Consider the following 72,089-nt stretch of genomic DNA (forward strand, 5'->3'; position numbering starts at 1 on the left):
ATAGTACTGGAAGTCCTCACCACAGCAATCAGACAAGGGGAAGGAATAAAATGCATCCACATCTATAAAGAAGAACTAAAACTTCCAGTTTTTGTAGATGACATGATATCATATACAGAAAACCCTGAAGAGTCTACCAAAAAACTACTAGAACCAATAGATAAATTAAGTAAAGTTGCAGGATATAAAATTAATATACAGAAATCTATTGTATTTATATATACAAATAATGAAGTATCAGAAAGATAAATTAAGAAAATAATCCCATTTACAGTTGTACCAAATATAATAAAATACCTAGGAATAAACTTAACCAAGGGGTAAAAGACCTGTGGTCTCAAAATTATAAAACATCTATGAAAGAAATTGAAGATGGGGCATAAGGAGTGTCTGGGTGGCTCAGAGGGTTAGCCTCTGCCTTCAGCTCAGGTCATGGTCCCAGGATCCTGGGATCAAGTCCCACATCAGGCTCTGTGCTTAATGGGAGCCTGCTTCTTCCTCTCCCTCTGCCTGCCATTTCCTCTGTGTGTGTTCTCTCTCTCTCTGTCAAATAAATAAAATATTAAAAAACTATGGGGATAAAAATATATGTTTATAAAAAATAAAAAATTATATAAAAAAAAACTACAGCCACATGCAGAAAAATGAAATTGGACCATTTCCTTACACCACACACAAAAATAGACTCAAAATGGATGAAGGACCTCAATGTGCGAAAGGAATCCATCAAAATCCTTGAGGAGAACACGGGCAGCAACCTCTTCGACCTCTGCCGCAGCAACATCTTCCTAGGAACAACGCAAAAGGCAAGGGAAGCAAAGGAAAAAATGAACTATTGGGATTTCATCAAGATCAAAAGCTTTTGCACAGCAAAGGAAACAGTTAACAAAATCAAAAGACAACTGACAGAATGGGAGAAGATATTTGCAAACGACATATCAGATAAAGGACTAGTGTCCAGAATCTATAAAGAACTTAGCAAACTCAACACCCAAAGAATAAATAATCCAATCAAGAAATGGGCAGAGGACATGAACAGACATTTCTCCAAAGAAGACATCCAGATGGCCAACAGACACTTGAAAAAGTGCTCCATATCACTCGGCATCAGGGAAATACAAATCAAAACCACAATGAGATATCACCTCACACCAGTCAGAATGGCTAAAATCAACAAGTCAGGAAATGACAGATGCTGGCGAGGATGCGGAGAAAGGGGAACCCTCCTACACTGTTGGTGGGAATGCAAGCTGGTGCAACCTCTCTGGAAAACAGCATGGAGGTTCCTCAAAATGTTGAAAATAGAACTGCCCTATGACCCAGCAATTGCACTACTGGGTATTTACCCTAAAGATACAAATGTAGTGATCCAAAGGGGCACATGCACCCGAATGTTTATAGCAGCAATGTCTACAATAGCCAAACTATGGAAAGAACCTAGATGTCCATCAACAGATGAATGGATCAAGAAGATGTGGTATATATACACAATGGAATACTATGCAGCCATCAAAAGAAATGAAATCTTGCCATTTGCGACAACATGGATGGAACTAGAGTGTATCATGCTTAGCGAAATAAGTCAAGCAGAGAAAGACAACTATCATATGATCTCCCTGATATGAGGAAGTGGTGATGCAACATGGGGGCTTAAGTGGGTAGGAGAAGAATAAATGAAACAAGATGGGATTGGGAGGGAGACAAACCATAAGTGACTCTTAATCTCACAAAACAAACTGAGGGTTGCCGGGGGGAGGGGGTTAGGGAGAAGGGGGTGGGATTATGGACATTGGGGAGGGTATGTGCTTTGGTGAGTGCTGTGAAGTGTGTAAACCTGGTGATTCACAGACCTGTACCCCTGGGGATAAAAATATATGTTTATAAAAAATAAAAAATTAAAGAAAAAAAAAACTATGGGGCAAAAGGGGGAGAGAATATTTATTTGAAGAAATAGTAGCTGAAAACTACCTTAATCTGGGGAAGGAAGCAGACATCCAAATCCAGGATGCACAGAGAACTCCCATCAAAATCAATGAAGGCAGTCCAACACCAAGATATATTGCAATTAAACTTGCAGAAGGTAGTGATAAAAAAAAAAAACAAATCATAAAAGCATCAAGAAAAAAGTCCTTTACTTATAAGGAAAAACCCATAAGGCTAGCTGGAGATTCCTCACCAGAAACTTGGCAAGCTAGAAGGCAGTGGCATGATATTCAAAGTGCTGAATGGGAAACATCTACAGCCAAGAATACTCTATCCAGCAAAGTTATCATTCAATATAGAAGGTAAGATAGTTTCCCAGACAAACAGAAAGTAAAAGAGTTCATGACCACGAAACCAGCCCCACAAGAAATATTAAAGTGTACTAGACAGCTACGTACGAAAGAATGAAACTAGACCACTTTCTTACACCACACATAAAAATAAACTCAAAATGAATTCAAGACCTAAATGTGAGACCTGAAACCATAAAACTTCTAGAAGAATATAGGCAGTGATTTCTCTGACATTAGTTGTAGATATATTTTTCTTGATATGTTTCTTCAGACAAGGGAAACAAAATCAAAATTAAATTATTAGGACTACCCCACAGTAAATAGCTTTTGTACAGCAAAGGAAATCTTCAACAAAGCAAAATGGCAACCTACTGAATGGGAAAAATATTTGCAAATGATATGCCTGATAAGGGGTTAATATTCAAAATATATAAAGATATTATACAATTCAACACCAAAATGCCCCCAAACTTTCTGATTAAAACATGGGCAGAGGACCTTCATTTTTATGAAGAAGACATACAGATGGCTAACAGACACATGAAATGATATCACTTTACACCTGTGAGAATGGCTAAAATCAAAAAGACAAGAAATAAGAAATGTTAGTAAGAGGGGCATCTGGGTGGCTCAGTGGGTTAAGCCTCTGCCTTTGGCTCAGGTCGTGCTCCCAGGGTCCTGGGATAGAGCCCTGCATCAGGGGCTCTCTGCTCAGCAGGGAGCCTGCTTCCTCCCTCTCTCTGTCCTGCCTCTCTGCCTACTTGTGATCTCTGTCTGTCAAATAAATAAAAATCTTTTTTTTTTTTTTTAAAGAAGTGTTAGTGAGGATGTGGAGAAAAAGAAACGCTTGTGCACTGTTGGTGGGAATACAAACTAGAGCAGCTACTCTGGAAAACAGTATGGAGTTTCGTGAAAAAATTAAAAAGCATTACCATATGATTGTGTAATTCTACTGCTGGGTATTTATCCAAAGAAAATAAAAACAATATTTCCAAAAGATATGTGCACCCCTACATTCATTTTGGCATTATTTTAATAGCCAAGATTTGGCAGTACCCTAAATATCCATTTATAGATGAATGGATAAAAAAGATGTGATTTATACACAATGAAATATTACTTAGTCATAAGAAGAATGAAACCTTGCTATTTGCAATAACATGGATGGACCTAGAGGGTATAATCCTAAGTGAAATAAGCCAGTCAGAGAAAGACAAATTCTACAGATTTTACTCATGTGTGGAATTTAAAAAGGAAAACAAACTAAGAAAAAGAGGCAAACAAGTAGATTCTTAAATACAGAAAAAAAAAAAACCCTGGTGGTTGCTAGAGGGGTGGTAGGTGGGAGGATGGGTAACAGAGATAAAGGGATTAAGAATACACTTAATTTGATGAGCACTGAGAAATGTATAGAATTGTTGAATCATTATATCATAATCTGAAACTATTTAACCGTGTATGTTAATTATCCTTTAAAAAAGAGTAAAATATTTTCTCTACCAGATGCTTTCTGACATTTATAAAAGAGAAGGGTCATAGTTTCAGGAATTTTTGATGAAGGTCCTTATGTCACAACTTGATGGGCCATTGTCTTTGGGCAAAGTCTAGAACTCTTGATCTCTTTTCAGAGTTGAAATCTGAGGAGTAAGTGTAGTTTGTATTGTCCAAATATGTGCACATCTAGCTTTTTAGGACTGCAGCGATGAGGTAACGTTAATGTACCCTGACTGATCCTCTAATCAATCATATTGCTGTAAAAAATAAGATGAACCTGACTAGTTAAATAGAACATCCCTCTCCAAGGTGATGTCAAGCTTCACCCATCTTCCTCTCTCATTAATTTTCAGTTTCCAGCATGGAACCAAATGCAATTCTGCTTGCCCTGTTACTCAAAGTGAATTCATTGACTAGTGCCTAGGACACAAGCAGTTGTCTGTTTTTCAGGTTTTTTTAAGTGAAAAATGAATACATTAATTTCAGTCTACTTGCATAGTGATTTAGTTTCTTATTACCAATTGGAATAAATAAAAACCTCATCTTAATGTCTGAAGAGACCAACATATTTGAATAAAAATATTAAGCACCTGGGAGTTCTGGTTTTCATGGTTCCAGTGAGGGTTGCCAGATTTAGCAAATAAAAACACAGGATGCCCAGTTAAATTTGAATTTCAAATAAATAAGTTTTTAGTATAAGTATATTCCATGTAGTATTTGCAACATACATGTACTAAAAAATTGGTTCTCTAAAATTCACATTTAACTAGGCATCTTATATTTATCTGGCAAACCTACTTCCGCGTTGTTGGTCTCTTGGGGTGGTGGCTATTATAAATCTTAGGAGCAAGCAGTTAGCAGGCAGTTGGCAGCAGGCTGGTCCAGCAGAAGGTAGACATTTTGAAATGAGGTAGAACATGGCATGTGAAAAGTATGACAGTAAGTATTAGATAGGTGTTCAGGCAGGTAGACAGGCATGATCATAGTGATCCAGCCATAAGAATACTGCCTCAAGGTCTGAATACCTAAGATCTAAACAAGAACCTAGTGGGAATGAAATTGAGATATATACACATCATTGGATTAAGGTGCCCACAGGAGTTAGGCAGTAATTGGACAGAGCCCAATTTTTAGAATGGGAATATATGATAAGTTCTTAGCTACTACAACCAGGTACAAAGTTAAAGCAAGATCAGAGACAAAGTTATTCATATCCAGTTATTATCATATAGCTCTTTAGATTTCCTGATCAGAATAGATTTGTCAAGTACATAGTCCCAAAGCCTTGGTTGGAACTGAGCTTAAGTTTAGGATTAAGTAACTACAGCTTCATAGATGAAACAGCTATTAGGGTGTTAGGCGACTGGGATGTGGAAGGTTACTTGAATCATTTACTGACATTCATTTCAATTTTTAAGCAAGGGATATTTATTGAGCCTCCACTAGATGTCTAATAGTAGGTTAGGTGTCATGGGCCATATGAGACATCCCACTTGTCTTTATTTTTCTGTAAACACATTACTTTACTGAGTAAATAGTTGTATTTGAACTTCAGTCTGGACCAGAAGGTTTCTTCCTGCTCCTATTTGCTAAGTACCACCATAATCCCTGGAAATAATCTAAGAGACAACCAAGAGGAACTTGGAAAAGTAGGGGGAAATTGGTAAGAAGAACACACATTGGTGTTTGCTCCAAACATCCCACCTTTTCCCTGACCCAACAGCAGAAGTTAACACAGACCCAAGCAGTTACTGACCCCCCCACAACCTAGCAGCCAAAGAAAGTAACCTAGACAGCACCAAGTAAGCCATTACTGCTAGGGGGATAAACTGGTAAGTCTCCCTGTATTAGTTTGTGAGCACTGTCATAACAAAAGACCAAATATCAAAGGAATGCTTGCAGACTGTACATCTGTTTTTTTAAAAAAAGATTTTAGTTATTTATTTGAGAGAGAGAGAGAGTGCAAGCACACAGTGGGAAAGGGAGAGGGGAAGAGTGACAGGGAGAGAACTCAAGCAACTCCAGGCTGAGTACAGAGCCTGATGTATAGTTCCATCTCATGATCCTGAGATCATGACCTAAACCAAAATTAAGAGTCAGATGCTTAACCGACTGAACCACCCAGGCACCCCACAGCCTATACATATCTTAAACTCCAGACCCAATTTTCTAATTAATATATTCAAATGGTTGGCTTATGAACATCTGAAATTCAAAATGTTCAGACCTGAATGATTGTTACCATCACTAAACCTGTTAGTGTTCTTCTAACAGCCTTCCTTTTCCCCATTGAGAGCAATTCCATCTTTGCAATCACTCAAACCAAAAATTTCAGATCACTTCTTGTATTTTCTCTTTCAAATACTACATCCTGTTTTTTTTTTTTTTTTTTTTTTTTTTTTTTTTTAGGAAATTTTATTGACTTTAAAACATATACAAAATCTCACCATCTTTAACAACTTCCACTTTCCACTATACTGGTTCAAGCCACCATCATCTTCCTAAAGTACTGGTCTCCCTCCTTTCCCCCATTTCTCAATTTATCTTCGATGTTAGTACCAGAAAGGCCCTTTAAAAACCCAAGTCTGATCATATCATTCTTCTAACTCAGAGCCCTCCAGTAGCTCACTGTGCACTCAGAGTAAAACCTAAAGTCCTTAAAATGGCTTATAAGGCCTTAAGTAATCTAATCTCTCATCACTTCTTGGGTCTTATTCCTTCCTGCTCCCCCAGTTACTCTCCTCCAGCCACACCTTGTGCTGTTCTTCAGATACACCTGCCTTGCATTAGCGGTTCTACTCTCCTACTATTTCTCTTTGTAACTAGCTGACTTACCTCATTCAAATCTTAGTTCAAATGTCACCTTGTCAGTGGGGGTTTCTCAGACCATCCTTTTTTATAATGCAGCTGCAGCTGGCCCACAGTCTGGCATTCCTCACCCTCATTGTATTCTCTGTTTTTTCATAGTATTTATTTCTTTTTAATATATCATTCATTTGTTTTTATGCATTGCCTGCTTCTCCCCACTAGAATGTAAGCTCTTTTAGTGCAGGGGTCATTGTCTATTTTGTCCACCATAGTACCATGTTTAGAATGGTGCCCCTCACATAGTTGGTATTCAACCAGTACTTATTGAGTAAATGAATGAAACAGTGGCCTGTATTCCTGAGAATGAAGTCTGTGATACATTAATGCAGGGAGAATTAGGCCTTACACAAGAGTAATAATATTAATAGGTATTATTGGATATCATTATTGAACATTTGATATGTGCCAAGAACCTTGCTGAGCAAGAGTTGTCTACTCCCAGTTTGATGGTGGTTTTACCTTTGGGGATTGATGGTAATGACTTAATATTTCTATTAAGACATAAATAAGGTCTTCTTTATATATAGACAATATTTTAGCTACTACACATGTAACTGAGCATTCTAGTCAATTTAATACTTTGTAGGACAAATTTATGCTTGAATTTGATTCTGTATCCATAGTTTTTCATCAGGTGCACAGTAGGTATTCAGTAATTGTTGGTTAATAGAAGCAGTTGGCTGAATGAATGAAAAGAAAAGTGTCCTGATTTATGTTCTCACATACCTTCTCTTCCAGTCACACTGCATTATTTGCCTTTTTTCCTATATCATTTATCCTTACACCCTTAACACCTAGCATTTCGCCTGTCACAAAGTAAGTACTCACAGTACTTTGGATGGGCGGGTGAATGAATAATGAGGCACTAATGTACTGGAAATGTTCATTAAATTCAGTCAAATCATTCCTTTGTCAACTTCATTTGACCAAGTTAAGTTGGTCGTAAGTTAATCCCAACTACACTGTTGAAGGATTCATGCTGTATCCTTCACTGATTTTGGCCTCCATGTTTTCATCTATGAAGAGAGAGAATGTAACTTTCCTGAGTTTTACTTGCTTATAGTCTCAGCATTGTCACTCTTTTTAAATATTTCAACAACTCCCTAACTCCAGTTTTTCTATTCATTCATTGTCATGGGTGCAAACTGTATTGCCTCCTTGAGAGGGTTGCCAGCATATTAAAAATAAGAATATAATACTTCCATGGAAGAACCTTTTAATATTAAAATAAAATGTGTAGGTATTGACAGAACAATTAGATTAATTCACCTCTTATGGCTAGCTTGTTGGGAGCTGACTCATCTAAAATGGTGTTAAATGATTCAGTTATACAATGAATCTATAAAGAGCTGCCATAAAATATTAGCTTCATTTTATATTTACCTTTTCATTTTAACATTATTAAAGTAAAAAACGAAAACATTCTTCATAAGAAACATTTGTATTAATTTGGGTCATCATTCATGTAATAACAGCATTAAAATTACAAAAAGATGTGTAATGGCTCAAAGATTATGAGGCACTTGTTTTCTAGATTCAGGATGGTGTTAGGCTGTGTATTCACAGAGAAGAGGCTATTAGGATTTTTAATTCAAATGGAATAATGTGTACTGATTAAGGACATCTTTTGCATCAATTAGGATTAGGTTTGGCTGTGAGTAACAAATATGTGAAAATTACTGCCTTAAACAAGATGTAGATTTATTTCTGCCTGGAGAGAGGCAGTTCAGGAATGTGATAGCAGATCCATGGTGTTAGGTATGCAAGCTTCTTTTATTTTGTTGCTCAGCCATGCTTAGACTTAGATTCCTAATGTCGCCTCAGAGACTGAGATGATTCCGGCCACTGCATCCACATTCCCTACAACAGAAAAGGGGAAGAAGGAAAAAGAAGGGTGCCACCTCCATTTTTCTTGGAACTACCATGCCAGACTTCCAATTGTCTTGAACTCAGTCACATGGCTATTCCAAACTGCAAAGACGTCTTGGAAATGTTTTCTTAGCCAAGCGACAATGTTTCCAGCTTAAAAATTGGAGTTCTTTTATTAAGAAAGAAGGGGAAAATGGATATTGGGAATGCAAATGGATAAGGACTTCCCCTTATCCAAGTGGACTGCTGGGGAGGAATTCTTGCCTCCTGTTGTCTTTACCTGATGATTTTATTAATCTTTGTTAGAGCTGCAATGGATTCTATTGAATTCCAACAATGTCTCTGGGGTGATGGGACTTTTTTCCTGTTTCATGAACTTGTGAAGTTTGTTTCACATCTTGGCCATAAATATTTCTCAGCAGTATTCTTCATGATCAGCTGGCTGGTTTATGACTGACTTTGGAGAGAATTAACTTGTTATTCTGATTTTGGTTAAAAGTCTCTTAAGAGGCGAGATGGAGGTGGGATAGAGTAACAGGGTGATGGGCATTAAGAAGGGCATGGGATATAATGAGCACTGGGAGTTATATATAACTGATGAATCACTGAGCTCTACCTCTGAAACTAATAATACACTATATATTAATTAATTGAATTTAAATATAAATAAATAAATAAAAATAATAAAAAATAAAAGTCTCAAGAGAAATTTAATCTATTTCTACCTTTTAATTGAGTCACTGACTACATAGGACTTCCAATTCACCAAGAATTGATAGTGATTTATTCTGTTATAGCCAGAATATTTTTGAAAATTTTGGCTTTCTCTCCAGCTCCTCCCAAATAAGCAACAGACAAGAAAGTTAGAGAAACATCATTTGCTTTGATATTAAGTATTTTCCCAATGGCATAATAATAAAATGTATATTCATGCTAACAATGTAGGATTGTTTGGCATGATGTAATATAACTGATATTATCAGATCATTGATTCAGTGGACATTTTTTCTTTTTTAAACTTTATATTTTATTATGGTAAGAACACTTAAAAATTTAAGTGAATAGATCCCATGTTAAGTGTACACTATATTGTTGTTGACTGTAAGTACAATGTTGTACAGTATATCTCTAGAGCTTATTCATCTTGCTTCACTGAAACTTTATGTCTGTTGATTAGTAGTTCCCACCTCCTCCCCTCCGCAGCTCCTGACAACCACCATTCCACTCTTTGTTTCAGTGAATTTGACAATTTTATATACCTCATATAATTGGAATCTCTGTAATTGTCTTTCTGTGACTCAATTATTTTACTTAGTATAATGTCCTGAAGTTTTTTCCTTTTTTAAAGGCTAAATAATTTTCATTTCATGTATATACCAAATTTTTTTTAATCCATTCATCTGATGATGGGCATTTAGATTATTTCCACATCTTGGCTATTGTGAATAATGCTGTAGTGAACATGGGAGTGCTCTTACCTTTTGAGATTCTAACTTCAATTCTTCTGGATAAAAACCCAGAATTGGGCTTTCTGGATCATATGTAGTTCTATTTTTAATTTTTAAAGGAACCTGCACATTATTTTCTATAGCAGCCACACCATTTGGCATCCGATTCTTCATTTTTTTCCAATACTTGTCTTTTGTTTGCACATTTATTATTTATCTCTTTCCAGCAACCTATCCCACCTTCCTTTGGGGAAGTTTCTCTGTCCTTATTGCAGTTTACATGTGGGTAGATAATCAAACCAAGGCAATCAAGATACTCCATACTCCTGCCCATATTGATTGGTCCAGGTTTAAGCTGGAAGGATTAGAATTGAGGGCTAATTGTAGGCATAATTTCTGTAACAAGGAGAAATTCTTACTGCATTAGAACAGAATGGATGGAGTCAAGCAAAAATCTGTGATCACTGGCAGAAATGGGACGGGGGAGAGCCTATGCAACTCAGAAGCATGAGGTCTCCTCCAGTCCAAGCCCCTGAGGCTCATTCTTTGATTCTGAGAGCCAATATGTCACCCTTATGCTTAAGCTGGTTTGGGCTGGGTTTTTGTCACTTTCAACAAGAGGAAATCTAACTTGCAAAATTTTACTTTTTAGACCATCTAGCCACAATCTCCCTTGGAGTCTAGTTATCTGTGTTTTCATCTTATCTCTTACCCCCAGGTGTGAACTTCTCAAGAAACAGTACCACAACTGACTTGTCCTATATCTTAGATAATTCCTGTTTCATACTAAGTGGGTCTTAATAAGTATTTGCATTTGGTAAAGAAGTTAAATAGATATGTATTTTTTCTATCTATAGAGTCATACTAGCTACTTTTTGTTGAGTGGTTACAGTATCATAGGTACCTTCCAGACTGCTGTATATGTTATTTAATCTTACAATTTACTTGGGAGGCACTATTACTGATTTTACAGATGAGTGAACTGAGTTTTAAAGCAGTTAAATCCACTTGCCAAAGGTCTCCTAGTAAATGGTGAATCTTAGACTTGAGCTAGGACTCTCGACTACAAAACCCATGCCTTCAGTTATTGCCTATCAGTATTGGTCCTTTCTACCCTAAAAATTAGATTAGACATGACTCCCAAGTACCTACCCACGATGGGAGAATTTTGTTGCCTTTAAAGAAAGTTCTGATGTTTGTTACTTTTTACATGATTATAATCAAATTGAATATAGTCCTCAAAGGTAAACTTATTTTGTCTTTCCCCCATATTAGATTGAATTTAGACCAGTGGGCTTTAGAGATCATAAAGTCCTGCTCTCTGAAGGAAGAGAAACTATTTGAATACTTAGTGTGCTAGATATCAGGACTAATTTGACCACTAATATTTAGGCTTACAGTATGCTTTTAGGAGTAGAGTTTCATGTTCACTTTATACCGTAACAGTAGGTTTTGATTAAAAGTTGTAGAAATTATAACTTCTTGTGAGAAACATACTTATTCAAAATACCTCAGCCAAATATAAAAGTACTACAAAAGGCAAACTTCACCATTTCTGTTTATTCAAGTTGCCTATATCATGTGGTATTCAATGAATTCAAGGTGTTTCCAATGCCATGACTAATTTAAAGTAAAAGAGGGAACTGACTGCATTCTCATCGATAATGCTAACAAGTCTCAGGCTTAAACCCTATGTAGGCTAGTTAGTGCTTTTCAATGCTACAGACTTTACGGGTACCCCTGTGCTGCTGGCTATGAGCGATGACATAAGACAGCATGGGTCATTCAGTACAACCCAAAGTACCTGTTTTCTTATGGCTCATTTCTTTTAAACCATCTACTTCAAACCATTACTCCTCTCTCCCATTCCATTACTGATTACCTAATGTAGGTCATGTACTATGCTAGTGCTGGGCACTCTCGTGATAAACAAGACACATACTGTCTCTGTCTTCATGAAATTTAGTTCAGGAGACCAACAATAAAGAATTAAAGAAGTAAGAAAATATCAGGTGGTGATAAGTATTATGTTGAAAATAGGATAGAGTAATCTGACTGGAAATTATTAAATTCTAATATGAGGAAGGTGGGCAAGGGAACGTTCTTCTGAAGGAGTACAAACATGAAATACCAAGAAGGAAGCAGCCTAGAAGTTTTAAGAGAAGTACTCTAGGCAGAAGGAATGACTAGTGCAAAGGTCCTGAGACAGAAATAAATTTGGTATTCTCAGGTGTTGGAAATAAGATTGGTTAAGTGTCATTTTTTGATAGAATAGGATACAACGATCTAATGGACCTGCCACTGTTAACTAGAGGAAAGCCTTATAATGATTCCAATCATACTCAGAAAACTTTGCAAGTGTTAGCAGTGGCAGTTGCAGAGGTGGTAGGATTAGGAATTATTTTTATTTTTGTTTTTCTTTATTTTCTCCTTTCTAAATTCTTTTTGATGAATAAAACAAACATATCCCATGGAAGGCATGCACTTGAGGACATAAGTAAAAGTAGATTTTATGGGGAGTATGGGTGGCTCAGTCTCTTAAGTGTCTGACTCTTGATTTTAGCTCAGGTCATAATCTCAGGGTTGTGAGATTGAGCCCTGTGTCGGGGCTCAGATTCTGTGTGTATGCCCCTCTTTCCCTCTCTCTCTATATTGAAAAAAAAAAAAGAAGTAGATTTTTAGAGTGACAATAAAATAGAATTTATTGCAAATTAAGATGTAATTTATTGGAAAACATAAATATGATTTTGGTAGACTTGGAGAGGGAAGTTTTCAGGAGAGCATGGGGCAACCTGTCATGAAAGAGGGAGTTAAAATGAGTAATTGGCCATATTCTGTCACCGAAACTGGAGTGAAATCTCAGCCTTTCATAAGAAAGAGGGTAGTACTGTCCTTCTGGATTTATATGCTCAGGCATTCTCATTTTCTTGGTCACTGGATTCATATAGGGGAGCTGAGACCCTGAGATCAATACCTGAGCTGAGATCAAGAGTCGAACACCTAACTGACGGAGCCACCCGGGCACCCAAAGGGCTCTATTATTTTATTAATGGCTGTTTGGACTGGGATTCAGCCCCCTAATTTGTCCTTAAGATGGATCTGCTGAAGTCCCCAGATCCTCATCTGGCCAGTGATCAAGCCCTACAGAAACTCTGACTTGAGCTATAAGTCAGAGTAGGTAGAGTAGAAGAGCAAGCCTGGGTCACCTGAATACTGTCTATTCCCTGTCATTTACTAGGCTGTGTGTGCCAAGATACTCTCTATCTTGGGAGTCTCACATTTTCTCATCTCTAAAATGAAGAGGCTGGACTAAGAACAACTTTACGATCATTTCTAGCTCTAAATTTCTATTTCTAGTCTAAACCTCTTACTATGAAAATTCTTGTGGCTATATTTCTCCCTGAGAGGAGCATAGCACTGACTGATAAGCAAAATTTGGGCCAGTGAAGCATTCAAGCATGCATAGACCAGAGAGAGAAAAATAGTTGATATGCTAATTTTTACTTTCCCTTTCCTTAGCCCTTTATACAGAAATCTTAATATTGGTGACATTCTTAGGGAACAGGAGCTGGTCAGTAGGCCTTGGATTCTCGCTTATACATTTAGAGAGTAGTTCCTCATAAGCCAAGGTTGAAAAGGCCTTTCCAAAACATCTCTCTTCTCCCTTGAAATAATTAGTATCAGCTCCTCTTCTGTTTTGGTGGAAGGAAGGGTTGGAACAAGAAGCACAGGGTACCTAAAGAGGAGGAGGGTTGTCACTGAGATGCAATGGAGGGACTTGCCAGTGTCCTCATACTTCCACTGCGGACTGATGGACTAACCGTGTCTGTCTTCTATTGTTTGAGAATGGATGGAAGCTGAGGAGGACAAGCTTCATCATATAAAAACACACCACAATGCAACATAATAAGACCATTATCACTGAGTTGCACCATTCATACCAACATATGATTTGTTTTTTTCCCTTGTTAATAACAAGGGAATAACAATATTAGTATTGTTAGTATTATAAAGAAAGCCTTATTCCAGTAGGGCTTATTAATTGACTGAGGTGAGATGAGGAACTGGAAACCTCTTCCCTTGTCCTTCTACCAGCAGATTGCTTGGAATTTTCAAAAAAAGGAATCTAAAGTGAGCTGATGCCATTCCATGCTGCAAGTTATTGAGTTACTGATAATATCAGTGAGCACTGTTCTAGGTATAAAACATATTAAAAACATTAAAAAATGGGAGAAATTACTTCACCGATTCTCTGTAACTTTATTTCCTCATCTCTAAAATGGGAATAGATTTTTTTAAATTATAAAGCCTTTTTAAGATATATATATATATAATTAGTTTATTGAGCATTAATATGATATGGGAGCTTAGTGGAATGAAAGAGTTAAGGCCGTTCTTCAAAGAATTAATCCCCTCCTGGGAGCTAATTTATTCAGTGTGAGAGTCTCACTAATTATTTGACTAATGCCAACTATATTATTCCTACTATGTGCGGGTTATTTGGATATGAATAGGCATTTATACAGGTTTATATTGAAAACAGTCATAAGAACAGGGTACATCAATTCATAGGAAAGTCCAAGCTCTCAGATGAATTTTGCCTGCCATAGATTTGAATTTCTCTTGAGCACTGTCTAGTGTTTGGGGAATTGCTGGTGCTAATTAACTTAGGGGGAAACTAAGAAAGGATTTCTCCAATTTATTGTCATTAAAATAAGCTTTCAATTGGAAACAAGTGTTCATGTAAATTGGTATTGTGCACAAGCCTAGGGAGTAGCATTTCATTAACTACCTACTATGTGGTAGGTTTTGTAGCTTTGTATCTTGCAATGAAATCACTCAATTCAGGAAAGGGATAGTGAAAATGTATAAATGGCAAAATAAGGTCCCCTTCATATGTGAGTGATACTTGGTGGCCATTTGAGAGCAAAGTGAAAGTGGGGGCAGGAGATACTTGCTGCAGTTTGTCCTTGCCCTGTATGAATTAATGATTGAGATGTGAGTCACAAGGAGAGTAAGACTGTCCCCAAAAGAGGTAACTGAGGGGACTCCCAGGGAAGGGGAATGTGGAAGGCATTATGAAATAAGAGATTCTTAATCTTTTCATAAAATCCATCAGAACGATTGGACAGTCCATTAAAAGTTGGCATGTTACCAACCACATCTAGACATCCAGAGAGCCTGCTGCCATCAGTCACAAAGGACATTCTGTCCTACACACCCAAAGACAACACCATGTAGTAATGGCAGCATCAGTAACAGAGAGTATGTCAGTGGGATCATGGTACAAGTTCTGTCTAATATCAGTCATGAGAGTTTTTGTGCACCATATTCTAGGTGTTATTAGAACCATAACAGGAGACACAGAGAGGTCATTTTGTCAAGTCTCCTCATTGTATGGAAGGGGATGCTGGCATGCTGACAGACCCAAAGATACACAACAAATATCCTGCTTCTTAATATGATTATCTTCCTGCTACAAGAAATAACTCACTTCAACTCTTGCATATATTCCTAAACATAGCACATAAGGCATTTGACCTGTATGTTCAATATATACAAGGAAAATCAATAAGGAAGAAAAATGATTGCAACCACCATGGCCATATAATGACACTTTTTGGAGGCTGCTGGGGTGGTCCTAACCAAAAGAATACTAGCTTTATTAAGGAGACCAATTGTTGTGGCTCTTTATATGCCAACAGCCTCCTACAAACACATTCTTTCCTGTATATGTCACACCACCTAAGAAGTTTTGAAATAAAAGTCTAGCAAAAGAAAAATGCCAAGTTCTATTACCAGTTGTTTCTAATCTGGGTCATATCAAAGATTGCATAAGATTGCCTACATGTTCACCATACTCCCTGAGAAAGAATAGTAAGTGCTGTCTGATGCACATTTTGTTTCTTGAACACATTCCTTTTACACCAATAAGTGTGGTGGTCTGGTGGGCTCCAGGGACAAAGGTGAGGACCCACAATGATTTCTTCTTGGCAAAGAAGTTGTTATTACTTTCCCTGTGTGCTCTTTTCCATTCCTAAATGGTCTCCCTCGTGGACCTCCCATGATTACCCCCACCCCCTTCCCTCCCCACCCTGTGCACCCCCAGCCCTAAAAGTGTCTGTTACCTTACACAAGCCCACACTGTTAAAGCAATCTGGACCCAGCTCCCAGACAGATGCTTTGATTCATGAAATATTTGTTAGAACACAGACTCAGCTTATATCTGTATGGGATAAAAGAATTACAAGAGCAAATAAGTCTTCTGTTCATTTGCCAAGTTCACAGTCCATAGGCACAGAATACTTCGAAGCATGTGTTGCCTGGTGATATGTGTTAGTTACATGTTGTAATTCATGGAAGTATCCTTCCTTCCTTGTAACATGTCTTTTGTCATTCTTTGGTGGGAAATGAGCAATTTCACATATGTGAGTTATTCAGGTAGCTGGTTGTTTGCCTTTAAGTACTAAAGCTTGGTTTATTTAAGCTTCTTTTATGGACAGTTTGATTAAATGAATTGTATACGCCTCTGCCCTATTTATTGAATATCAGAATAAAACATACCGATGCTGTCGTTGAAGCTTAAGCGTGAATATGAGCATTAGTGATTTTATTGTGTCCTGACACAGTGCTCTCCTAGGGCACTATTAAGGGGTATGGGACAACTCATCCCTAGCCTCAAGTGACTCCAGCCTGTCACACCAGAATATGTAAATTCTGGTTCCTGCTTTGGAAAGTTCTCTATCTTGCTTCCATTCCTCTGAGCTACCAGTTACAAGAATCTCTTCCTTCTCTCCTGCACCTCCATCTTCCCCTCCCAACTGCACAATGGCGAGCTTTCAGTTATATATATTTCAGAATAGCTGATATTCTTCACACTGGGAAATGACAACCAAGCATTTTAGAATCATGTGTGCAGGAAGAGGGAATGAACAGATTCTGTAAGGTTGCATAGAGCACTAACATGAGGGAAGTGTAGGAACAGAAGTACCTGAAATTTGACACATTTCATTTGAATGCTCAAGGGTTCTTTTTGTCTCCTTCCCAATTCTAGGCTGTGTTGTAGAAAAATGATGCTTACAGTATCTATTATGGCAGGGCCCTCAGATTCTGCTGAGATGCCAGAGGCAGGAGAGGTGTGTGTATGTAAAGGGGGACAGTTGCAGTGTTACGGTTGTGACCTTTTGAAGAAGGAGACCAGTGATCACTCTCTGCCTCCATTCTAACCAAAAGGACACCCCTTTACATATCTTGGACATTGAAGACATGTAAATGTCTTCATGCAAATGACAAATAAAAAATGAAACAAAAGCAACAACTGGAAAAATAAAACAATTTCTGTTCTTAAAAAAAGATGAATTAGGATAACTAATATGGTAGTATAAGCAGGTAAGTAAATGCTCAGTCACCTTCTCCTAGAACATGTTTTATAACCTGATGTTATCATGGATAGGAAAGGCGTTTAACATTTTCTAGGAAGCCATCTAGTCCAAAGAGTTTTAACTCACTATTGAGGATAAATAACACAGTATTTAAAAATTGCAAGTACCATTTTACCTAAATTATACATTCCTTTTTCCTATCTGAGTTGAACAATGGAGTGTGTTTTAAAACACTGAAGGCCAATAGAAATATGATGTTAGCTACGTATGGAATTTAAGATTTTCTAGTGGCCATGTTAAAAAAGTAAAAAATAAATATGCAAAAATAATTTCAATGATTTTAACATTTTAACTCAATATAACCAAATATCTTCATTTTAGCATGTACTCAATATAAAAATTATACACTTCAGTTTTTAAATTTAAATTACTTAAAATGATGTAAAATTAAAGATGCAGTTCCTCATTCACTCTAGTCACATTTCAGGTGTTCTGACACATGTCTCTAAGTTCATATTTTATTAACCAGTATGATTTTGGAACATTTTTGATACATCTAAAATGTTCAACATAGATTGGTTGGCCCTTTCAGAAGAAGGGCTTAAAGCAAAATCTTTAATTCGGGCTCCACTAGTTTGGAATTATAATAATTTTATCAGAGTTCAGCTGAAGTTTATACTCTGATTGCTCTGTGGAGAAAGGTTTTACTTGGCACATTCACCATATAAATCAGATCACAGGAGGCATGCTTAATCCACTTAAGAGTATTAAGCATTTTGTGGAACTTTAGTACATTTATGAATGCAAAAATATTCTGTATGCATAGCAGAGTGTCCTATATTCATTAAAGGACATCTAACAGGAACCTTTCCTTTGGGACACATTGTTAGCAGTTAGTTACACTTACACAGTTTTTGGAAGATTTATATAAGTCAAATTTGTGTTAAAGTTGTCTAAAAACCTGATTTGTTAATATTTCAGATAATTATTACTTAAATAATACTTCACAAATGTAGTCTTTATCAACTTAAATGTAACAATAACATGGTTCTTTGTTTCAAGGTGATACTATCTCATAGGGTGGTGAAGTTAATATGAGATAAGACACTTCATAGCTTGCAAAATGTCTCCTGCATGTTATTCATTCATCCAGAACTTCTTTCCTGGCTTTTATATGACAAACTTTGTGGTATATAGTAGGAATATAGCTATGAACCAGATGGACAGACATGATCCCAGCCCTCAGGGAGCTTACAAGCTGGTGGAGAGAGACAGACAAATAAGTAGGCAATGAAAATAGAAGGTGGTAAGCAGTATGATAGGGGAAGGGCCAGGTGCTAAGAAAACATACAGGAGAGCCATGCAACTCCAACTAGTTGGAGAGGAAATTCAGGGAAGCCTTCCTGCAGGAAATGGAATCTAGGCTGATACCTGCAAGTTGATTTGGAGTTAGCCAGGTGAAGGAGTACACTGAATGCATCAGAAAGAGGAATAGCATGTGAAATATAAGAGGTGAAAAGAAGAGCATGAAGCAGTTCTGGAATGGAAAGTAGTTCTGCGTGACTGCAGTAGCGAGTCTGCATGAAAGGGGGAAACATGATCAAGGTGGGAAGACCAGTAGCAACCTGATCAATTGTGAAGGGGCTACGGACGTTAGACTTTATTTATTTACTTGTTGGTTGATTTATTTATTGTTTTTTTTTAAAAGCTTTACATAAATTACAGTTAGCTAATATAGTATAATATTAGTTTCAGGTGTACAATATAGTGATTCAACAATTCCGTAAAACACTCGGTGCTCATCACAAAAAAGTACACTCTTTAACTCTTTAATCCCCATCCCCTAGTTCACACGTCCCTCTACCTACCTCTCCTCTGGTAACTATCAGTTTGTTCTCTGTAGTTAAGAGTTTGTTTCTTAATTTGTCTCTCTCTCTTTTTTCTCCTTTGCTCATTTGTTTCTTAAATTTCACATGTGAGTTAAATCATGTGGTAGTTGCCTTCTGACTAATTTTGCTTAACATTAGACTCTCTAGTTCCATCCAAACCATTGCAAATGTCGAGATTTCACTGTTTTTGATGGTTGAGTAATATTCCACTGCATGTGCGCGCACGCGCGCGCGCGTGCGCGCACGCGTGTGTGTGTGTGTACCACAACTTCTTTATTCATTCACCCACCAGTGGACATCTGGTCTCATTCCATAGTTTGGCACTTGTGAACGTTGCTGCTATAAACATTGGGGTACAGGTGCCCCTTCAGATTACTACATTTTTATCTTTTGGATAAATACCCAGTAGTGAAATTTCTAGGTCATAGGGTAGCTCTATTTTCAACTTTTTGAGGAGCATTCATACTGTTTTCCAGAGTGGCTGCATCAGCTTGCATTCCCACCAACAGTGTAAGATTGTTCCCCTTTCTCTGCATCCTTGCCAACATTTTTTGTTTCCTGACTTGTTAATTTAGCCATTCTGACTGGAGTGAGGTGTTAGCTCATTGTGGTTTTGATTTGCATTTCCCTGATGATGAGTGATGTGGAGCACATTTTCATGGGTCTGTTGGCCACCTGGATGTCTTATTTGGAGAAATGTCTGTTCATGTCTTCTCCCCATTTCATGACTGGATTTTGTTGTTGTTGTTGTTTGCCATGTTGAGTTTTTTAATTTCTTTATATATTTTGGATGAAAGTGAAGGCACAATGATTCAAAACCTCTGGGATAGGGGCGCCTGGGTAGCTCAGTGGGTTAAAGCCTCTGCCTTTGGCTCAGGTCATGATCTCGGGTCCTGTGATAGAGCCCCTCATTGGGCTCTCTGCTCAGCAGGGAGCCTGCTTCCCACCACCACCCTGCTTGTCTCTTTGACTACTTGTGATCTCTGTCAAATAAATAATTAAAATCTTTAAAAACAAAACAAAACAAGAAAAAAAACCACCACAGAACCTCTGGGATTTAGCAAAAATAATTCTAAGAAGGAAGTTTATAGTAATATAGGTCTACCACAAGAAGCAAGGAAAATCTCAAATCAACAACATAATTTTATATCTAAATGAGCTAGAATAAGAACAATAAACAAAACCTAAAACCAGCAGAAGGAAGGAAATAATAAAGATTAGAGCAGAAATCAATGATATGGAAACTAAAAGTACAATAGAACACACCAGTGAAACCAAAAGCTGGTTGCTTGAAAAAAATCAATAAAATTGATAAACCTCTAGCTAGACTTATCAAGAAAAAAAAAGAGAAAGGACTCGAATAAAATACAAATGAGAAAGGAAAAATAGTAACCAACACCACAGAAATATAAGAGGCTGTTATGAAAAGCTATATGCCAAAAAACTTCACAACTGGAAGAAATGGATAAATTCCTAGAGACATAAAACTGAAAAAGGAAGAAATAGAAAATTTGAATAGAATGACAATCAGCAAAGAAATTGAGTCAGTAATCAAAAAACTCCAAACAGCCTCTCCCACAATACCTGTGCTTTTCCTTTCCAACCAGGGCTCAGCAGAATGGTTTCCACAAAGAAGGGTGGTGAGAACATTTAAAGAAGAATCATACATTTAAAGAAGAATCAATACCATTCTTTTTAAACTATTTCAAAAAATAGAAAAGGAGGGAAAAACCTCAAGATTTATTCTACGAGGGCAGCATTACCCTGATACCAAAACCATATAAAGACCCCAGTAAAAAAGAGAACTATAGGCCAATATCCCTGATAAACATAGATGCAAAAATCCTCAACAAATTAGTAGCAAACCAAATGCGACAAAACATTTAAAAAATCATTCATGGGCGTCTGGGTGGCTCAATCATTAAGTATTTGCCTTTGGCTCAGGTCATCATCCCAGGGTCCTGGGACTGAGCTCTATGTTGGGCTCCCTGCTCAGTAGGAAGCCTGTTTCTTCCTCTCCAGCTTCCCTCTGCTTGTGTTTCCTCTCTTTCCGTCTCTCTGTCAAATTAAAAAAAAAAAAAAAAAAAGTCATTCACTACAACCAAGTGGCATTTGTTCTTGGGATGCAGGGGTGGTTCACCATTTGTAAATCAATCAGTGTGGTATATCACATCAATAAAAGAAAGGATAAGAACCATATGACTCTTTCAATAGATGCAGAAAAAGCATTTGACAAAATACAACATCCATTCATGATGAAAACCCACGACAAAGTAAGTTTAGAGGGAAAATAACTCAACATAATCAAGGCCATATATGAAAAACCCACAGCCCCCATCATCATAAGTGGGGAAGAACTGAGAATTTTCCTCTATGGTCAGGAACAAGATAAGGATGTCCACTCTTACCACTTTTATTCCATGTATGTAGTACTGGAAGTCCTACCCACATCAGTCAGACAACAAAAAGAAATAAAAGGCATCCAAATCAGTAAGGAAGAAGGAAAACTTTGACTGTTTGGAGATGACATGATACTCTATATAGAAAATCCAAAATACTCCACCAAAGAACTTTTATTTTTATGTTTTTAAGATTTTATTTATTTATTTGACAGACAGAGATCACAAGTAGGCAGAGAGGCAGGCAGAGAGAGAGGGAAGCAGGGTCCCTGCTGAGCAGAGAGCCCGATGCGGGACTCGATCCCAGGACCCTGAGATCATGACCTGAGCCGAAAGCAGCGGCTTAACCCACTGAGCCACCCAGGCGCCCCCACCAAAGAACTTTTAGAACTGATAAATGAATTCAGTAAAGTGGCAGGATACAAAATTAGTGTTGCATCTCTATGCACCAATAAACAAGTGGACCAAAAAGAAAATAAGAAAACAATATCATTCATAATTTTATTATTTATTTATTTATTTATTTATAAATTTTTTAATTTTTTAATTTTTTTAATTTATTTTTTATTTTTTATAAACTTATATTTTTATCCCCAGGGGTACAGGTCTGTGAATCACCAGGTTACACACTTCACAGCACTCACCAAAGAACATGGGGGTTTAGGATAAGGGGGTGGGATTATGTTCTTTGGTGAAAACAATATCATTTATAATTGCACCAACATAATAAGACATTTAGGGATAAACCTAACCAAAGAGGTGAAAGACCTGTACTCTGGAAACTATAAAACACTGTTGAACAAAATGGAAGATGACACAAAGAAATGGAAAGACATTCCATGCTCATGGATTGGAAGAATAAATATTGTTAAAATGTCTATGCTGGGGCACCTGGGTGGCTCAGTGGGTTAAGCCTCTGCCTTCAGCTCAGGTCATGATATCGGGGTCCTGGGATCGAGTCCTGCATCAGGCTCTCTGCTCAGCGGGGAGCCTGCTTTCCTCTCTGTCTCTGCCTGCCTCTCTGCCTACTTGTGCTCTCTCTCTCTTTGTCAAATAAATAAATAAAATCTAAAAAAATAAAAAATAAAAAAAATGGCTATGCTACCCAAAGCAATCTATACACTTAATGCAATTCCTATTAAAATACCAATAGCATTTTTAACAAAACTGGAATAAACAAACCTAAACTTTGTATGGAACCACAAAAAAACCCGAATAGTCAAAGCAATGTTGAAAAAGAAAAGCAAAGTTGGAGGCATCACAATTCCGGACCTCTAATCGTATTACAGAGCTGTGGTGATCAAGACAGTATGGTACTGGCACAAAAATAGACGCACAGATCAATGGAAAAGAATTGAAAACCCAGAAATGAACTCACAATTATATAGTCAATTAATCTTCAACAAAGCAGGAAAGAATGTCCAGTGGGAAAAAGACTGTCTCTTCAACAATGGTGCTGGGAAAACTGGACAACCATATGCAGAAGAATGAAACTGGACCACTTTCTTTTACCACACACAAAAGTAAATTCAAAATAGATGAAATATCTCAGTATGAGACAGGAAACTATCAAAATCCTAGAAGAGAACACAGGCAGTAAGTTCTTTGTCATTGGCTGTAGCAACTTCTTTCATGATATGTCTCCTGAGGTAAGGGGGGGGGGAAGCAAAAATAAACTATTGGAACTACATCAAGATAAAAAGCTGCTGCAGAGCAAAAGAAACAATCAACAAAACTAAAAGGTGACCTGTGGAATGGGAGAAGATATTTACAAATGATATATCTGATAAGGGGGAAGCTGGACTTTATTTTATCTCAAGGACAATGAGTGATCATCCCAAGATTTTATACAGGGCAATCTCATGATCTGATTGCCTTTTGCATTGAACACTTCAGCTACTTCAAGGTGAGGGGACTATGGGAGGGTGAGAATGGAAGCACTGACATCAGTGAGGCCTTGCCTGGAGACATTGGGGGCCTGAACCAAGGGAGTGAGGGGATGGAGTCAGAATTTGATTGATAGTTAGGAGGCAAAAATAATAAACCTTAGTGTTTGATGGGATGTAATGGGAGAGTAGTAAGGAGGGGTGATATGGGCCACTGGGTAAATGGTGGTACCTGCCATTCATTAAAATTGCAGGTGGAGGGGCGCCTGGGTGGCTCAGTGGGTCAAAGCCTCTGCCTTTGGCTCAGGTCATGATCCCAGGATGCTGGGATCAAGCCCCGCATCAGACTCTCTGCTCAGCAGGGAGCCTGCTTCCTCCTCTCTCTTTGCCTGCCTCTCTGCCTCCTTGTGATTTCTGTCTGTCAAATAAATAAATAAATCTTAAAAAAAATGCTGGTGGAGCAGGTTTGGAGGAGGGTAATGAGAACATAAGGTGACTTGTGACCATTCTGCTGCTGATGTCCTTGGAGCAGTCTCCAAGTGGGGATATCCTGTAGTCAGTTGTATTTGTCCATAACCAAAGTCTGAGATACACTGGTCTTTGAAATTCAAATGGAAATGATTCAAACCACATTCCACATGCAGTGGGAGCTCTACATCCTTCCCAAAGTCTCCCTAGATTCTTGAGGGGGTGATTAATGTTTTCGCTCATTGCCTGTAGACCTCAATTCTGGGCTCTGCTGAATTCGTTCAGTTGATGGAACATGTTTCTGCCTGGTTTCCTGCCGCATTGCCCCAGCTGTTGAACTAAACTACTTCCCCTTAATTTTCACAAAACCCAAACCAAAAACTCAGTCACACAAGGCTATTGTATGTGCAGCAGGTCTGACTCAGTGATTTGTGGAGATGCGAGGGATGTGGATGGCAGCAATGCAGGACAATTTTAAAATGAATAACTAACCTCCTTGTTCCTGAGAAGCCCTGGACCTACTTGCCAACCTCAGCTGCTGCTGCCTCTGAAGTGCTTTGCCCTCTATCCTTTCTCTCTCTCAGTGCTTAGTAGTATTGGAAACAAACAAAGGCAAAACAAAACCAAACCTCCTATTTTATTATGCTAAATTTCTTTGTAGTACTTTTCTTCAAGCCATCTTTGCATATCCAAAGATTCATAAGGTGCTCTGCTAACAGTGAAATTATCTTCTGGGTCCTTCCCATCCACCCTCCCCTCTTTTTCCAACCACCACATCTTTGTAGGGAGAAGGAGGGGTATGAGTTATTTCACCACTGATAAGAACGATACCGCCTAGAAGAGAAAGGGTCACAGGGAGTTTTTATTAAAAAAATCCATTGTTTCCCTTCGTTATCTGAGTCTGGCTCTTAAGAGTGGGCTGGAGGTAGAGGTTTGACAGTCATCAACAGAGAGCATTTACTTGAAGCAGGATAAGTGTATGTGATCATCCAAAGAGAATGCATACAATGAGAAGAGAAGGGCAGCCTAGGATGAAAAATCTGGTATCCACAAACAGCTAAGCCTCAGATTTTAATGGATTAAGGGAGCTATGGAACTAAAGGGGCCCTTGGAGTTGATTGAAGAGGAGAAAAAGAAGCAGAGTGTTTTATCGTGAATACCAAGGTTGGAGGGTACTATTTCTTAGAAAGGAGGTAAAATGTGGATTGTGTGTCTTTGTAACCTAAGCCCCTGTCAGAGTGCTTGGACTCTAATAAATGCTTAGTGAATATTTGTTGATTTCAAACAGACAGCCTTGCTAATCTGACTTTTACTTTTTCATAGTTGAGAGAGCAACTGTTTTAGTTCTTTTCTATATATTTCCAATAGACTCTTCACACTCTCATCACATGACTTAGCTTGAGAACCTTTGACAAGTGTTCCCTCAACATATTTCTTCTCAAGCTTACAGCCTACATTTATCTTTACAGATACCCTCTCTACCTCAGCATTTCTTTGTCTCTCTCTTCTTTCCATTGTGTCTTAGAGAAAACAATGTTGTTGGTGTTTTACCTCTTTTGGTAGGGCTCATTATACTCTCTACTACCTCTTCCCTTCAAGGGAGCTCTGATCTGTGATAATGAGAAGCTTTAGTGAGCAACTAGCCTAGATTAAGAAAAATTATGAACTCCATTATCATTAAACACCATTTGATAAACAGTAACTTTCAAAACATTGCCTCCAGGATAGTGGTGCTAGTGAGGGTAGAGAAATGAAAAAGGTTCATGGTGATGAAAACCATGGGAACTTCTGGTCTATATAACCTCTTTCCTCCTTTTCAACTTGAAACTTCTGGAGAGAGGACTATACTCAGTTCTAGTTCTTCACAACTTACTTTTGCTTAACCCTTTGTAGTTTGTCTTCCTCTGTTGCAGAAACTGTTCTCCAGGGGATTTGGCTCACCAAGTTAATGGATTTTCCCTCAGGCCTTATTTACCTCATCTGATTTGAGTAGTATTTGATACTGTCAGCCTCTTCTTTCCTTCCTTTGATTCACTAATATGCCTTTCAATAGCTTCCTCAGCTTTTTTCTCCTCTTTCTTATGGAACCTCGTCATCCTCTAATGTCCTAACTATAGACTGCTTTTTTTTTTTTAATTCTTTTTTTTCCACTTTATTTTATTTTATTTTTTTAGTGTTCCAAAGTTCATTGTTTAGGCACCACACCCAGTGCTCCATGCAATATGTGCCCTCCTTAATACCCACCACCAGGCTCACCCATCGCCCCACTCCTTCCCCTCCAAAACCCTCAGTTTGTTTCTCAGAGTCCACTGTCTCTCAGGCTTCATCTCCCCCTCCAATTTCCCTCAATTCACTTTTCCTTTCCTTCTCCTAATATCCTCCATGTTATTCCTTATGTTCCACAAGTGAAACCATATGATAATTGACTCTCTCTGCTTGACTTATTTCACTCAGCATAATCTCTTCCAGTCCCGTCCATGTTGATACAAAAGTTGGCTATTCATCCTTTCTGATGGAAGCATAATACTCCATTGTATAGATGGACCGTATCTTCTTTATCCATTCATATAGACTGACCTTTGAATGACCTACACTTTGAATTGTCTACTGCACATCTAAATCAGACCAGCAATTTTAAACTATGTATCTAAAAATAAATTTGTATTTGATTGGATCCTGATTTAAAAACCAGCTATAGATAAGTGACTAGTTGTAAAATTGGATAAATTTGGACATGGACTAACTATGATGTTAGGGGATTATTGTTACTTTTTAAATTTTTTAAATGAACGTATAATGTACTATTTGTTTCAGGGGTACAGGTCTATGAATCATCAGTCTTACACATTTCACAACACTCACCATAGCACATACCCTCCCCAATGTCCTTAAACCAACCACCCTCTCCCTCCCCCACACCCTCTAGCAGCCCTCAGTTTGTTTCCTGAGATTAAGAGTCTCTATGGTTTGTCTCCCTCCCCAGTCACATCTTGTTTCATTTTTTTCCCTCCCTTCCCCCCCCATGACCCCCCACCCTGCCTCTCAAATTCCTCATACCAGAGAGATCATATGATAATTATCTTTCTCTGATTGACTTATTTCACTTAGGATAATACCCTCTAGTTCCATCCACGTCATTGCCATGGCAAGATTTCATTTTTCGGTGGCTGCATAGTATTCCTTTGTATATATATACCACATCTTCTTTATTCATTCATCTGTTGATAGACATCTAGGCTCTTTTGATAGTTCAGCTATTGTGGACATTGCTGCTATGAACATTCGGGTGCACGTGCCCCTTCAGATCCCTACATTTGTATCTTTAGAGTAAATACCTAGCAGCCTGATTGCTGGGTCTTGGGGTAGCTCTATTTTCAACTTTTTGAGGAACCCCCATACTGTTTCCCAGAGTGGCTTCACAAGCTTGTCCTGTTGACATCTTTAATGACCACTTCTCTGTGGGGCATACATTTTTGAATTGAGAAAATTCCATGGGTGTGGAAGTATCTGGTATATGGTGAATTCAAAGCAAATTCTGCTAAATGGAGGACAATCTTTATTCTTATTTTTTCCTATTTAATTCTTTACATATTTTAATCCAAACTTTTTAACATGGGCACTATTTTTCTCCACTCAGATGCTTCCTTTCCTTTCCCTCTTCTCTTCTCTTCTCTTCTCTTCTCTTCTCTTCTCTTCTCTTCTCTTCTCTTCTCTTTTCTTCCCTTTACTTCATACTGAGCCACCCATGCGCCCCTTAGAGATGCTTTCTTTTCTTTTCTTTTTTAAAGATTTTATTTATTGGGACGCCTGGGTGGCTCAGTTGGTTGGACGACTGCCTTCGGCTCAGGTCATGATCCCGGAGTCCCGGGATCAAGTCCCGCATCGGACTCCCAGCTCTATGGGGAGTCTGCTTCTCTCTCTGACCTTCTCCTCGTTCATGCTCTCTCTCGCTGTCTCTCTCTCAAGTAAATAAATAAAATCTTTAAAAAAAAAAAAGATTTTATTTATTTATTTGACAGATACAGATCACAAGTAGGCCAAGAGGCAGGCAGAGAGAGAGAGAGAGAGAGAGAGAGGAATCAGGCTCCCTGCTGAGCAGAGAGCCTGATGTGGGGCTCAATCCCAGGACCCTGGAATCATGGCCTGAGGGGAAGGCAGAAGCTTTAACCCACTGAGTCACCCAGGTGCCCCTAGAGATGCTTTCTTAAATACATTATAAGGCAAAATTGTCAAATAAGTTGTCTGAATTTATTATTTTAAGGTGTTCCTTGCCAATTTTAAATGGTAACAAATCATAAGCCTTCTAGATATTATTCCGTTATGGTACAGGATGTCTATTTATCCAATTAAAAAAGGAACTCCTTGGAAAAAACTCCTCTCCCAAATAGTAATAATCCAAAACACAATTATATAACCTAAAAACCTAAAAATTTGCCTGCTATATGCACTATCATTGTTTGATTTTTTTCAGTCTCTTCCTTGATTTGTAGAAGTATATTTTAGTATCTTTTGAAAACTTTATTTTCAATAAACAGAATTCACTAAAAGCTTCTAAAAGTAAAGTTTTTATCAGTCCATTTACTGAAGACTCAGATAAGATTTTTAAATGTCTTTTAAATGATTCTGAACAAAATGCAACCAAAATTTCTAACTACAAGAAAGTTCAATTTTAGAGGAGACTTAGGTTGATTTAAAATGTAGTTCTTCAAAGGCTCAAAAATGTCTAAAATGTAATAGATGATGGTCATCAAGATGAAAAAGCACATACCAATATAGTGGAGTAACTTTTGGTGTTCCCATTAGCTTCTTGATGAAAAGGCTGTAATTGACTTAAATTACTGTATATATGTAAAAATATTTATACATTTGACAAGCGCAGTTTCTGTTTCAAATGGGAGACATCCAACTTCTTTGGGCATACATAAGAATTATGTGTGCACCATAAATGAATCAAAGTACATTTATGCTCCATAAGTATACTTGCAAAAGCACTGTTTTTACAGTGACATTGTGTCTTACCTATGTTTTGTAGTTGTATTGCCACTCAAAAACAAATATTTTATGTTCAATGTTAAAACTTCTAACTGAATTTACAATCAAATTCTCAACAAATTCAGTTGTTTCACCAGAATTAACTTCCATAGCTTTAATGTGACTCTGTGAATTGAATGAAAGAAATCAAATTATTGGATATTCTACTTGAAGCATCTGACAGCTCAGATACAGTTAGCATCTTTTAACTCTTGGTGAAACTTTTCTGCTAGTGGGACCAATATGTTAACAGCTATGGCTTTACTTTCCCTCAAAGTATTAGGAAATTTGGAATGAAAAAATGATTTAAATTAATTAAGAGCAGTCATTTGATATAAATGAAAATCACATTTCACAGAGTGTTATGCAAGTCTACCCTCTGCAGCTGCACGTTTTCTTTGGGCATATTCTTCTTAAAATAACTACTCATCTTTGAAGGAGATGCTGATGCTTGTTCAGCATATTTGTGTCTTCTGGTTGTCATGTGGGCACAATGATATCACTTTGGCTCCCATGGTAGAGAGTAAGTGCTGACAAACGTTTTGTGTAAGTTACCCATTTATCATCAATATTGGGGGGGAAATGGAAATTTGGTACTTATTTTTTCATTAAGTATCCACTTAAATATTTTGAGTTTATTGCTTCCCAGAGGGAATCTTATAAAATGGAAAAGCATCACCAAATAATCAAAAGTTGTACATTTTACACCATACAGTAAGTAAGAGATTCACTGTAACAAGAGCAATCAGACTACTTTCCATACACAAGTGCAAGGCTATGTCTCTATTCCCTGTTTATATACACCAAACATATCCTGCTCTGAGCAACTTGTGGGTCAAGGTCTGGACTACAGAAGAACTTGCTTGTACATCAAGTGTCTGGCTAGCACAACAGAGGCAAACAATTCCCTGTTCTACCGGAGACCAGGGTAAAGTAACTGTCCCTAGAAGTGAGTGTGCTGCACTTATGTCCTTGAATGGAGGGTGTTCATCATGGATCAACAGAGATGGTCATCTTTTTACTTGGTCATCTTTTAATTTTAACAGTTTTTTTCAAAGTGAGCCATCTGTGCACCATACATGCCTCTCACACACTTCTCGAGAAAACCATGGCAGAAACTGGATCCCTAAAGCAGAGGGTACCAAACACACCCCAGCTTGTTTTAATGCAACTACTAGTAATAATGCTTCATTTAAAAATCACCAGGGTGAATGCTAAACTAAATGGGATTCTGGAACAATAGGCATATACTGGGCCTGTCCTGGATAACTGGGATATATAATTACCTTATGTTTGGCTCAATCTAGGAAAACCCATACATTCATGGAGAAAGTTCACTTAAACTTGCATCAAATGTGGACTGTATTTGTTTCTGATTGGGGTCCTCTTAAGCCTCTCATATCTAGTAAACATAATCACTCCTCTTTGAAAAAGGTAGTTTGACAGAATAGGAAGGGCATGGTTTTGACTCTACTGTATCTAGGTGTGAGACCTTTAAAATTTACTTCATTTCCTCATCTATAAATAGGGGTCAGGATGCCCATCTTATAAGTGGGTTGGGTTGTTGATTGTCCACCTAGCATTGTCCTCATTGCTCCCTAAAATTTCCCTGGCTCACGGAAAAGAAACTTAGAGCAACACTTCAACCATCCCTTTTTGGCACGAGTCTGGGTTATAATCTCCCAGGGGAGGGAGACTTGTGTGAATTTTGAAAGGAGAAAGAGGAAGAGAAGTGCTGCAGCACCTGAGATCAGCACAGTGGCCTCCTCGGGATTTCTGCACTTTTGGATATTTGGAAAGTGGCTTTCCTGACTTTTATTCCCTTAGCTCTGCCAAAGTTTGTAAAGCTTCTAATACCCTACATTCAACCTTTCTATTTAATGTACAGAGTTTCTCAGTTTTCCTGATAAGCTCTGACAGATACCTGGTGCAATTACTGGAAAGGTGTAAATCACCTACCACACAGCTTGACAGGCACCAAGTAGATGCTCAGTCAACAGTAGCTGTCATTATACTCATCAGTAGAATGCCTTAATTGATTCTGTTTTTCATTCTGTTGCTGGGTGAACTGGAGAGAACTCTGGGCTCTGAGGATTCTCCCTAGCCTGTCCCTGGGACTTCACTGGAGGATTAGTCTCTTAGATGAGAAAAGAATTCAAGCATGGACCATACATAGTTTTTTTGAGTGGTGCAAGTGAAGAGTTTATTAGAGAAAGTACACTCTTGAGATGGAGAGCAGCGAGCTTAAAGGAGAGCTGTACCTGGGGGTTGGGTCTCTCTCTTTTATTGACAGTTGTTCACTAAGGAGTGGAACATTTATAATCTGGGGAGGGGATTTCTTTGGGAGCAGCGTTTCAGTGCCTTTTCTCCCTTACTTGGTCAGGGTTTCTGGCCTTTTTGTCTTGGGCCTCCTGGCTTGAGCTGACTTCTTGTGGCTTTGTTTCTGGAACGCTGCCAGGACAAGTTGCTAACTTGCCTGATAACAGGCCTTGGTACCCCCCTTTGCTGGCCTCCAGGTATCCTGTTAAAGCCCAACTAACTGCCTACTCTAACAGTTCTATCTCAGGACAAAAGCCTATGCTCTATCTTTGTACCTTTGAACACTTTCTTTGCTCCTCTCTCTCTCTTGAAAACGTTAAATGAACAATGGGGATTAAGTGCGTTGGACTTTTTTAGCCTGCTTTTCTGTTTGTCAAATGATGCAAGCCAAATTTCTCTTGCAAGACACCCCACAGATGTGCCGTGATCTAGAGGGTGGTAGCAGTGGAAATGACACTGATACAGTAAGTGGAAGAGCTGTGTTCTCAGTCTAGCTATGATACCACAGACAGTTCATTTTCTGTTTTCTAGAACTTTGGTTTCTTCATGTAGTAGAATAGGGAGTTAGATCTATAACCTTTTACCCAAAATCCTTGAGTCCAGATATGAATAACATTTCAAAGTTTTTCAAAATACTAGAAATGTAATATATCTAGTATTATGTAACACCTTCAACAGGGTTAGGGACAATATCCTATAATCAAATACATTAATATTTCTCTAGCAAAATGTATGAAAATACATAATGAGTGAGATCGATACTATAAATAGCCTCATGTCTGATCAGATCAGACTTTGCATTTTGGAGGAAAGAACACTTGAGTTGAGATCAGAATGACAAGATGGATTCTGCCATGTAAAGATCAGGAGGGAGAGAAGTTCAAGTAGAGGATCAAGCTAGGGCAAGAGTCATGAGGTGAGAACGAGCTTAGCACATGTGGAACAAAGGAAGGGTCACTATGGCAGAAGACAGGCAAGGATGAAAATGGCATAAGGTAGTCAGTGAGGGAATTAGGACTCAGATTGCAGAAGGCCCTGTTGGCTTATGTAAGGAGTTGAGATTGGGTTCTAAGTATAGTAGGGAGAGTTTTGAGGGCTTCAAGCAGGGGAGTACCATAATCTGAATGAACTTGGAACAAGTTCTCGCTGACAGGCATGTGAAGGGTGGAGATGAGCCAGGGAGGCAGAAGGAGAGGCCAGGCAGGTGAGAGGGAAACCAGGAGCTGAGGAAGTCACAAAAGGCATTTCAAAAGGAAGTATGTGGCCAACTGTATAGGTAGCTAATGAGAAGTTAAGTCAAGTAAGAATCAGAAACTGATCTTGAACTTGGCAATGTGAAAAAAGTCATTGCCCTGGAAGTGGTTACCATGGAGGGATAGGGACAGAGGCCTGATGGGAGCAGGTTGAGGCAAACATGACCTTGCTCTTAAGGGGAGTAGAGCAATGAGGCTGAGGTTGAAGAGAGATGTGTGGTGAGGGTCAGTGTGTACCATACTCCGAATGTGGGACTAGGATTGAGGGCTGGGACAAATGTTACGGACATAGAGTGAGGATGGGGTAGAGGAAGTCACAGAGCTTGAATCCAGTATCACAAAATGCAACCAGCCATAGCTGATGGACTCTAGTCCCAACTGACACTGTTCAGATTGCCAAGAATAATTCCTGTTGCTCAGGAGTCTGCTTGAGGCTTTCTCTCACAAATGTACTGGGAACGATGATAATTAAAAGATTTGGGAAAATGTCAATACCTGAAAAAAAATGCTCCAAGCTCACCATTCCCATAAGATTACCTCTTCCCTTGGCCAGTTTTTATCTGTGGTAATTTATCCGTTACTTAAGAATTTCCAAGCGAGTCTTAAACCTGGCTGGTTTTCTGCTTTGCTCATGGTAAAAAGCTCATTCTTATGAAATTGGAACAAGTTGGCACTTCTCAAAGTGAACAGCAGCTCACTGGAAGCCTCCACAATTGTTTCTCTGTGAAATAGGAAGCATCAAAGGCAGTCTGCTGTGCTTGGGTACAGTTTGAAAAGGGCAGTTCCCATTCGTACCCAACTGTTTTGTCTAGCAGGGCCTCCTGTAAATATTTGCCAACTGTGTGCCCTATGCAGGACTCTGGAGAACATGCCAGTGAACAAGACTGCATGGCATCTCCTTTCAAGGATTTTTTTCATTTACTTGGAGAGACGACCAATCATCGTTGTTATGTGCCGAGTACTTGACTTTCATGACCTTGCTGGATCCTTATTTGTGAAGCTGATTCTCCTCATAGCTTACTTGACAGGCAAGAAAACTGAAGCTCAGGGACCTAAACTAATTTGCCCAGAGATACAGTGAGGAAGTTGCAGGGCTAGGATTTCCGATTCTGGGGCAGCACTGTCCAAAAGAACTTTCGACAATGACGGAAATGTTCCAAATCTGCACTCTCTCATGTAGTACTCATGAGCCACCTATGACTATGGAACAGTAGAAATGTTGCTAGTGCAATTGAGGAACTTCATTCATTTAAAATTTAAAATTTTAATTGAGTTTCTTTACCTGTAAATAGCTCCTTGTGGCTCAAGGGACTGTGTGCTTTCCACTAGACCATACTGGGTCACTGTAAGAACAGTGGAACAAAGACGGCCATTCTTTTATCCTGCCACCCTTGGGTGTACTAGCATTCTCCAGTCCATCCCTTGAGTGTAGGATGTAAGCTCCAGCCTGAAGCACACTTAGCAGCTAAGGGAAACAATGAACACCCCATCTAAGTACAGAAATGGGGAGGTGTTGTGACTTGATGGTGATTGGTGATGCTCTAGCTTTGTCTCTTGCAGCAGGTTGAGAATCATTAGGACAGTGGACTGCTGAGGTGGGCTGTGACCCAGGCTGTGATACTGGGGTAGATCATTCTTGCTGGCTAATGCCCAGTACTCAGCACTCAGCACTCAGCATAGTTCCCCCCCGCCCAGGGGCTAGCTTCTCCTGGGCCTCAGCCATAGTGCAGGGCCAGGTGCATTCAAGTGTCCATCCTTTATTTGCCTGAGCAACACCATGCATTCTTTCCTCAGAATCCTAGTACCTTTTCTTAAAATGTGGGGCTCACATTTTTAACCTGTTTGGGTGGGGGAAGAAGGACAGGGGTGGATTCTCTATTTCTGCCTGTCCTTTTTTTGTTTGTTCACTTTGATTGTCTCTTGAGATATGACCAAGGTGACTTCCTGGTACCTTTCTCACTAAAGCTGAGGTTAAACATTTTTTAATATTCATATCCCTCCTCAGTTTGTCTTCAGGGAATGGAAAGCATTTTCCCAAGGTCTTGCTAGCTCTGTTTTCCATCGAGATCCTTAGAATGGAAATTAGCACATACAAAGCTGTGCTCTGGTATGTGGGTGGTATTTACCCTGGGCTTCCCAAATGCTGTGTAGCTGAGTCTGGAATCTAGATGATTCTCTTGTTTCCCTTTGCCCCTTGGGGACAGAACTTTAATTTGTATGGTTCTTAGTTTACCTGTCTATGATTCCTAAAACTTAAAAACAGTTTTCCCATCCTAATCTCCGTACTGATTTACCTACTTCACTCCCCTTTCCCACACCTCCAGTCTGGAAGCATACCCTCAGGTTCTGCTTGGGTGGCTGCACCCAGATTCTTTCCTGACTAACTCTGATTTATCATGTCTGGGGGTAACTTCTCCTTGGGGCAAGAAGTACTTTCTATGGCTCCCCTTCACATTTTTTGCCACTCTTTATTATTTGAACACAGGAAGGCTCCTGGGTCTTCCTACCATGGGTTAGGTGTGTTCTTTCAGAAGCTGGCCAGCATGATTCCTATCATTGGTCTCTAAGGTCCTATGCACACTGAGTCAGGTTCCTGAAAAAATCTCTCTATCCTGACTTAATCCAAAGTAGAAACTGATTAGCAGCAACAGATTCCCCTTACATATCAAGAACTATGAGGCACATCGTGTGATGTCAATCCTAGTAGTTATTAGTCTTGTTCTCAGAATGTCATATTGGTTCCTTTTTGCAGTCTGGGATTGTGCCCCAAATTAATTTGAAGGTTAGAAAAAAAGCCAAACAAATTTTGTGGTTTGGAGATTTCATGTATGTGGCAAATAGAGATCTTGGATTTCCATACCCCTACTAGCTAAAGTATTTCTCAGAGTGAATGAGTCTCAATGCTTTTCTCTTTATCTTAGTGGCTGAGCAACCTAACTATACTTTCAAATTTGATGCACAATGGAGGACTTAGCAGAGCCATCAAATGCTAGAACATGTACCTATATACAACATCCTATCACTATCTTAACATCTGATCACAGACCCTCTCAATCTGAAGTTGTAGGAGGCTGAGGAGACTGGGGATCTGCTTCTAGGGACTACTTCCTTTATTGTTTATTGATCTTGACCTGATAACTTCTGGTTACATCTAGTCAGGAAAACCAATGTACTCTAGGTTTTTCAAATATCTGGAATTTAATATAGGGAACTGGTTACACCAATGTGGGAATTCCCAAATAAGCAGGATGCTAGAGCCAAAGCTGTTCTCTATTGCAAAAGTCATACCAGTGGTAAGCACAATCCATCGGGACATCTACCTTCTAGTCTCTTGCTAGTTCCTCCCATCAGTAGAACCGTCCAGGAACCAGCCAGCATGGCAGTCTGGAAAATAGGGTGTGCAGAGTCCCAGCCCCAGAATCACAGAACATAGTACTGAAAGGTAGGCTTGGAGATGAGAGAAAATTGGGAAATAACCAATGTAATTTTGCAATGGCTTGGCAAATATGACCTGATTGTTCATAATTATTCCTTAGAATCCACTGAATCCAGGAAGGCCTTCAGTTCTCTATGGCTAGTGGAATACAGCCTGTATCATTTTGAGGTCTGGGGCTTGCCACATGCTGAGACTCTGTATGTCCAATGTATTTCACTGAGGTCTTTGGAACTGGTATTTATCAAGGGATAGTTTCAGATATGCCTTTCCCAGACACTAGTATTTTAAGGTGCATTGAAAGGTCATGTCATTTAAATAACCTAATACTTCACAATACTTTTTGTTTCCATTCTCTAGCCACCGAGGCAACTTGAGGCAGCATTTCAACTGAAAACTTCTCAGAACATAAGCAAGCAGTTTTTTCTTTGTTTCTAATTGCCATGCATGTTTGAGACGCAACAGTGCAAGACATTTGAACTCAGGGAACAGTATATATTTTGTCATGCCTGTTCAGAATATGGTATTTTATACATATCTGTACCTTGTGTGATATGGGCTATATATAGGCCATAAGACTCTTTAATGTGTTCTCAAAGAATGGGAAAGTGTAGTTGAAAAGGAAAATCTAAGCCAGGAATAATATTTTCTGTCTCCATAAACAGGGCCTGAGTTGGGCTTATCGTAAAAAACTTAAAATAGATCTGCAAGACCCTCAACCATTTTAGGAAAGGTCTAGAACATTGGACAATAGAACTTAGTCACCCCAAGAAAGCCTAGATCTATTAAAAATAATAGGATTATTTAATATTTCTGCATTGACATCCTTCCAAATGTGAGAGTTTTCTGGTATCTCTTCTCCCAGGAAAAGTAGAGATAAAATGCAAAATGTTGTATTACCCAAGCTACTGTATATGAAGAGAACTATGGGCCAGAGGCTAAGTGAGGATTTAAATATACTTTCTATATAATCAACAACTGCGTAAGGTAAATGTGTTGCCTTATCCTCAAGATGAGAAAATCTCCTGTGGATCTTCCTCAGACACAGGAGAGTGCTCAGTGAATAACCCAGCAAGCAGTTCAGAGTTCTAGATCCTCACTACCCAAGGGGTGGTCTTTGGACTAGTAGCATTGGCATTATCTTGAGAGCTTGTCCGAAATGTGGAATCTCTGGTCTCACCTCAGAGCCACTGACTCAGAATCTACATTTCAACAATAGTGATTCAGAGGCATGTGAAAGTTCAAGAAGCATTGCTCTGGGGCTGAGGTCAGCACTTTTTTTTTTTTTTTTTCTTCTGTAAAAGGCCAGGTAGTAAATAGTTGAGGCTTTGAAGGGCATGTGATCTCTGTTGCAGCTGCTCAGCTCTAGGCATCCTCCCCACCACCTCGTAGCACAAAAGCAGCCACAGCAGACAACATGTAAATAAATGGATGCGGCTGTTTAAATAAAGTTGCATTACAAAACTGGTGGTGTTATGCTATATATTGCCTATGGGCTGTAGTCTGCCCGTCTCTGTCCTACATGGACCATAGTTTATTTTTTCTTGCCATATTAGACTGTAAACTCCTTGAGGGTCATGACTATGTTTTCTCCAGCATGGTCTTTGTCTTTGACACATAACAGTGCTCTATGCATTCTTGCTTGTAGGTTGCTTTGCCTTGTGGTCAAGATGCTTTATTCATTAAAAATTCAAATGAGAGGGAAAATATGTGTGCCGGAGGCGAGGCTGTTGTTCTAACACTGGAGGCTTCACAGTGTTTGGCGTGAGTCCAGTGCCATCTGTCAATCTTGCAAGCAGAAGAACATGCTTAGTTAGCCCACTGAGAGTGAAATCAGTTCTCAGAGTTGAATTCATAGTGGCCAAGTTCATAAGAGGTATGTTTTAAAGCCAGAATGAGCAGTTACTAATATACACTGAGAAATCATTTTCAATGGAGTGAAAATATACACTGGCATGACCAACATAGTGATTTCCCTTAACCTGGCACTTCTTAATCTGGGGTCTTGAGATTCAGATGATCACAGGGCACTTGAAAATTATATGCAAAATATGTGTCTATTGCATTTTTCTTGAGAGAGAATCTATAGTTGTATATTCCTAAAGAGTTCTATGAATGATATAAAGAACGTTAAGGATCACTGTAGGTACAGCGACATGAAAATCCAAATTGTAATTTAAATTCCTTCTTATTTTAATGAGAACTATTAAAGTTATGACAAGATAATATTTTTGAAAAATTAAAAAAATTTCAACATCCCCTCCCCTCTTCTTTTCATCTGCTACAGCTATAACCATTCTTTGCCTTAGGGGAAGGATGACAGACTAGACTGGAGAAATCAATTCTTGGCTTTTTAGTTTCGAAAGTCTAGCCCTGGGAAAGGTGGTGGGTGGGAAATAAGAACCAGAGCAGTAGCAGTGAACACTAAATTTGGCTATGAGAGCAAAGTTTGTCTGCTCCAGCTAAGGATTCTTTAGATGGAGGGACAGGAAGTCAGTGTGAAAACAGAGTCTGGATTTTGGTGGGGTCCTTGAGGAAGTGGCGTAATGCTTATCTCTTTAGGTTAAGCCCTGGTGGTAGAGGACCACAATTGTAAATAGTTTTGGGTAACTGGAGAGCACAGAAGATCTACGCTCTCCACTCCCTTTTCCCAGATAGAGACCATTGTAGCAGTGACACCCCAAGGAAGAAAAATCTGTATGGTGTGGCTAGTGGGTGGGCTTGAGAAAGCCTCATATACTACTCGGAGCCAAAGTAGTACAGAAGCAGCCGGATATTTCTTGAGTGTGTGGGAGCTACAAGACATGGCACAGAGAGACAGTAAACTTCAAGAAGTCTTATAGTCAGGGCAAGGAGGATGTGGTAGTGGTCTGCGTGAACAGATGACCCAAGACCAGATGGAAATGAAGACAGCTCTGTGGATGTGAGTGAGGAATGCGGGACCAAGGACAAGCCTGAACCAATCTTGCTCTTATCTTCTCACCAATTTAGCAATTTAGGAGAAAGGGAGGCGGCGAAGCTTAAATTTTCCCTACCTGGGATTCAAAATGGTGATTAATCACAGCTCTGGGGAAAAAAAAAAATGAAAAAAAATTTTTTTTTGTTTGTTTGTTTTCAAGATTTTCTTTATTTATTTGACAGAGAGATAGAGAGCACAAGTAGGCAGAGCTTGGTAAGCAGAGGCAGAGGGAGAAGCAGACTCTCTGCTGAGCAGGGAGCCTAATGCAGGGCTCCATCCCAGGACCCCGGGATCATGACCTGGGCCAAAGGTAGGTGCTTAACCGACAGAGCCACCCAGGTGCCCCAACAATTTTTTTTTTTTAACCATACTTCTGAGTTTGTGGATGTTAATTCGTACCTGCCCCCGTCACAGTGTGTACCTAGAGTACCCTGAATCTGTGGAAGCCCATATTCTTTTTTAATAAGGCAGTGATTAAAATCCCTGTTTGCTTGTTAGATCCACACAGGAAGCTTTAAAAATCCTCATCCCAGGACATTTTGCAGATGAATATTTTTGAAATTTTTTTTTTTATTTATTTGAAAGAGAGAGAATGAGAGAGAGTACATGAAAGGGAGTAGGGTCAGAGTAGGGTCAGAGGGTAAAGTCAGAGGGAGCAGGGAGCCTGTTGTGGGACTCAATCCCAGGACTCCAGGATCATGACCTGAGCTGAAGGCTGTCACCCAACTAACCGAGCCACCCGGGCACCCCAGTTTTGCAGATTAATTAAATTAGAATCTCTGGGGTAGGACCCAGGCGTCTGTATTTTTTTTTTAATTCCCCAGGTGGTTCCAATTTGCAAACAAGGTTGAGAATGGCAGCTATAGGCTGATCTCCATGGGAAGGAGACAAGAATCGGAAAGTTACGTGGTAAGAATGGAAGTGAAACCTAGTGGATAAGTTATGTGAATTGCATGTGTGATGCTTTCCGGCATTCATTTTCACTACAAGATTGGTCTTATTGATGGGGTTAGAAACTCTTAGCCTATGACAGAGTTTGGATGATCCTGCCAACATTTGCCTTACCTACTCTTAATGTTTCCCTGCTTTTCTAGGTAACAAAGCCCTCTTCTGACTAACACATACTTTAGTCATATTAATGAGCTCAATCTGGTATAGTCCTGCTGGCTTGGGGGATCTTCCCTATCTTAAACGTGATTGTGTATCTCTGCTCTGATTCATTACATCCTGATTTTAAAGTTTAACTCAGAGGGTAGCCTTATTTTTCCCATTTCTAAGTTCTTAGGGATGTTTTACTGTAATTCCACCCCCTCCTAGTCTTGATGACAGTCACATCACAAACTACATTATCTCTCCATAAAGACTGTTAATAAATAATATTGCCAAACATACATCTGTCACCGACTTAAAAGGAAATTCCCATGAACAACTTCTTTCAAAATATTGTTCAAATATCATGGTAGACATTCTCCTGTTGTGTTAGCTAACAAAGGTAGAGAAATAATGCAAGTATGACCATGTAATCTTACAGCAAATCATATGGAGAAGTGTTCTTAAATGCCAAGCAGATGAATTTGCTAGCAAGCATTTATTTTCTGTCAAAGACTGTTCTTGTGAAAACAAAAATAAGAAACCTGATATGTTGCTGAAGAATGACTGGATCTAGTCTACAACCTATCTGGGCACTATGTTTATTTCAATGTGTACATTGTAATCACTTATGAATCTGGCAAAATGTCTGCATTTTGAAAGAGCTCATGAGGAATGTTGATGAAAACATAAGGTTTGTTGCATAACACACACACACACACACACACACACACAGAGCGATTCCTTTTGTCTAAGTCTGGTTGATACAACACAAATTCTTAGGTGATGCTTTTTTTTTTTCTTACCAAATTTTGTAGTGAGGCCATTTTTGCTTTGCTTGACCATTAAAAAGGGGGATAGAATGTACATTTTTAAACTTTCAGAATATTATTTTTCAAATATGCTGTACTTTCCCCTGCCTTCAATCTATATAATAGTAGCCAGAGTGACATAAAAAGCATTATCTCCCATCCCTATTTGAAAGTTTAGATGTTTCCCATGCTCCTATAATAAAGTTTAAATTGCTCATCTGTTTCCCCAATAGACATAAAGACCAAGTGTAGATATTTACAGTTGTACCTCAGGCACCTATCCCAGTACTTGGCACATAGTAAATGCTCAATAAACATTTATCAAATGAATGAATGAATGATTTTCTCAGTCTGTATGGGCTGCTCTAACAAAAATACCATAGCCTGGGTGGGTTAAATAACAAACATTTATTTCTTATACTTTTGGAGACTGGGAAGTCCAAGGTCAAAATGCTTGTATCTGGTGAGAACCCTCTTTCTTGTTCATAGATGGCTGTGTTCTTACTGTGTCCTCACATGGCAGAAGGGACATGGGAGTTCTCTGGAGTCTTTTTTATAAGGGCACTAATCCTACTCAGGAGGGCTCCACTCTCATGGTGTAGTCACATCCCAAAAGCCCTGCTTCCAGTGATTATCACAATAAGGACTAGGTTTCAACATATGAATTTTGGGGAGAGACAAACATTCAATCTATGGTAGTCTTCATATAAGCTTATGTTTTCCAAGTGACTTCTCTACTAGACTATAAATTCCAGGAGGGCAAGAGTTGTCTTTTTCACCTTTGGGTCCTCACAGTGTCTAGAACAAAGCAGGAGTTCAATATCTGGTAAATGAATGAATATATGCTGTTCCCTCTTTGTTCCCTCTCTATTTCAGGGTCTTCCTCCTTTCTCAGGGTCCCACTCCTTTCTTTCTCTAGAAAAAGCCTCCTCCTCAAGACCCTGCTCACTTATTATTTCCATTGAGTAACCTTCCCTGACACCCATGGGCAGATCCAAGTCAGTTTTCATCACTCTCTTTCTACACTGTGATGGAGCCCCAGCCAGGGGGTACAACCTTTATGGTCACAAAATGTGCCACACTTAGAGGAGTCCTTCACTAGGTTTAATGCTCTACTGTTACCAAATTAAAATTCATAATGATTTTGAGAAAGGGAGGCCTGTATTATCATTTTGCCCTGGGCTCTGCAAATTATGTAGGCATTCCTGGTCTCAGTGTAGTCCATGGCTGAACACTGGGTTCAGTAAATGATTTTGAATTCAAATGTTGAATTATCCATAGTTTCTCCTGTCCAGAAAATGAACCATAAATATGTTCCTGTGAAACTCCTTTGCATTATTTCAACCCATTTATCAAACTCACACTATTCATAGATCATTCTCCATTTACACTTGGCATTCCACTCACTGAAACCACAAAGGAAATGTTCTCATTCCCGAAGAACATATCTACTCCAGCTTTGCGTTCATTCAAATGATCTGATAGAAAACAGAAGGTACTTTATAATTTATCTTTAAGAGGATTTATTTGGATTTCCTGAGTCACTCATAAGAGAAAGCACAAGAGTCACTCAAAAGAGAAAGCAAGGGCAGGTGATCTAATCACATACTTGGAAGTGCATTTTACCACTCTCCATTCTTCACCCACTCAGGAGAAGTAAAGGACTTGGCTTTCCAGGAATGGCAGAAGAGTCTTCACTGTGATAACACCTCTAAGAGAAGGCTGTCAAGAAATTGCTTTTTAGTTGAAATAGGAAAACATGTGAAACAAATGAATGCCTTTTCGACCTGGTTTGATGTAGAAGTATGATTTAGTAGTTCTGCTTGATGATTCTATTCATTTGTTGTGATTTGTAGAGAACTTTGGTTTTAGGAGTGTGTGGAAGTCATCAAGGTCAGTTACAAGAGTCAAACATTCTCAATTCTCAAATCTGGATGTAGCTTGACAGAGTGTAGAGCACACTCTGTGATCAGAAACAGCTTGAGTGGTATATAGCACAGTATTTTCATTGACTTGTTTAAAGTAGTATTGGCTCAGTGGTTGTACTGCTTTATTTGTTTTGAAAACCTTAGTAAGGATGTGGTCAGGACCATGTTACTGCCATCATCATCATCATCATTACCAAACACATTATTTTAAGGCTTAACAGTTTCCCAAGCATGTTTGAATCTATTGCCAGTCTGTTAATGCCAAGAGAGCATGCATTTCTAGCAAAGGTATGTTTGCCATTTTTGCCTCACATCCACTTAACTGGAGATTTTGCTTTGAGAAATGAAAATGAAAACTGGAATAGTCAGAAAAAAACCCTGGAAACTCAGAACACCAATTCTGTAATAAATATAATTGGGTTAGGAGGAGTAAAAAGTCTAAAATAACATGGAAACATGAATTACAAACATTAAAGGAAGTGATGTGGGCTCTGCCTCATCGGGTTGCCCAACCTGCCACAAGCACTGAGTGTTTGGCTTTCAGGGGTTGTAGCTGTCCTCTTCTATCAGGAGGAATGGGTTAACCCAATTAATTGCTCTTTATGTAGGCTCCCTGAGTGAATGATAAAGAGAGTGGGGGGGGGGGTAAAAGTCTTGTTAATTGCTGGTTGGAAGCAAATGCATTGTAGAGATGAAAGTAGTCACCTAACAAAAAGACTTCTCTCATTACAAAAGGGATGGCAGGTCTTTTAAAATAGGGACTTCTCAAATATTTGTTTATAGGTCATTAATTACTCAACTGAGTAAGAAACTAAAGCCCCTGCTTTAGTCAATCAGAAATTAAGACAAAGTGAATCTAAAATCATACTGGTAAATGGACTTTAGAGGTCAGGTTTTATATGTGTCATTTATTGGAGAGCAAGTTAAAATTCCAGAGTATGCTTCAATTCCAGGCCCTTGGCAATCTCTGAGAGAAAGCAAGTGAAAAAGATCAGAGGCTTTCAAAAAAAATCAACCCTATATTTAAATTGCAGTTAATATTGATAAGGACAGCACATTTCCTATTCCTGTTAGATTCCAAGTTCTGCAAGAGTAAGGACTGTGTCTAGTTTATCTTGCAGTACAGGCATAAAATAGGAATGCAGGAAATGCTGCCTGACTTCAAATAAAATTTAGAGGGATCCTGGAGTGATGAGGCAACATATTTGCATATTTGGTGTAATGCATCAGAGAGTAAGTAGTTAAGTCTTGACCAGAGTTTGGCAATTTGAGATACTTAAAAAAATGTGTATCCCAGTGTATCCCAATGGTATCCCAGTGTGTGGCCTTTTTCCCTGAGAACCATTATGGTCTGTGTTGTGAATATGTATTTGGCTCTTTGGGGAGGGGCACACTGGGGCATCATATACCCTTCAGCTACACAAATAATAGTATATGATTTGATAGACTTGATAAAGCAGAAGGACTCCAGACAGGCCCCTCTTTTTACTTCAGTGCCTTGAAAAAGGAGGAAGATTTTTTCCTACCTTCTCTGCCCACCACCATCACTAAGCCATTAGGCCTAGATTTGGGAGGAAGGCTTGCTGCTACCTCTTCCACTGCCATATAGTGCTGCTGCAAGGGTAGATCCTAATAGTCAAGAAGTATCTCTTGAATGCCTGTGAATCAAAAGGCTGGAAGTGGTGGACTGAAGCTACTAGTTGAAAAGATTGAGAAAGTATTTCCCTCCAGCATCAGCTGAGTGGATATTGACTTGTCAATTCTACTTTCTAAAAGTATCTTAAATCCATGCTACATCTTAACCTTTCAACCTTCTAAGCCATCATCTTCTCATCCATGGTTATTGCAATGGCCTCCTCACTGAACTTCTTTTTCCACATTTGCTCCCCTTCAGTCTATCATGCATACTGTAGCCAAGGGATCCTTTAACAATTTCAGTCAGACCATGTTACCTTTCTTCTCAAATCTCTGCAATGGCTCTTGATTTCACTCAGTGTTCTTAAAAGCCAAAGTCCCTCAAAAACCTTACATAGTTACCCTATGGTCATTTTGACTCCTATTCCTTTCCTCCATCCCCACTCTGCTCCATCCAAACTGGCTGCCTCTCTGTTGACAAACTTCTGCCTCTGGGGTTTTGGGGAGAACATTTTTTTAAGGATTTTATTCATTTATTTGAGAGAGAGAGACAGAGAGACAGAGAGACAGAGAGAGACCACAAGCAGGGGGAGGGGTAAAGGGAGAGGGAGGAGCAGCCTTCCTGCCCAACAAGGAGCCAGATGTAGAATTGTACCCGAGGACCCTGGGATCATGACCTGAGCCAAAGGCAGACACTTAACCAACTGAGCCACCCAGGCACCTGAGAGAACACATTTTAGAAAAGCTCTTAACCTACTGGCTCTTACCTACTTTTCAGGCAATAGCTTACTTGTCCATGCCTCAGTCTACTTGATGTATCTTTCATCGGATTCTGTTGGCTTCCTTTTTTTTTTTTTTTTTTTTAATTTTTTATTTTTGATAACATATATTTTTATCCCCAGGGGTACAGGTCTGTGAATCACCAGGTCTACACACCTCACAGCACTCACCAAATCACATACCCTCCCCAATGTCCATAATCCCACCCCCTTCTCCCAAACCCCCTGCCCCCGGCAACCCTCAGTTTGTTTTGTGAGATTAAGAGTCACTTATGGTTTGTCTCCCTCCCAATCCCATCTTGTTTCATTTATTCTTCTTCTACCCACTTAAGCCTCCATGTTGTATCACCACTTCCTCATATCCTTCCTGGTATTTACTATAGTTTCTTATTCTATATTGGGATGGATATGATGTCTACCTCACCCCCACTAGAACATAAACTTCTTGAAGGCAGAGATCATGCAATTTCTTGCTCAACATTGTATCCTTAGAGCCTTGTAAAACATCTGGTGCATAGTATGTACTTAGTAAACATAGCCAATAACCCTTTACTCAGGGTGAGGTATAAATAATGTACCCCAAATCTGCATGCTGCTTACAGGTGTGCATTCCATGTAGTGTTTCTTTTGTTTCCTGTGAGCTGTTATTAAATCAATTGTACATCTCAATCAGTGGTACTTTGAATAAAGGAGATATGGCATGCAAAGTCACCTTAAAGTAATGCAATGATTCATGGGTCAGTAGGACTTCAATGTAGCCTGATAGTAACACATCAAATGAATCAATGTGTTCTTACAAAAGCTGTTTGGGCTGTTAATGCCAGAGGCTTAAGGAAAGATGCCCTAGTGATAATTATATTATTCACCAAATTGGTATACTAGCCTCTGGTTTTATAAGTTAGTGTCTATGGATTTGTTTAATGTGACTCTGCCCTTGAGAGTGAATCTATTCCATTTCAGGTGGGCTAATAAATGATAAAAATCAGATTATAGAGTCTATAAAATTGAAGTTCAGACATTTAAATTACTTTTATAATTCATCAACTTAATGTTACTCTGATAGGACTCTACATAGGATTCATCTTGGTACTGTGGATTTCAAGGCATGGAATGTCCTCAATCCTTGAACTTTATTTTTTAAACTTTTATTATTTTTAAAATATTTTATTTATGTATTTGAGAGAGAGGAGAGAGAGTAAACAAGCAGTGGGGAGGGGTAGAGAGAGAGAGAGAGAGAGAGAGAGAAGAAGAAGGCTCTGCTGAGCAAGAAGCCCGACATGGGACTTGATTCCAGAACCTGGAGATCATGACTGACCTGAGTCAAAGGCAAACACTTAACTGACTGAGCCACCCAGGTGCCCCTCAATCTTTGAACTTTAACTGAGGCTGCAGCTGTTTCAAATTTATGGCAAAAATGTTGTAGGGTACAGAGAAATGCTAAACAGACTTAGAAGAGCTTCTGAGGAGGAAAAGTCTCTCAAAATTGAGCATAATTAACTGGAAATCATTCCACACTACAGTGAAATGGATATATTATAGTCAGTTCATATTACTGTAAATCAGTTCATATTACTACAAATTTATAAGAAAAATAAAATATACTACCCCTTTTCTTTTACTCTCCCATTTTGAACTTCGTAATATAACATTAAATTTCTTTGATCTTCTTGACTTAATAGGTAGTTCCTTTCTTCTATGGTTTTCTTTTTTTACTTTTCTTCCTAATGAGATTTTTGTGGCAATTCATGAGACTGTCTCTCTCCTTTCCTTTTCCCCCTCTTCTTTTTTCTCCTGTTACTTCTTTTCTTTCTCTTCCCTGCTGCTTGTACCTCAGCATTTTGATGCTATGGATATTTTAGTACTTTGTATGATACTGTAGCTTTTCTCTGGGGAAAAAAAGCTCTGTATTCCCTCTTGAGAAAAATATTGATTATCAATCTTTGTTCTTTGTCAGGAGAGACCACTGAAGTACAGGATAGTCATTTGTTTGGAAATTGTAGTAATGATAGCTTAGCTGTGTATCTTAATTATCTATTGCTACACAACAGACTACCCAAATTTAGTGACTTAGCTCGATAGTTATCTTACTATTTCACATGATTCTGTGGATTGATTGGGCTCGGTCTAGTGATTTTTCTGCTGGACTTTCTTGGGATCTCTCACATGACCCTAAATCAGATGATGGTTGAGGCTAAAACATATAAGCTTTCTTAACTTACATAGTCTGATACATTGGTTGGTGTTGCTCAAGGCTGGGCTTGGCTGGGAAGATGGGACAGCTGGGTCACCCCTTCTTCACATGACCTTTTCACCTGGTCTCAGTATCTTGGTTGCTGGACTTTTTACATGGTGGCTCAGCATATCCAATAGCACAAAAGCAGAAGCTGTAAGGTATTCTTAAGGTTTTGTTCCAAAACAGGCATAGGGTCACTTGGGTATTCTGTTGATTAAAGTAAAACACAGAGCAACCCAGATGTAGTGTGGGTAGGGCCTACCCAAAGTCATGCATAGCATGAAGCATCATTCATTTGCAACCATCTCTGGATTAACTACCACACTGGAGAGTACAATTCATATCCCTTTAGGTATTGCTGGACGGAGGCTCACCAGTCAGAAACCACATTTTCCGGAATACATTGCTTCTTGTGGCCGTTGACTAATTATCACAATGGAATGGGGCTGAAAATGATATATTTTTATTTAGGGTTAAGGCTTTTATGAATGGTTATGCCTTTTCTATTCTCTTTCCATTTTTCATTGATTAGATGCAAATAGTAAGATCTTGAGGATGACAGAGACACAGTTTAACAGGAGCCTAAGTTCTTAGAAGCTTGTATGGAGGAAAGCTGTCAGTTGAACAGATACTCTCACTCTGTACTATTATAAGAATAAATAAGCTTAGGTTGTGTTAAGTTCTTGAAAATTTGGAGTAAATTTAATACTACAGGCTAGTGTTACCATACTAATGAAGAAATGTAGTATTTGCACTACATCCATAAAATGAAGGATAAAAATCATATGATCATTTCAGTAGACACAGAAAAAGCATTTGACAAGATTCAACATCCATTCATGATAAAAACTCTCAACAAAGTGGGTGTAGAGGGAATATACCTCAATGTAATAAAGGTCATATATGGAAAACCTATAGCTAACATCATACTTAATAGTGAAAAACAGATTTTTCTCTAAGATTACAAATGAGATGAGGTTGTTCACTCTCACCACTTTTATTCAACATAGTACAAGAAGTCCTAGCCATAGCAATTACCTAAAAATAAGAAATGAGAAGCATCCATATTGGTAAAGCACAAGTTAAACTCTCACTATTTGCAGAAGACGTGATAGTATATATATAGAAAACCTTTGAAGACTCCACCAAAAAACTACGAGAAGTAATAAATGAACTCAGTAAAGTTGCAGATTACAAAATTAATACACAGAAATCTGTTGCACTTTTATACACTAATAATGAAGTAGCAGAAAGAGAAATTAAGAAAAAAAAAAACCCTTCATTTACAATTGTACCAAAAAGAACAAGATACATAGGAATAAACTTAAGCAAGGAGGTAAAAGACCTATACCCTGAAAACCATAAAAAACTGATAAAAGAAATTGAAGAGGACACAAAGGGAAGGATATTCCATGGTCATGGATTAGAAGATTAATACTGTAAAAATGTCCATATTACCCAAAGCAATCTTCAGAATCAGTGTAATCCCTATCAAAATACTAACCACATATAACTGTTGTTAATAACTTCTGATGATTGTTTCTACTTCCTTGGTGTTCGTTGTGATCTCTCCCTTTTCATTCATAATTTTATGTATTTGAGCTTTCTCTCTTTTCTTTTGGATTAGTGTCGCCAATGGTTTATCGATCTTATTGATTCTTGCAAAAAACCAGCTTCTAGTTTCATTGATATATTCTACTGTATCTCTGGTTTCTACCTCATCGATCTCAGCTCTAATCTTGACTATTTCCCTCCTTATGTGTGGAGTTGGTTTGATTTGTTGTTGATTCTCCAGTTCTTTAAGGTGTAGAGACAGCTGCTGTGTTCTGGATTTTTCAATTTTTTTGAGGGAGGCTTGGATGGCTATGTATTTCCCCCTTAGGACCGCCTTTGCTGTATCCCATAGGTTTTGGATCAAAGTGTCTTCCTTCTCATTGGTTTCCATGAATTGTTTCAGTTCTCCCTTGATCTCCTGGTTGATCCAAGCATTCTTAAGCAAGGTGGTCTTTAGCTTCCAGGTGTTTGAGTTCCTTCGGAACTTTTCCTTATGATTGAGCTCAGGTTTCAAAGCATTGTGATGTGAGAATGTGCAGGGAATAATCTCAGTCTTTTGGTATTGGTTGAGTCCTGATTTGTGACCCAGTATGTGGTCTATTCTGGAGAAAGTTCCATGTGCACTTGAGAAGAATGAGTATTCTGTTGTTTTAGGGTGGAATGTTTTGTATATATCTATGAGGTCCATCTGGTCCAATGTGTCATTCAATGTTCTTGTTTCTTTACTGATTTTCTGCTTCGATGATCTATTTCTGAGAGAGGCGTGTTAAGATCTCCAACGATTAGTGTATTCATATCAATATGACTCTTTATCTTGATTAACAGTTTTCTTATGTAATTGGCTGCTCCCATATTGGGGGCATAGATATTTACAATTGTTAGATCTTCTTGGTGGATAGTCCCTTTAAGAATGATGTAGTGTCGTTCTGGATCTCTGACTACAGTCTTTAGTTTAAAATCTAATTTGTCTGATATGAGAATCCAGGATCTATAATGAACTCCTCAAACTCAACACACACAAAACAGACAATCATATCAAAAAATGGGCAGAAGATATGGACAGACACTTCTCCAATGAAGACATACAAATGGCTATCAGACACATGAAAAAATGATCATCACCACTAGCCATCAGAGAGATTCAAATTATAACTACATTGAGATATCACCTTACACCAGTTAGAATGGCCAAAATTAGCAAGACAGGAAACAACACATGTTGGAGAGGATGTGGAGAAAGGGGAACCCTCTTCCACTGTTGGTGGGAATGCAAGTTGGTGCAGCCTCTTTGGAGAACAGTGTGGAGATTCCTCAAGAAATTAAAAATAGAACTTCCCTATGACCCTGCCATTGCACTCCTGGGTATTTACCCCAAAGATACAGATGTCGTGAAAAGAAGGGCCATCTGTACCCCAATGTTGATAGCAGCAATGGCCACGGTCGCCCAACTGTGGAAAGAACCAAGATGCCCTTCAACGGATGAATGGATAAGGAAGATGTGGTCCATATATACTATGGAGTATTATGCCTCCATCAGAAAAGACGAATGCCCAACTTTTGTAGCAACATGGATGGGACTGGAAGAGATTATGCTGAGTGAAATAAGTCAAGCAGAGAGAGTCAATTATCATATGGTTTCACTTATTTGTGGAGCATAACAAATAGCATGGAGGACAAGGGGTGTTAGAGAGGAGAATGGAGTGGGGGGAAATTGGAAGGGGAGGTGAACCATGAGAGACTATGGACTCTGAAAAACAATCTGAGGGTTTTTAAGTGACGGGGGGGGGTGGGCGGTTGGGGTACCAGGTGGTGGGTATTATAGAGGGCATGGATTTCATGGAGCACTGAGTGTGGTAAACAATAATGATACTGTTATGCTGAAAATAAATAAATGAAAAAAAAATACTAACCACATTTTTCACAGAACCAGAATAATTACACTAAAATTTGTATGGAACCACCACGAAAGACCCCAAATAGTCAAAGCAGTCTTAAAAAAGAAAAACAAAACAACAAAAAAATGGAGGCATCACAATTCTTGACTTCAAGATATACTACAAAGCTGTAGTAATCAAAACAGTGTGGTACTGGCACAAAACCCCAAACATACATCAACGGAGCAGAACAGAGAGGCCAGATATAAACCCATACGTATATGGTCCATTAATATATGACAAGGAGTCAAGAATATACAATGGGGAAAAGACAGTCTCTTTAAAAAATGGTGCTGGGAAAACTGTATAGCTATGTGCAAAAGAATGAAACTGGACAACTTTCTAACTCCATACACGAAAATAAACTGAAAATGGATTAAAGACCTAAATGTGAGACCTGGGACCATAAAAATCCTAGAAGAGAACACAAGTAATAATTTCTCTGACACTGGCCATAGCAACATTTTTCTAGATATGTCTCCTAAGGCAAGGGAAACAAAAGCAAAACTAAACTAATTGGACTATATCAAAATAAACAATCAACAGAACAAAAGGCAACCTACTAAGCTGAAAAGGATATTTGCAAATGATATATCCAATAAGATGTTGATATCCAAAATATATAAAGGACTTATTACAACTCAGCACCAAAAAATAAACAATCTAAAAATGGGCAGAGGACCATTGTTGGATGCCCAACAGACACATGAAAAGATGCTTAACATCACTAATCCTCAGAGAAATGCAAATCAAAGCACAGTGAAGTATCACCTTATACCTATCAAAATGGCTACTTTCAGTAGGACAAGTAATAACAAGTGCTGGTAAGGATATGGAGAAAAAGGAACCCTCATGCACTGTTGGCGGGAATATAAATTGGTATAGCTACTGTGGAAAATAGTATAGGGATTCCTCAAAATTTAAAAAATTAAATTAAGTTAAAATTTAATTATAATTATAATTTTATATAACTATATATAATTATATAAATATACATAAGCAAATGTGGTGTTTTATGAAGGCTAATTGGTACTGATGGTCATGCTAAGTATGAGAATACCATACATCATAGTTTTCATGCCTACTTTGTGGTGACACTAAAATGCAGATCATAAAAATTTCAACTATTTAACTCATAAAGAAAATGCAACATATGCCTCTGTTGACTAAAGGATTTCCCATTAATTCATGGTCACAGCCAATTAATTTTCCACTTTGATTTATAGTCAAAATTTATGCTAAATTTCTGTTAATATACTGTGAATTGATACAAAAACTACTGAAGAATTGTATAAATTATATAAAGGATGTTAAACACTGTAGGCATACTAAAGGATAGAGCTCTGTATTAGTGTAAAATTACAAACACCAAAATTTATGGGAACTTAATCATCGAAATCTGTGCATAAAAAAATTTCATCTTTTTATTTTACATGGATGAAAAGTTGAGGCAAAATTATAATGGACACATACACATGGCAATAGAAGAGTACAGTGGCATTTAGAGTAGCTTAGTGTCAAATTGTGTCTATTTTGACACAAGAGAATAGCAGACTTAGATTCATCATGAGCCTGCTATAATACCTGATATTCCTAGTATCAAAGTCTCACAGTGGCCAAGAGTCATGCAGTTAACATTACTTCTGGTGTCAAAACCATAACAAACTGGATTGGGATAAATGTAATGCAAGGTCCTGCAGAGTGGAAAATAAGCAGGCTCAGATAAGCAGCACACTTGGAACTAAAGTTTCTGCAATTCCATTAAGCTCCCTTGATTTTGAAAAACAAAGAAGCCCTCAAGATGCCTTATGTAATTAAGGTTTGTTGTAAGAATATAGATGAGGAGTAACCTCACTGGGCAACAGGTAGCTGTCACTCTGGATCCAAGGAAGCTGCTCCAAAGATGGGCTTTCTTGTTGTGTACCCTTATTTCAAGCTCTCATGGATCTCCCCTGCACAGCTCTGTTGTTAACTGGACTTTGCTACTTAGTTTTTGCTTCTCTTTTTTCCTGTTACAAGAATAGACTGATCTGATGAACCACACCCCCTAGCCTCTGTGTCTCTTTTCAAATACTAAGACTTCTCCTGGTACAATGGAAGACATACAAATTCCTACTTCAACCAAAACTTCTACATGTGCCATCAATCTCAGCCCTTCTTGCCTGACCAAAGACATTCCAGAAATTTTCTCTTTACTCCTTTTAACCTCAACATTTCCCATCTCAACTGCATTGTTCCTCTGAGCACAAAAATATGTTGTAATTTCTCCATTATTAATAACAACACAAAACAAAAACTTGGCATCCATCTCCAACACTGTCTTATTTGCTCTCTTTTATAGCAAAACTTCTTGAAAAGCGTTGCCTGTGCTGTCTTCATTTCATTTCCTTACATTCCCTCTTGGACCTACTCAAATTAGGGTTTCATGCATAGCACTGTGCTAATATGGCTATTTCCAAGGTCAAAGACCTTCTCATTGAAACCAGTCATCAATTATCATACCTCATTATGCTTGGTCTATCTGTAGCATTTGATACAGTTAATCATTTCTTCCTCCTTGAAACACTTGAACCTGGATTTCAGGACCTGTGCTTTCCCTGTTTTCCTTCTACCTTACTGGCCACTCCTCATCAATTTCAACTGATGATGCCTGTACATCTTTCACCCCTAAGGATTGGGTTGCGCTGGACTAGGTTCTCAAACCTCTTCTCCCTATATACTTATTCCTTCTTGACTTATCCAGTTCCCTGGCTTAGAATATCATCCATATACTAATGATTCCCAAATCTGTATCTCTAGTCCAAAACCTCTTCCCTAATTGCTTGGTACATATATCTAATGGCCTCCTTGACAGCTTCACATTAATAGCTTAAACTTAATATTTCTGTTATGGACTAAATGTTTATGTCCCTTCAAAATTCATATGTTGAAACAAAACCCCCAATGTGATGATATTTGGCAGTGAGACCTCTGTGAAGAATTAGATTATGAGGGCTATAACCTTCATGAATGAGATTAATGCCTTATAAAAGGGGATCTGGGGAGCTCCCTCAGCCTTCTGCTATGTGAGGATACCATAAGAAGACAGCCATCTTTGAACCAAAAAGTAGACCCTTACCAGATACCAAATCTGCTGGCATTTTGATCTTGGACTTCCCAGCCTGCAGATCTGTTGTTATAAGCTACCCAGTCTATGATATTCTGTTATAGCAGCCTGAATAGAATAAGGCATCTAAAACAGAACTGCTGATGCTCTGCCCCAATTTTGAGCAATCTGCAGCATTTCTTACAGTCAGGATTTGGTAATCCCATTATTGTAGTTGCATAGGCCAGCATCTTGGAATTATTCTCACTCTTCTTTTTCTTCTCTCACAACCCACATCCCATATGTGAGCAAATCTTGTGTCTCAACTGCCAGTTGAAACAAAATTCCACCACTTCTTCTTAACCTTGGACTACTCTGGTCCAAACATCTACCACCTTCTTTCTGATTTATTGAAGTAGCCTGCTAACTAGTCTCCTTAATTTTGTCTTTTCTCTCTATAATCTATTCTCAGTGTAGCATCCAGTGATATTTTAAAACTTTAAATCAGATCAATCTCCTGCTCCAATGCATCCAGTAGCTTACCATCTCAAAGAGGCTACAATGCCTACAAGACATCTGTTACCTCTTCTAAAAACAAGTTTTCCCACCTTAGTCCACCCCTGCTTTCTTGATATCTCTCTCACCTTTTTCCCCCCAATTTCTATTTTGGGGATGAATATCTGATTGGTCTAGTCAATTATACATCACTGGTTAATCTGTATTTATTGGTTGTTTCTGAGTCAGGGCTTACTCTTCATCTGAACAATGATTAGAAGCTAAGGCTTTCTTTTTCCCACAGAAGAGGCTTGTGGTCAGGTTTTGTCTATTGTTGTTTGGTGTGATGAAGATTTTTATATACATTAGGTTGTGACATGTACTGGATGCTCTGGTGGGAGATGGGCTTAATGTATTGCCTATAAGACTTCAGGTTATGACTACATTTTTTAGGCAGTTTATATGATTTTAACTCCCACCTACACTTGAAGATGGAATTTTTAAAAAAAATTTTCAATTTATTTATTTTCAGAAAAACAGTATTCATTATTTTTTCACCACACCCAGTGCTCCATGCAATCCGTGCCCTCTATAACACCCACCACCTGGTACCCCAACCTCCCACCCCCCCACCACTTCAAACCCCTCAGATTGGTTTTCAGAGTCCATAGTCTCTCATGATTCACCTCCCTTTTCAATTTACCCCAACTCCCTTCTCCTCTCTAACACCCCTTGTCCTCCATGCTATTTGTTATGCTCCACTTATTTGAGGATGGAATGATATTGGAAAATGAACAGGTATATTTGGGTTTGGGGATTCAAGGTATGTGACCTCAGAAAAATCACTTACCCACTAAGCTTTATTTACTTCATCTGTAACATAACGCATAATCACAGCATTTCCTTCATAGGATTTATATGAAGATTTAATGAGAATATATATGTATATTTGAAAGAGAACCAAATAGGAATTCTAGAACATGCACAAAAAAGTAAGTGAAATCAAGCTCTACCATTGTTGATTTAACACCTGAAGAGAGAATTAGTGAGTGAAATAGACGGTAATTCAGAAGAAGTTATCCAAAATTATATAAATAGGATGGAAAGTAGAAGAGATGGAAGGAGACAGTTACAGAGAGAAGCTTGAACATATATTCAAAATTGATGTCCAAGAATGAGAATGATATTTGAAGAGATGATGGCTGAGAATTTTTCAAAACATATAAAGAGAATAAGGACAAAATAAAGATTTCAGAGTAACAAAAAACAAGGAACTTCCTATAAACAGATTTAATGAGCAATATTTACACAAAAGAAAAATAATCCTCAATGGAGGTATGGAGATGCAGGAAAGAATAATGATAAAAATAGAAAATATTGGTAAGTCTAAATGAACATTTTAAAGTATAACAACAACAGTATATTGCATGTATATCTATATCTATATATTTATATATATATGTCCCATATATATTACATACACAGATATATTTAATATATATGTAATTGAAGTACACAAAAACCTAATAATTTATGCATTGTCCTTGAAGAGATGAAAGTACTCACTTAACAGCAGTATATAACTGGAGGAACAAAGGTGAGTTATTGAAGAATGCATATAGTATAGATTTATTTACAGAAAATTCAAAACATGCAAATTTAACACATTACTTAGAGGATAAACATGGGACTAACCAGTAAAGAAATTCTGAGAATGATAAATACAACATTCAGTGTGAGAATAGGGACGGTCCTGCAGAGACTATCATTATCAGTGACACTTAAATCATGTGGTGGACAATGTTTGTTGAATTCTATTTCATAAGTTTTGTAAGTCTCATATCTGCTCAGTGTTACTTGAAACAGTGAAAGAGAAAGTAGGTCTATAATGTCTTGTGAGATTAAGAAGTAATTTAGAAATAATAAAACTTCGGGGCACCTGGGTGGCTCAATGGGTTAAGCCTCTGCCTTCCGCTGCTCAGGTCATGATCTCAGGGTCCTGGGATTGATCCCCACATCAGGTCTGCTCAGCAGGGAGCCTGCTTCCTCCTCTCTCTCTGCCTGCCTCTTTGCCTGCTTGTAATCTCCATCTGTCAAATAAATAAGTAAAATCTTAAAAAAAAAAAAAACTAAAACGTAGCAAAAAATGACGAGAACTCCTTTGAACCTTACACAGATAGCAGAAAATAATTAAGCCAAAAAGATAATAAAGCTATTTAAAAAGGTCATAAGACTGTGTAAATACTGATAAAATAAATTGTATTAACACACTAGAGAACAATTATAAGTATCTAAGAATAAATTATTTTACTATCAAAATGTTATATATGATTTTATTTTTAAAATATTTTATGTTAGGTATTTTATTTGTATATGTATATAAAATTTTACATTTATATCTATAAATTTAAATTTGTATATATTTTATAATATACTTAAATATTATGTATATTATATAATTTATATGAGTAAATTTATATTTAAATAATAGCTATATGTAATACACCTCCACGTATCTGTTACTCAGATACAAAATTACCAAGTTCTTGCAACATGTGTCTCATTACCTTTCCCCATTGCTTCTTATGTTGCTGAAGTAGGCTGGATATTAAAATATGAGAATTAAAAAACTATAAAAGAAATAAGGGAATATCCAAGAACATCTGAGCAAAGAAAGTTTCATTATTGCAGTGAAGAATTCTACAATAGTGTTTGGACAGCTAACTTCGGATCTCTTAGAGTTTGAGTAGGATAGGATTTTAAACCTGTTAGACTTCAAAAGAACTTTGGCTGAAGGTACTGGAATGGGGGATGAAGAGCAGTAAGATAAGATCCTTATCCTGAAGAAGCCTACTGTGGGTGGCAACAACTTGGCTACAGTGTGGCGGTACAGTGTGCACTGTGAGTGGTGGGAATTTAGCACAATGGCACCAGAGAGGAAGGTATGATAAATCACATCTGAAGGTCAAGAAGGTGGCATAATCTGTAACATATCTTAAAGGATGGGATAAATCTTGCCATGTGGAGAAAAGCAGGAGGGCACAGATCCATCAAGAATGAATAGGAAGAGGAATCTATCTGCACTGATCATTGGCAAGTCAAGTTCCACAACCCTTTCTCTCACTAGCTCTAAGCCCTACCATTGGATTCTACTATTGGGCTAAGGGCACCCAAAGGCTCTGGTAGAAAATCATATAATGCAAAATGGGAATTAATTAAGCTGGTCAGTTGCTGTGACATCACATGTGCCACAGGATAGGTCATTTTTATTAAAGAGGTTGGGGAGTCTAGAAAATGGAAAATGGATAAATCCTGGGGTATTGCCAGGGGTGGGGCTTCTGGGTTGTTTGTCAGAACCCCTCATAAAGAGATGATCCATGTACAGAGGAAAGGGGTGAAAACAAGATGGCAAGCTTTTGATTCCTGACTGTTGCAAGGGCTGTTGTTCTCAATCTTAGCTGTGCATTAAAATTGCCCTGGAGTTTTAACCTTTGACCCAGCTTTGCCTGTAAGGGTTTCATTTCATTGTTTTAGGGCATGGCCCTGGAGTCAGAATTTTTTTTTAAATGTTTTATTTTTTTATAAACATATATTTTTATCCCCAGGGGTACAGGTTTGTGAATCACCAGGTTTACACACTTCACAGCACTCACCAAAGCACATACCCTCCCCAATGTCCATAACCCCACCACCCTCTCCCGACCCCCCTCCCCCCAGCAACCCTCAGTTTGTTTTGTGAGATTAAGAGTCACTTATGGTTTGTCTCCCTCCCAATCCCATCTTGTTTCGTTGATTCTTCCTGGAGTCAGAATTTTACAAGCTTCCCAAATGATTGGACTATGCAGCCAGGGTTGAGAACCCTCACTAAATCTATCCAGTCTCTTCTGGAATAGCTATATTGAGGTAGGACAGGGACAATTTCTTATTCATCTTTATGCCCACTGATATACCTAGCACAAGATCTTATAGTTATAAATTTCTTAGGAAATGCTCATTAAATACTCAATTTCTAGAGAACATGCTGTACTAAAATATTGGTGTGTGTCTTTTTGGTGCAATGGAATCACTGTTTTCTTTCAGATATACATTGGTTAGATATTTTAGTGAGAATGTCTAAAATAGTGTATTAGTCAGCTCTATACCTTGTTGTGGGAGACATTCTTAATTTTCTTTCCAACGGTACTTTTCCCCACCTTGCTTTTCTTTGCTAACAGAACCCTGGGTCTTGTTCAGTGGAAAATGTGCCCAGTCTACCAATTCCCACTGACCATTGACTGGTCTAGAGAGAAATATGTGTGACACAGTTTTTGGCTATTTAGATTACAGGGGGGCATATGAGAAAGGCTTTTCTTCCTTATAGATAGTTGTATAAATAGGGTCTCAGGGAACCCTCTTCCCTCCTATTGCGCTTTGAATCTTGTTGTATGAATGTCTGGAGCTGCAGAAGACATCTTGTGACCAAGAGGTGACAAATTTGAGAAGAGTATAACAGAATGGTAAAAAGGGCTTGACCTGTGGATCATGTCTTTGAGAACTCAAAGCCTGGGACTGTTTTCCACTAGATTTCTAATTCAGTAAACCATAAATGTCTTCCTAGAATAAGCTGTCGTTGGTGACAATTCTGTTACTTGTAGCCCAAAGCATCACACATTGAACAATTCCTTTTTTAAAAAATCAGGATATTTCTTTATTTTTAGAATATACTCATCTTTAATGTCATAATTTTCTCATAGCAATAAGGTATTTTCAGTTTCTTTTTTATTGAGGTATGGTTTATATACAATGTTACACTGGCTTTAGGTGTATAACAAGGATTCAATAACTCTATATGTTATGCTATGCTCGTCACAAATATAGCATCCAGCTGTTGCCATACAATAGTATTACAGTAACATTGACTATACTCTCCACAGTGTACCTTTCATCCCTGTAACTTACTCATTTCACAACTGGAATCCTGTATCTCCCATTCCCTTTCACCCATTTTTCCTATTCACCCATCTCCCTCACCTCTGGCAACCACTATTTGTTCTCTGAATTTATGGGTGTTTTTGCTTTGTTTGTTCATTTGTTTGTTTTTTAGATTCTACATATAAGTGAAATAATTACATAATTTGTCTTTCTCTGTCTGACTTATTTCACTTAGCACAATACCCTCTAGCTCCCTCCATGTTGCCACAAATGACAAGATCTCATTCTTTTCTATGGCATGATATTCGTGTGTGTGTGTGTGTGTGTGTGTGTGTGTGTGTGTGTGTGTGTGTGTGAGAAATCTTCTTTATCCTTTCATCTATCAATGGCGATTTAAGTTGCTTCCATATCTTGGCTATTGTAAATGATGCTGCAATAAACATAAGGGAATATATATCTTTTTGAATTAGTGTTTTCATTTTCTTTGGGTAAATACCCAGTAGTGGAATCACTGGATCATATGGTATTTCTATTTTTAATTTTTTGAGGAAACTTCATACTGTTTTCCACAGTGGCGATACCAATTTACACTCCCAACAACAGTGCATGAGGAATCCTTTTATTCCACATTGTCACTAACACTTATGTTATTTCTTATCTTTTTTTTTTTTAAGATTTTATTTATTTATTTGACAGAGAGAGATTACAAGTAGGCAGAGAGGCAGGCAGAGAGAGAGAGAGGAGGAAGCAGGTTCCCTGCTGAGCAGAGAGCCCGATGCGGGACTCGATCCCAGGACCCTGAGATCATGACCTGAGCCGAAGGCAGTGGCTTAACCCACTGAGCCACCCAGGTGCCCTATTTCTTATCTTTTTGATACTAGCCATTCTAAGAGGTATAAGGTGATATCTCATTATGGTTTTGATTTTCATTTTCCTGATGATGAGTGATGTTGAGCATCTTTTCATGTGTCTGTCTGTTAGCTGTCTGTATGTCTTACTTGGAAAATTGTGCAGGTTATCTGCCTATTTTTAATTGGATTCTTTTGTTGTTGTTGTTAACTTGTATAAGTTCTTTATATATTTTGGATATTAACCCTGATAGTAAGGTATTTTTAATCACAATTGCTGAGTTTCCTGTTTTTCTCTGTCTTTTCTTAATCTGCTTATAATAGTAATCTAGTTTCATTAAAGAGAAGTTTCATAATACACAGAAGTACAGTGAAGAAAATTCAAAACACTCATAATCTTACCACATAGATATACTTGCTGTTAACATTTCATTTTGCTATTTTTTCAGTATTATTTGATATTTCATTTTTATCAAACTTTTATATATTTATAGCTTAAAATAAAATAGTTCTATAAAATGTATAAAAATAACAATCAACTGTCTCATGTTTCCCAAGCCTCATTGCCACTTCCCATATATAAACTTTTACCTCTTTCTTGTCATATTCATCTCCAAATATATAAATAACCTAGAATATTTGTATTTCTTTATATTTTAGTTTCACATGTTCTCTTTTACTTCCAAATATGAACAAAATGGACTTGACTTTCTTGCATAGCTTGCAGACCTCCCAGCCTAGTTCATATCTCCTATCGCATCCTTCTAATAAGGTCATATTATAATTATATTTACCCTTATAGTTCATCTTTACATTATTATAGCATAGAATTTTTTAAAAAGATTTTATTTATTTATTTGACAGAGAGAGAGATCACAAGTAGGCAGAGAGGCAGGCAGGCAGAGGGGGAGGGGGAGTCAGGCTCCCCGCTGAGCAGAGAGCCTGATGTGGGGCTCAATCCCAGGACCCTGAGATCATGACCTGAGCTGAAGGCAGCGGCTTAACCCACTGAGCCACCCAGGTGCCCCACAGCATAGACATTTTAATGATGGTTAAATCATGTAGAGTATTATGATTTTATTTCCTTTCTTATGTAAGTCTCTAATCTCCATGAATTTAACACTTATCTTTTTTTCTCTCATGTGCTTATAGCACCTGCCACTATAACACCATCATATTCTCTTAAAAGATATGTATATTTCCTCTTGGTAGCTTCCCCCAAGACACTAAAGGAAGTAAACTACAACCTCCTATTTCTGAAAAAATGGCTACTTTTTGTGTCTTTGTTTTATTGTTATCTATTTGAGGAGATTTCCTTTAGTGTATCTTCCAGTATTTCTATTGAGTGTTAAACTTTCTGCTACATTATTTTAATTACCTAAAGCTATTTTTGGGATATTCCTTATAGGATTCGATTTTTATTTTATAACTTTATGTTTCTTCCTTTTTTCACCTTTTTCTTCATCTTCCTTTTAAATTTGCTATTCTTTTTGTCTGATCCTTTCATGTTGGAGCTGTTCCTCAAATGTACGGTGCTACTTAGATGTTCATTGATAGGCATAGTGGGATATCTCTGCTCAGGATGCTGTCTTTTCCTTAATTCTCCTCTTCTTTTCATGCTTCCATGCTTGGCTCTAAATGGTGTTTCAAAATCCAGAGTTTCTTTTTAAAATATTTTATTTATTTATTTGACAGACAGAGGTCACAAGTAGACAGAGAGGCAGGCAGGGGCAGGGGGGAAGCAGAGAGCCTGATGTGGGGCTCAATCCCAGGACCCTGGGATCATGACCCGAGCTAAAGGCAGAGGCTTTAACCCACTGAGCCACCCAGGTGTCCCAAAATCCAGAGTTTCTATGGATCAGCTTCTCCACAGTCTATCTCTGCCAGTATATGTAAGGGCTTCTCAATCAGACCTTCAATCAATCCTTTTGGTTTTTAGAGCCATCCACACCGTCATCAGTGATACCTACCATCTCTAATTACTGGGCCTTTCCAGGGTCGTTTAATTATTTATTATAAAGGATTCATGTGAACAGCCAGTGGAAGAGGTACATAAGGTGAAGTCTAGGAGGGTCTCAAACATAGGAGCATCTGTCCCCTTGGAACTGGGGTATGTCCAGCTCCTGAATGACTCCATCTTTTAGGTTTACTAGAAACCTCCATGTATATGAACATATGAATGAATATATATGTTTATATTTATATGCCTATATGTATACACACACACTCATTATGAATTTTTTGATAATGCAAAAAAAGTGGAAGGAAAATAGACATCTATCAACAGGGGAATGGATGAATAAAATATGGTATATCTAAATCATAGAATATTATTTATTCATTAAGAAAAAAAATATTTGAAGGAATTCCACACAGTAATATTAAAATAGCAAGGTGCAGAAGACTGTTTTTGATGGTCTTATCTATGTAAAAAAATCATCAACAGAAAAGATTCTTTGTGAGATATGATATATAGATATGTGTCTATGTACAACTGTGAGTGTGGAAAACTATGGATGGTTGAATTTTAGGTAGTTAAAGTGCTTTATCTTCTTGTCAGGAGGGGTATGGCTTGGGATCATATGGAGTGAGGGGGAGAAAAGAGGGAGTAGAGAGCCAAATTATAAAAAAAATCATCATAATGGAAATATATTTTGTCTGCATCCTACCCGTCTGGCAGATATCAGATTTAGAATTCTCAAGTTTTAATTTCCATTTTGCTATAGCAACAACTAACTAATGGCAGGACCTTATTGAGTGAGTTAATATTTGTTGATACCTCAAAATACAGCCATCTGATTGGAAGATATTGGCCACATATTGGATTCTGAATCACATAAATAAGGGCTATAAATAAGAAATAGGATCATAGTTAAGCATATTAGAGAAAACAATATGGAGTATTTCAGTTATGTTCTTTAAATATCCTGGAACTTTTGTAACTTAAAATTGTTCAGTAGCCTAGGTGACTAACAATAGTTTCCTGCAAGTTCTGAAATCCTACTCTCCTAGTATCTAGTTCTTTGATTAGATTTGCACATTAAGTATTAAGGTATGAAAGAGGGAAAATAACATTTAATGGCTTGTGCCAAGCCCTGTCCAGTGGTACTTCTCTGGTGTGCTTTTGGGCACCAAGCTCCATAAACCACACTCAATACCACCACACATAAATATATGATCAAAGTAAATATCTTTTTTCTTTATTATTTATTTGAAAGAGATCACAAGTAGGCAGAGAGGCAGGCAGAGAGGGAGGGGGAGGCAGGCTCCCTGCTGAGCAGAGAGCCCGATGCGGGGCTCAATCCCAGGACCCTGGAATCATGACCTGAGCTGAAGGCAGAGGCTCAACCCACTGAGCCACCCAGGCACCCCTGATCAAAGTAAATATCTTACATTTACTATGCAAGTAGAGCTTCCAGACATATCCCTCACCCCTTTCCAGACTGCTATTCCTAAGCCCTCTCAGAGATTCTGAGGTCTGCCAACAGCAGGCACTTTGAGTTAGTATTTAATTTTTAAAAATTTTTTTTAAATTTATTTTCGGCATAACAGCATTCACTATTTTTGCACCACACCCAGTGCTCCATGCAATCCGTGCCCTCTCTAATACCCACCACCTGGTTCCCCCAACCTCCCACCCCCGCCACTTCAAATCCCTCAGATTGTTTTTCAGAGTCCATAGTCTCTCATGATTCACCTCCCCTTCCAATTTCCCCCAACTCCCTTCTAGAGAGGAGAAGGGAGTTAGTATTTAATTTAATCATTACAACTACTCTGTAAAACTAGGTGGCATTTCCATTTTACAGATAAGGAGATCAGATTCTCAGAGAGAGGTAACATAGGACTCAAATTCAGATACCCTTCCTGGGAAGTCAGAACCTCCCCTGACTACTCTGTATTCGCAGTACTTTGCATTATTTTCAAATAACAGAAACCACTTCTGGCTGATGTCGGTGAAGGGATTTGATCACTAGGAATATTGGAATATCAGTCTCAGAGCTATGCAAATTTAAGCAATGCTCACTCCAATTCAGACCATAGAGTGGACAGAGTGAGGACCCTTTTTTACTGAATGCTGTAGTTTGGCTCACTGACAATGGATGCTGTCACTGGCATTGCTGTCCCTGCTACCTCAGCAACCCAGTTGTCTACAGTCCCTACTGACTCCAACTCACAACAGTGCTTTCCTTGAGACACTCCTAAAGCAAAGTCCCAACACCTGTTTGGTGAATTCAGCCTAAAATAAGAGTTTTAAAACTTCACTGTGAATTGGGATAATCTGTGAAGCTTCTTTTACTCTCTTTCCCTCTCTCTTTGCCCCTTCTCTACCTCTCTTTCCCCTCCCCTGCCCTCTACCTCGGAGATGATTTTATTTTATTTATTTTTTCAAGATTTTATTTATTTATTTGACAGACAGAGATCACACGCAGGCAGAGAGAGGGGGAAGCAGGCTTCCTGCTGAACAGAGAGCCCAATATGGGGCTCAGTCCCAGGACCCTGGGATCATGACCTGAGCCTAAGGCAGAGGCTTAACCCACTGAGCCACCCAGGTGCCCCAATTTTATTTTATTTTTTTAAAAAGATTTTATTGATGTTGGAGAGAGAGCAGAAGGTGGGTGGGGCAAGCCGGCTCCTCACTGGGTGTGGAGCCACACTGCAGGGCTCAGGGCTTCATCTCATGATCCTGATATCATGACCTGAGCCCAAATCAAGAGTCAGTCACTTAACTGACTGTGCCACCAAGGTGCCCCCTCCCAGAGATGATTTTGATGCAGTTGGTCTGGGTTGGGGTCCAGGAATCCTAGGTTCCAAAAACTTTACCGGCAGATCTAATGTACATTGAAGGCAAAGAGCCACTTGTCTATTCCAGTCCAATATTTGGTCACCAGGCTTCCTTGATAGGAAGAATCACCTAGGTACTTGTTAAGGTAAACATTCCCTGGCCTAATCCCAAAGCCACTAAATCAGAGTCTCTATGAGAAGAGCCCATGTAGCTGTTATTAAGAACCTCAGATGACTTTTATCATCAGGGAAGTTAGAAAAGTACCCTTCTAGGACAGGTGAGCATACTCTAGCAGCAAGGAGCCTGGAAAAGCAAATGTCTGGCATTTTCAGCCTCTCTAAGGGAGAAGTGGGCCCTGACTCCCAGCATGCACTGAAAGGGGGTTTGTATCATGGACCCCCAGAAAGAATGACAAATGCCTATTATATTCCCACACAGTTTCACTGTTGACACCTAGGTTTCTTTAAATGGAGTTTGTATTTTCTTCCAGAGGACTAATTGTGACAAAAACATCAACTCTCAGCATACATCCTTGCCAAGAAAACTACATTACTACTGCTTCTTAAGTTAGTCTTTGTCTCAGTACACGTAAGTAAAAGGAGAGGTTCTTGACCTGAGTTGGCGATTAGAGAGGCTGTGGATGAGCTCTTGAATGTTATTCTGGTTCTGATCTCACTTTGGTAGAAAGCTGAACCAGAATTTAGCCCTCAAGAAGTATGAAAGAATAAATATGACAAAGGCTTGAACATTGCTTGAATAATTATCATAAAATGTGATTCAGTTGTTTCCTTAATATTGCATGTCTGGATTATGAATGATGTTTAGAAATTAAAATACCTCAGTGTATTGCATTTTTTAAAGATGACTCCTTTGAGGATCTTAAACTGTCTTTTACTTGGAGTTTAATTTATTTTTCTTATGTTTTCAAGAATGGCCTTTCCACAGAATACAGTCTATACCTCTCTAACCGAGTGTACTAATTCCTTCAACAGAGCATCAGCCAGTGTAAACATTCCAATTTCAACTGCATTTATACATCAATATGTTCTTTTAGCCAGGAAGAAAAGATCTCCTCATCCCTATTGTCAATCCATAAACTTTCTTTTATAGCAACATATTTAGGGGGAAAGACATCCATCCTACATATTCTGGACACAATCAACTGCATGTGTTACAGTGATGAAGATGGCCTCATGGGCAGCTTGACCACAGGAAGTTGCTGAAAAGAAAGGTTTGGAATGGTGATTAGGATATGCTACTCAACCTTCTCTCAGTGACATGCATTATAGTTTCGCACACTCCAAGCTGCATGTTCACAGTCAGTGGGCTTACCATAATGGCATTTGTTAAAGTTGTTCTCAGTAACTTTATAGATCACTCTTCTAGGGCCACAGATGGAAGTTCCCAGGCAAAAGCTTTGATTGATAAGACAGTTTCTCCATACCAGCTCATAAAAGGAAGGGCCAATGTTATTATATACTAAGTAAGGAAACCTCTTTGACGGGAATAGTCTGGTCTCTTTGGGTTCAAAATGTTTAATTGAATTGTGGCTTCTTGACCTCCAGGTGGGACAGAGGCCTATGCTAGTCATCAAAAACATCTCGTGCATCTAGGACTGTGAAACCAGCTTCAGTACAACAAATTACAGTGCCATTTGTTTCATGCTCCTTTGGTGGGGCCAGGTGATAAATGGTGCCAGCTGGGGTTACCATTTCAAATTTTCCAGTCCAGGCTTGTGGGGTCAAGCAAATTGGGATGACCACTACTACTTCTATTAAAGGGAATAGAATGAAAAGGGAGAAATGATGTGGATTTTAGTCTGAAGGTGTGTCTGAGACAGTTCATAGTAGGTGGCACTTATGCCTGGGTCCAAAGGCAACTGCACTAGAATCCTTGAGAAGTCTACATAGAAACCTGCTGCTTTTTATGCTTTGGCTCTCCTTGTTTAGCATCAAGGAGCCCTGGCCACAAGGGATGCTGTCACATTTCGGTTCTGCTTTTGGGAAAAGACTGGATTTAGGTCATGATCTGTTTCTAAGACGTTGTTTTGTAATTGGTAGTTTATAAAATGATTATGTATAGATAGTTTACAATATATAGATTAGTTCACAGTGCCATTAAATAACTTGTTGAAGAGCAGGGATCTGTTTTTTCTGTGTAGAGGGCAAGTAAATATTAGGATCTCTGGAACATATGGTCTGTCACAACTACTCAACTTCGCTGCTGTGGCATAAAACCAGCCAAAGACAATATGTAAACAAATGGGTATAGCTGTGTGCCAATAAAACTTAATTTACAAAACATCCAACCTGATATAAACTATGTCACACAGTAAACATAATGCCATTGACCCAAGTGTTTTAAGATCTGGGCTCATGTGTAGGCTCTATCACCTGCTAACTGTGTGACCTTTTTAATTCTCAGTGTCCACATGTCAAAAATGGCATTACTAGCCTCTACCTACTTATATGTCTGTTGAGAGAGTAATAATAATAAAATAATATATAACTAAATAATATTAGTGATCATTACCATCTTTTGAGCATTTACTGAATGCTAGGTATTGGGTTAGGTTGGTTATATTAATCATCTAGTTGTGTCTCATGCTGTGAGAAATGTTCCATTTTGTTTATGTATTAACACTATTAAAAATCAAAATTATAAATTTTTGCTGAGCACTTGATAAGTACTAACATTGTGCTAATTGTTTTTTATGAATTCTCTCACTTAGTCCTCACAACTTTGGTGGGTATTATTATTAACCCCATCTTACAAATATTAAAGTCAGAGAATGCCACTATTTTCTTGCAGAGTATGCATTATAGAAGTAGAAACAATACAGATTGACTATTGAGTGAACCTAAATACTTCCTTCTTTTGCTTTCTTATTCTAGAGGGCATTTTCTCTTGAAATTTAATCATAATAGGAGTGTGTTCTCCCTTTTACTTCCATCTTTGAGGTTGTCCCAATCTCTCTCTCTCACTCTCTTTCACCATAGTGCCCAGTGATTTGCTGATTCTAATGGCTTACAAATATCCTGAAGCATAAACTGTCCTGACATGTATCTAAGTAATCTGGTTGCTCAGGATCTGAAGCTCCAATGCGTGAGTGATACTATCAAACTGACTGGACAGTTTATAAATACAGGCTTGAGCTAAAGGCAAGGTCTGTGGGCTGGGTCTACTCTTGGCTGGGAATAGCTAATAAGTGCTCACTTCAGTTTTTCTACTGATTCACTGGCTCTAGCATTTTCTATCACACTCCAAATATGAGGGCTGGTCTCAGGTATGAAGATCAAGTATTTGAATTTGGAATTCAGTGCCACTTCTCTCTATCTCTCTTTTCCCAACATCTTTCCAGGTCATCATGCACCCATTCATTCATTCATTCATTCAAGTATTCAACAAATATTTACTGGGTACCTATAATGGAATGATCCAAGTACTGAGCTAGATACTGGAAATACAGCAGTGATCAATCAAGTTGGAGAGATACTGACCTGAAGCAGCTGACAATCTAGTGGGAGAGCCAAAGAAGAAAACAAGTGATGTAATTATGAATTATCATAAGTTTAAGGAACTAACAAATAAACGGATTAGCTCAGAAGGAAGATTTGGGGGTGGAGGGAAGTTAGAGTCATCAGGGAAGACCTCTGCAGAACAAACATTGATGCTGAGAATTCCAGGAGAGAAGGGGCCAACCAGACAGAGAAAATGGGAAGAGCCTTGCAGACAGAAGGAATAGCATATACAAAGATTCTGCAACAAGAGATTAGAGTTTCTGGGGAATAGCAATAATGCTTAGTGTGGCTGGATTTCAGTGGGCAATGGGAGGAGAATGAGACTGGACAGATAGGAGGGGTGGTGGTAAAGACTGAATTTTACTCTGGTCATAATGGGGAGTCATCAGTAGCCATGGAGCAGGATGGTGACTGTTCTGGCTTGGATTTTAAAAGAAATCACTGGATGCCAGACAGAATAGACTGTGGGAGCCAGGACGGGAGCAGAGGGAAAATTTAGATGCAATTGAGATGAGGAGAATGATAACCTGGGCTAGAGGGGTGGTGGTGAAGAGGGAGAGAAGCTGTCAAAATCAACATATATTTTGAGAGTAGAGGTGACAGGGCTTGCTAATGGGTTGAACATGATGTTGAGAAAAAGAAAACCCTGAAATTAAGACTATGGGGGTTGGGGAAGCACCCCAACCTCTGGGGACTTCTGCAGGAGGAGAATCAGTGGGAAGTAAGTTTGAAGTGGCTCCTGAGATAAAAGGAAAATTAACACTGTGGTTCCCTCTGTCAGGGATTTCTGAGAAGGTATGAAAGATGAGTATAGAAAGATAACCCTTGGGTTAGGCAATATAGATGTCACTGGTGATCTTCGGTACCCTGAATGTCCTTATGTGGGCAAAAGACAGGGGTCCATCTTCCTTCACCCCTGTCACATTTGAGTTCCATAGAGAAACCCTATTCCCACTCTGCCATACTGACGAGTCCTGCTAGTTTTAGCAACATCCCCCACCCCCAAATACTTAGTTTGTCCAGGACAGGTTTGTTACCCTAAGACTCAGACTTTTGTAAACCAGACCCAGTTAGTCTCCTTTTTCTTGTAGCCTACCCTGTCAAGTCCCGCCCCTGAGGCAACTGATTCCTTCATTCAGCAAGTGTTCACTAAGGCTTCACTACATTCCAAGCAACATTCCAGCAGTGAACAAAACAGGACAAAATAAATCCTTGCTCTCCTAGGGACAAACAGAAAATAGGTATATGACTACATAAAATGCACAGTTTCAGTTGCAGATAGGTGTTACAAAGAAAGATCAAGCAGAGGAGAGTAGGGAGGGAGGCTGCAATTTTGTAACTTTAGAGTTGCTGGAAGGCTTCGCTATCAAAGTGACATTTCAATAAAAACCTGAAGGAAGGGAGAGAGTGTGCCCAAGTGATTATCTGGTAGAAGTGCATTGCAGGACCAGCAAACAGCAAAGGAAAGCCCCTAAGACATGAACAGCAAGGAGAATAGATGAGGTCAGCAAGGCAGCCCAAAGCCAGATGGAGGAGGCCATCAGCACTGTATGGTCTCAACCAGCTCTGTCCAAAAGAAGCAGAACATGAGCTAGATATGAAACTTGTTATAAAACTATATAAAACTATGTTTTAGTAGTGGCATTTTTTAAAAGTGGTGAGGCGTAGTGAAATTAATTTTAATATATTTTATTTGATCTACTATATCCAGAATATTTTGACAGGTAAGAAATGTATAAATTATTAATAAAATACTTTGCTTTTTATACTAAGACTTTATAATACAGTGTGTTTCACACTAATGGCACACCTCAATTTGGACAAGCCATATTTCAAGTGCCCAAGAGACACAATGTAGCTTGTGACTATCACATAGGATAGTGCAGCTCTAACTACCTGAGTAAGGAGAAGGGCAAAGAGGGGACATACCAGGAAAAAAATTAACATATCACTGACATCATCCTGTCACGGGGCTACATGCCTTTTCCTATTGCCATTCCTCTATAATGCTGGTCTAGAAGAATACAAGGACAACCTTAGACATAATATTTTCTTAAATCATTTCCTTTTCTGATTATACAACATATATGTGCCCGTAAACATTCAAATACAGAAATGAGCAGTGCCCGTAAACATTCAAATGCAGAAATGAAATCAGGTAAAGTTTAAGGATGGAATGAGGGTCCTCTGACCCTGTTTCAAGCCTGCTTCTAGCTCCGCAGACCTTCCATACCCACTCTTGTGCACTCAATCTTAGTTCCACTAGAAATTAAATTACACAGGGACAGAATTTTTATCTATTTTATTCCCTGCTATAGCCCCAGAGCCTAACACAGTGCCTGGCACATACCTGCTGATCAAAAAATATGCTGAGTGAATGTACGAAGCAGGTAACATTTGGCTTGAACTCCATCATCTTCTCTTGGCCAAACTTGCAAACCCATCCACAGTGGCATCCTTTTCTCTTCTATTTACAGTGAAGGCTCTGTCTCTATTCCTCCCTAAGGCAACACTTTCACTGGAGTTCTGGGTCCTGTCCCCCTCCTGGGATCCTTAAGACCTTCATTCCTTCCCTAACCACCACCACCACCACCTCTGCACTCCCCACCCAACTCTTTCTGGCATTCAGATCTCCTCTCACAACTACATATTCTACTCCACTACCCAACCCCAACTTTTTACCGCCTTTTTACAGCTAAAGTCCTCAAAATATTTATCTATACTCACTGTTTCCAGTTCTTCTATTCTCTCTTTAATTCACTCATGTCTTTTGCCCACATAAGGACCAACGGGGAAGGAAGTTTCAAAGTAGAAATCAACTCAAATTGCAGAAAAATAAATTTCTATTTCTCTTAGACCAAACTTTGTGGCTGAGATTCCCATACTGAAAGAAATGGTAGACATTTCATGCTAGGATTTCCTGTGCCCTCAGGAACAAAGAATAAGAGACCACACTGGGGTCCAAATAGCTTTCCTCATTTCTACCTCCCCACCCATCCCACTGTCATACATCTGATCTATCAATAAAATTCCATATTCAGGAAGATTTTCAAATAAATAGTTCCATCAAGACAATCAGATTGCATCTCTCTGACTCTATCTTACATGTACATATCTATGTATGCCCATATCTCTATTTATCTAGAAAATAAATTCATGTGACCATTGTAATTTCAAAGGCAGAATCAGAAAATGTGAGATGCAAACCATTTAAGAGACAACTGTATTCTGAGAAATTGCTAAAATGATAAGTGACACTGCATTCAAGGAGTGAATTTGGTAAGCGTGTGATTCCTGGTTTTATGTGAGTTATCTACCAGATGATGTCTTCCCCCGCCCCAACCATGGCATTTCTGTGTACCCTGCCACACCCCATCTCTGAGATTCAGTCTGTCCTGCATTTGCTCCTTATCTTTCACTCATGCTCTGGGATGGAGGTAGGCCAGAAGGAGAGGCCAAGGGACAGGATGAGGATATATGCTTCACACATTTTTTTTTTTTTTGAGCT

The sequence above is a fragment of the Mustela putorius genome, unplaced genomic scaffold (assembly GCF_011764305.1).
Source record: "Mustela putorius furo isolate JIRA1106 unplaced genomic scaffold, ASM1176430v1.1 tig00003899_pilon_pilon_pilon, whole genome shotgun sequence".
NCBI lineage: Eukaryota > Metazoa > Chordata > Mammalia > Carnivora > Mustelidae > Mustela > Mustela putorius.